Below are 72,089 nucleotides of genomic sequence, written 5' to 3'. Positions count from 1 at the left end.
TAAAAGAAGTGGTGACAGAGTGACTCGTGGTAATGTGTGAAATATTCCATAACTCTGTGGATTTCAGGAGTGTTCCAGCGAAACTGCCGAACCTCCAATGTGGCGCAAGCCTTCAAGAAAGGAGTGAGATAGAAAACAAGAACCATTTAGCCGAACCATTATTGCTCGGAATCTGCGAGAGTCTGTTATTAAGGAAGAAATTGCAGGGCTTTTAGAAAAGCTTCACGCAGTCAGCATGGTTTTGTGAAAGTGAAACTATATTTTGCCTTGTTAAATCATGTAAGGTTTTTTTTATCTGGATATCCCTGAGAATGTAGCAAGGGGATGTGATTAAAGGGAACTGGTAGAAACGTGGCTTTCCAGAGATTTTCCACAAGGTATCACAAAATCAAGGTTCTTATACAAGACAGCGGCTCAAAGTATGATGAAAATGTATTAGCATGGGATGGCGGTTGGTTAACACATAAAATCGGAGAATCAGGATTAATGGATGTTTATGACAAAACGTACTGGAGTAAAAATAACTGGAGTACACAAATATCAGTCCAATGGCCAGAGGTATTCACAATCTATACTGATAATCTGACCGGGGGAGCTGAGTGCAATATACATACGAGTTTGTGGATGACACTGAGAACCAAAAGGTTGTTATTTAATTAAGAGGACTCATAAAAAGAAGCAGTACAAAGGGATTGGAGTGTTTCCTGTGTATGAAACATAATGTCAGCATGCTGATGCAACAAGTAACTAGGTTGGTACATGAGGCGGCTTCCTGGGATGAAAGGGTTGAATTATTGAGTATATCTAAAATGGTGAGGCGATTATTCATTATGAATGAGGGTGATATTACTGAAATGTACAAGATACAGAGGGGGCTTGACAAGGTAGATGTGCTTCTACACCTGGGTAGAGTCTGGGATATAGATACAGAATAGCAGGTATTGATTTCATTCTGAGATGCAAAAGAAAGTCTTCTTTCAGAAAGTAGTCAATGTCTGGAATTCCCTAACCCAGGGAGTTGTGGGGGCTGGGTCACTGACTGTATTTACAGACGCGGCGGATTGTTTTCTGACATAACAGCAAGTTGAGGGATACAAGGTGTTAGCAGGAAAGTGGATGTGAGCCGTGGAATAGATCAGCCATGTAACTATTGAATGACAGTTCAGGCTTGCGAGGCCGAATAGCCTGCTCCTGTTCCTATTTCGTACGTTCTCATGTCTGCTTTTGGAAAGTCACTGGTTATTTTACTGGAAGATGTGTTGTACAATGTTGCATTCAGGGAAAGCAGAGGATTTCTTTGAGTTAACCCTGGGTGGGGTATGTGGGCTGTATTCACAGTGAATCTGGGTCGGTAACATGACCCACATCTCGAGCAGAAGTTACAGAGAAGGGAAGCCTGAATGGAAGAATTGGGGGTGGGGGTCAACTCCTGATTCAGCCTGGATTTTCCAAGTACATTTCCCAAACTACACCTAACCAGCAGAGTGGCCTCAATCTGCCCCTGTGCAGCGGATCTGAAGGGATGAATGGAACATAGAACATAGGGCAGAGGGACAAGAGAGTGCCATTCGGCCGTTTGACACTACTCCACCAGTAAATAAGTTCGTGGCTCATCACACTGTGGTCCCTGCTGCAATTTTCTCTCCATGCACCATTATCGCTGATTCACCTGTCAGTGGAAAATCAAACGAACCAGCCTTGATATAATATAAAGATTCAGCCTTTCCAAACTTCTGGGAAAGAGAATTCCCACATGAATGAAATCTCACATTGTGAATTTCTCTTCGTTCCTTTTCTAACTGAGATTGGAGGGTGTCACTATTTCCTTTCATCGTTCCACTCCTCCACTGGTCACAACAAATTTTAAATGTAACCAGATTGGTGATATGTCCACTGATAAAAGTCTCAGACTGGGTCAGGTTCAGTGATAGGAATCAGTCAGGGAGATTTCTTTAGTCAGACACAAGTAACTAATAGAGCTAACGAAAGAGGATGGTGGATCTGTGGTTCGCACTGCTGCTTCACATCACCAAGGAGCTGGGTACAATTCAAAGCTCGAGCGACCAGCTACATGTCTGTGGGGATTTCCTCCCATTGCTCCAGTTTCCTCCCACAGTGCAAAGATGTGTAGCTTAGAGTGGATTGGTCATGCTAAGTCCCCCACATTGCCCAGGGATGGGTAGGGTAGGTCGGTTAGTCATGGGATGTGCAGGATTACATGGATTGGGTAGGGGACAGGTCTAGTTGGGATGCTGTTCGGTGGGTCGGTGTGGACTCGATGGGCAGAATGTCCTGCTTCCACACTGTCGAGATTATCTGACAATGGCAATAAGATTGGACTATACAAACACTCAGTGGATATCGACCTGCTCCACTCTCCTCATAGTCTTGTATGTTTCAATAAGATCAACTCTCATTCCAAGAGTAACCTGTTAAAGCTTCCATAATATAACCCTTCATCCGTGGAATACGTGAAGTGAAACATCTCTGAATTGCTTCCAATGTAATTATATACTTTCTCCGGTCAGGCGACAAAAAAAAAAATCTTACACACAGATGAGGCTAATTTTTGTTTTCTCAGTGTTGGACGTCTTTGGATCTCACTTCCCCGCAGAGCATTGGAGTCAGATATATTGAATATTTTTGAGGCACTGACAGAAGGTTATAAATAACAACTGAGTGAAAGATTATCGGGGAATGTGCAGGAAAGTGCAATGTGGGGGAAATGCTGACAGTAGTACAAAATCACTGCTCCAGAACATCCAGGAAAAAAATGCAAATAGAAATGATAACATAGGCAAATTTTAAAATGATAACAGTGACAGATTGGAGTTCCAAAGGATCATGGGGCTGCTCTGTCATTAGAGACAGACCACTTGTAGTGGTTTAAACTGAGGATCTGCACACCCCAGCGACAGGTCTCCTTCATAGTGACCTCTGACAGTGTGGGGAATTGAACCTGCGCTGCTGGTCTCCCTCCGCATCACAAACCAGCCGTCTAGCCAACTGAGTGGGAGACAGTGTAACTGTTACAGACAGAAACAGTCACAAACAAAGGGCAAGAGAAACTTTCATATCAAGGTTAAAAGTGCAAATCAAATAATGGTCAAGATAACGGCTGAGGATAAAAAGGTTCTCTGCTCGAAATTGTAATTTAAAACGAAACAAGTGTTGAGAAATTGTCTTTGGCTGAATACAATTAGGTGAGACAAGTGAAATAACTAGAATTACTAAATGTGTTTGAATGTCGATAACCATGAAATAAGTGCATATATTGATTGGTCTGTGTAAAATGTGCTGATCATTACGTAGAAGTATAAAGCGGATGGAATATATTGGAAGGAGACTCCATTCCCATGGGAAATGCCCTGGAACAAACACATGAAGTAAACCGAGGTAAAAGTTCCTCATGAATCGTTTGCTCAGTGTCAGAAACCCTGGTGGTTGAATGACTGAATTTTCCTGTAACATGGAGCTGAGAAAGCCATCTGATCAGCCACGTTCTTTCGAAATGCTAAAGCAAGTTTGAAGGGACGAATGGCCTCATGATGGATTTTAACTGTATGTGATTCGAGAAGCGAGCATCTCTACTCCTTCCCCTTGTGCATTACCTACTGGGGCATTGACATTTTCCTGAAAATACGAATTATTTGGAACATTAACTGGAGTATTTCAGATTCGCCCCCCTGCAGAATATTGTATCACCATGTGGTAGTAGAGCAAAGGCGACAGAGAGAGAGAGAGAGAGAGAGAGAGAGGTGGAAATGTGTTGCATGCAGTAGTGACAGAGGTGGAGCATAAGCCCAGTTCGAGCAGTTCCATAAGTGTGAAGTTGGAGAGACAATATGGTGACCCTTATCCTGGCAGAGCGGGGAAGATTATTGATGCTTGCAGTGTATTATTGGACATTTCCTCAGACCACAGATACTGCATTGAGCTGGGTGGTGAGTTCAGACCATGCTCGGTGGGTCTGGTGGTGCAGCCTCCTATGGGAAGAGAATGGTCCCCATCTTTACTAGCCCATTCACCAATACCTCCATACACCTCTTGAAAAATTGTGGTGTAATTGCCCCTTTTCTGCCCTGCTCGGGGTAGACTGCACAGGGCAACTCCAAACTGAGAAAACTCAACTGTGTCTCCATTGGCCTTTTCACGATGACACCAGTACCAAGGATCACGAAATACCCAGGGGTATCCGGGCCTTGGTAAATACCTCTAGCCATGATGGGTGGGAAAATCCGGCTGGCATTGAATTAGAGGGATAACATGGAGTGGGGTGGGTCGTTAATGAAATGAGTTTGATAAGAGAGCACCAGGAAACTAGTTCGGCCTCGTGCAGACAATCCCTTTGTCACACTCAATGAAAATGGTACTGAGACAAATTATTGTTAGATTCAGCCCAGTGAGTCGAAGACTCTGCTGACCACACTCCCAGTTACAAAGCTGCAGAACAAACTCTCAGCCAATACTTTCCATCATTTGGAAATACACCAGCATCATGTTCATCCATTATTCCTGGGAATACTGGCTCATGTTGCAGGATGCTGTCGAAATATCTTCATTTCAGCATTCGGAAACCTGTGATCTTACGATTTTTTTCAATCAATCTCCTTTTCTCTTTTTCCCCCAAATCCTTTCGTTTTTTGGTACTTCAGCTGATTCGCCTGCCATCTCTCTCTGACAGGGACCAAGAAATAGGGAAGATGGACTATGGAATAAGGACTCTGTGCCAGAGTGATAATGCAACTGGACGGGTAATTCAGAGGTACAGGCTATGACTTGAAAGACAGTGTTTAAAATCCTACACAGCCGACAACAGAGCTTAAATTCGAATGACAAAAGTTGGAATGAAACCTATTTTCACTCATGGAAAACAGAAACCATCAGGATTTAATTTATTTTTCACTGAAAGCTTTTGGAAAACAAAATTAGCATTATTGCCCAATCTGGACTATGTGTGTCTTCAGACTCACAACAATGTGGTTGGCTCCATATTGTCTTGACAAATTACCTCACAGTCAAGGGCAATTAGTGATGGACAACAAATGCTGCCCTTGCCAGTGATGCTGACATCCCAGCATTAAGGTGAAACAAACCAAGGAATTGTGGATGCTGGAGATCTGAAATAAAATTCCCCAGCGTCTGAAAGTGTTGGAGAATCTCAACAGGTATGGCAGCCTCTGTGAGAAGAAACACAGAAAACGTTACGAGTCCAGTGAGCCTGCTTCACAACGGAAAGCAACTGGGAAAGAATATTATTTATCCTGGTATCAGGGATGGTTGAGTTGGAGGGACAGGTGGCGCAAGTTTTGAATTGAATGAATGAAGAAATGGACAGAAAGAGAGAGGAAAATGAAAAGCGAGCAAATGTATTGCTGATGATGAACTGAAAAGAAAATAGAATGTAAAGTTCTTCTAACGTTTCCTCTTTCCCGAAATTCCTGAGTGTCACGTCTACTGAGGATGTCTGTTTAAAGTGAGTTATGTTCCCAATGACTCTCTTCTCTGAGTGTGGTGACCTACTCCTTTGCCAATACTGGTGCTGCCTTTATAGTTGCTGAGATACAGAGAAACGCAAAGTTCCATTTTCAACTGCTTTAGACAGATGAACTGTTATGGTGGGACTGTGCAGAGATGTAACGTCTTTCTCAGCCAGGAAGAGAAACTGAGGAGATGGAGGCGTTTTCAACACTGAATGGGTTCACCATGTGTGTGGGGAATTGCCTTTCTCCTGTCCTTGGAAAGTCAGTGGAGGCTCTGTGGACGCTTTTCTCTGGTTTATGCTGTCAGCTGCTGGGGTCATTCAGGGAGACCCGACGGGTTGGTGATCCCACTCTGGACACTGCATTTACAGAGTGTCTGGGTCCACGTTAAACAAATGGAGCTGAGACTACACAGAAGGGAAGCTCTGTTAACAGGGAGGAGCAAGGCACTGCACTATACTCCCTGGAATTTCCAGGAACATTTGTCTAAGGTAGACTCATTCCAAGTGTAAAGTGTGAAACTAGCTTGTTTAAAATATGAAATAATCACTAAGTTGTGTCCCCTCCTTCAGTATAACCTATAGCCTCACACCAAGGACAGGATTGTACTGATACTCAGCATGAGGTGAACTGGATTGATTCTGGAACATTACAGGCAGCGGTGGGTGACATATCCACCATCTCCGGAATGCAGTCCTCCGATGTATTACTAGCTGACAGAAGCCATCTGGCTGCTGACAGGAATACAGTGGTTCTGTCTCCACAGAGAAAGGTAACGAAACAAACTAGGAAGCAAAGTGGTTGGTGTAAAAAAAAGGAACTGCAGGAAATTAGAATTAATAAAAAGTATGTCTTTGAATGTCTCATTGAACTGAGGTTTTGTAAGGTGATGGATCTGATGAGCTACTTCCAAGAGTATTGAGGAGGTAGCAACAGAGCAAGTAAAAGAATTATTGATTACTATTCAAAGCTGCTTGGATTCTGGAAAGGATCCTACAGACCGGAAAGCAGCTGTTGTGAAACTAACTATTTAAAAAGGATGGAGAGAGAAAGCAGAAAAGTATTTACTGGATTGCTTGAAGTCAGCTGTGCGAAAAAATATTGTAGCCTTTTAAAAGAATGTAACTACTTAACACTTGGAGATTAATGATATGACTTGGGAGAGTTTGTCTAGATTCAGGAAAGGGCAATGATCTTTGATAAACCTGCTGAGGTTTGCGGACATTGCCTGTTGTGACATCGACAATTGACAACCAGGGGGAATGGAGTATTTGAATTTTCAGCAGACGTTTGACATAGTTGAATACGGGTGAGTAGGCAATGTTAGTGTTCATGCGTAAATATGGGTGGAATGCACACCGCATGGATTAAAAATTGGGTAATGGACATACGAGAAGAGTAATGCTTTTCCCTGGACTGAAGGCTTGATGGGTGGCAGGAGGATCAGTGTTTGGGCAATAGGTACAAAAACGATTCAGATGTGAACAACAAATATCATCACGTACATTTATACTTATTAAATTGTGAGAGTTTGGGAAGGGTTGTTGTTGATAAGGACCAGGATGTCCTTGGTCATAATCACTAAAATTATTCTTACAGGGCAAGAAGTATGTGGCTCTTCATGCAAAATGATTGTAGTACCAGAGTTAGAATATCTTTCCCAAAGGTATTGTCTTTTTGAAAGAGTATTTGGTGCATTGTGTACAGATTTGCTCTGCTTTATAAATAATGATCTCTTTGTCAGCGAGACAGTGCAAAGGAGCTTTGAACAGACTAAACCCTGGCATGATGGTACCACCAGGAGAGAGTGCAGTAACTATGTGTTTAATCTGTAGCACTGAGAGAGAATAAGAAGTTAGAACCTAGAACAATGCAGCACAGAACAGGCCCTTCGGCCCACGATGTTGTGCCGAACATTTGTCCTAGCTTAAGCACCTATCCATGTACCTATCCAATTGCCACTTAAAGGTCACCAATGGTTCTGCCTCTGCCACTCCCACAGGCAGCGCATTCCATGCCCCACCACTCTCTGGGTAAAGAACCTACCACTGACATCCCCGCTATACCTTCCACCCTTCACCTTAAATTTATGTCCCCTTGTAACACTCTGCTGTACCCGGGGAAAAAGTCTCTGACTGTCTACTCTACCTATTCCCCTGATTATCTTATAAACCTCTATCTAGTCACACCCCATCCTTCGCCGTTCCAATGAGAAAAGGCCTATCACTCTCAACCTATCCTCGTATGACATATTCTCCATTCCAGGCAACATCCTGGTAAATCTCCTCTGCACCCTCTCCAAAGCTTCCACATCTTTCCTAAAATGAGGCGACCAGAACTGCACACAGTACTCCAAATGTGGCCTTACCAAGGTTCTTGACAGCTGCAACATCACCTCACGACTCTTGAATTCAATCCCTCTGCATCTGCAGAGCCCCCATGTCGATTGACAGAGAGGTACAGGCTCAGAATGAACTCTGAACACTTTAATGCACAGTTACTGAGTGACACTGCATTGAATGCCACTTTGTACACAATCCTGTCAGCACCCACAATACCTTCATTTTGAAACAGTTAGACATTCCACACAAGATTCCGACCTCCATGCAGACCAAGGGTATGCTTTCTGGGAGATGGAAGACAACTTGGAGAATGGCTAAAAAAAGTTGGCTTCATTCCGCCTGCCAGAAAACCATGTTAAAGTAACACGTATGTATGATGAGTAATTAAGCCAGATGGTTCACTTTGGAGCAGTCTCTCTGGTCAGTCCCTGCTTCATTTGTTTGTGATGTTGGAGCGTCTCCTTCCTGATGCTTCTGTTCCTGTGTTACAGGCAGGAGGGACTGAATGAGATAACGTACGTCCTGCCGGGTAGTTTTGATGGGCAGGAAGACAGCTCTATATTCCTGTGAACCTGGATTGAGGTGCTGAATGAGCTCCTCCTTTTACTGTGGAAATGTACAGTGCTACCATATGAACGCTACCCAGACTTTAACAGCACGATATTGAATGTTGTCCTGGTCGTGTTGCACATGAACACAGATTGCTTCTGGAGCTGAGGGGGGACAACTTGTTCTGAAAATTATGGAAACTTCAGCAATTATCCCCATTTCTGCTTAGTATGGACTCAATCGGCTGAATGGCCTCCTTCCACACTATATGGATTCTATGCTGATAAATTGGAGATGTCTGGACTGAGGGAGCTATCCTGAGGATCTCCTGCAGTGATGTCCCAAGGCTGATATGTTTGATGTCTCTGATAATAGACATCTTCCCTTGTGCTGTCAATGACTCCAAACACCGGAGAGATCACAATCGATTCTCATTAAGTGCGCTTTTGCTCAGGCTCCTTGATGTCTTCCTCCGTCTAGTACTGAATTTGTGCATCATGCATTATTGTTCACTTCCCGTCTATGGTGCTCCATGTTGGACAGGGAGTTTAAGCAGCTTTGACACACGTCTTTGAAACTTGTTCAAAAATAACACTTGCTGGAGAAAGTCAGCAGGTCTGGCTGCATCTGTGGAGACAGAGAAACAGAGATAATGTTTCAAGTCCAGCATGACTCCTGTTAAGAACTGAAAATGACTTCCGAATTCTTTGGCAAAAGTGGATGAGGGAAGATGGGAAACAGGGCATGTGGAGGTACAATGGCAGAGAGGATTGGACTTTTAATTGGGGTGATAGAGGGACCGATGTAAAATGGGTGTAAAGTAAATTGTGAATGGGAGAAACTGGTTGTCTCTATTCAGTGCAAGAGAAAGAAGACACAGAAAAAATCATAGGGAGACCACAAAGATAAGGAGACCAGGAAACGGACTGTATGAAGAATGGAGGACAGCCATAATGGGGTCAGGCTGTGAAGTTCTGAAATTGAAGAGTAATTCCTATAGGTGGAAACGTACCAAAGTGTAAAGAGAGGTATTGCTCGAGCTTGGATTGTGCTTCACTGGAAGACTGCAGCAGCCCAGGACCGAAATGTTAGTATGAGAGCAAGGTAGGGTTTTGAAATGGGAAGCAATGAGGAAGCCATGATTATTCCTACAGACAGAGTGGAAGTGTTCCTCAAAGCAGTCTCTGTTTGGTCTCCCCAATGTAAAGGACACTGCATTGTGAGCAGCAATGAGAGGAGACTGGATTGAAAGAGTACAAGTGAAATGTTGCTTCACCTGGGAGGTGTGATTGTGCCCTGGACTGTGAGGGAGGAAGAATTGAATGAGCAAGTGTTGCAGCTTCTGCAATTACATGAGAAGTTGCTGATGGGGGAGTGGAGAAGTGTTTGGGGAGATGGAGGGTGTCACAGAGGGAATGATCCCTGTGAAATGCTGACAGTGAACGGGAGAGAAACATGTGTTTGATGGTGCTGTCTTGCTGGAAATGTTGGAAGTGGCGAAGGACGATTCTGCGAATGTGGACTCTAGTGCAGTGAGAAGTGAGGGCAAGGGAGATCTATTGTTGCACTGGGAAAGAGGGGACGGAGTGAGTGCGATGCCACGGGAGATGGGACAGTGAGAGTTGAAGGTCCTATCCACATGAATTAGGGGATTTCTGGTTTGATTGAAAAGGAGGTCACGTCACTAGAATGTGGCATTATCAAACAGAAACAACAGAGATGGTGAAACTGGGAGAATGGAGTCAGCCTCCACTGATTATGTGTTTAGCCACATGCAGAAGTACCCCCTGAGTGATTTAAATGAACCAGACATCTAAATTGAGGATTTCTGCCTCCCATCTGGTGTGAAGCGGGATGTGGTACAGACCGATAGGAAGGTCAGCGTGTATGCATGGGCAGATATTCAAGCAGATATCCCATAATGCTCAGAACGTATTGATTCTGTTCAAAAAGAAGGATTCGATAAGGAGATGAATTACCCACAGTTGACAAAAGCTGTCAAGGAAATTATTCAATCACAATTCGATGAGTGTTAATGTAGGGCATGATTTAGGATATTTATGTTAGGTTCCAGAAGCAGATGCCAGGTATGGATTTGAGCTGTGCTACCTGAATTATCCCCAGAAACGCCTGTCATTGCTGTTCCATCCTCTTCCTTGCTCGTCTCCCCTTTGATCCAGTCTCCCTTCCCTGCATTAGCACCAAGCTGCATTTTGTGCTGTCACTTTGCCTCTGGTCTCAGTGTGGCTCGGCCTCACCATTCTTGCTGTTTAAAACCTCCCACTCACATCTCACTCCTGAAAGTTTCCTTCTTGGAGTAAATCTTACTGAGAACACCTCTCTCCCTTTGCCCTGAATTCACACTGTGATCCAAAATCCAAAAAGTACATTCAGCCTTCATCTCACTCTGAAAAAGGTAACTGCACGCCGACCGTGTGGTATAACAATTCCGTTTCTCACAAAGATTTGGCCAGAGATACGTTATCACTGTCGACATCATCACCCACTTTAGACAAAATAATTCAGGTGCTTGACTCCTTCTTGACACGAGTAAGAGTTTCCTGCTGCCTTAGTATTGTAACATGGAGAAAAACAAATCACAGTATGAAGTTTGTTTACCTGTCATTTTTTATATTATTTCAAATTTGCTGTGCTTATGTTGGTTCTTGAAGTTAGTATCAGATGGAGTGTAGGAGGTTGAGGAGTGACATTATAGAAGTTTATGAAATCATGAGTGGCATGAATTGGGTGAATAACCAAGGTCTTTTCCACAGGATAGTGAAGTTCAACATAGAGGACACAGGATTAAGGTGAAAGGGGGAAGATTTAAAATGACAATGGGGTAACGTTTTCACGCAGAGAATGGTGTGTGTCTGGAATGAGATGCCAGACGAAGTGTGGTAGATGCAAGTACACCTACAGCATTTCAAAGACATTTGGACAAGCATATGAAGAGGAAATGTTTAGAGGCATTTGGGAAACGTGCAAGCAGATTGGACAAGTTTGTATTGGAAATCCTGGCCAGCATGGACAAGTTAGAACAAAAAGTCTGTTTGTGAACGATGTGACTGATGAATCTAGAAAGCGAGAGATAAGGGTGCCACGGTGGCTCAGTGGTTAGCATTGCAGCCTCAGAGTACGAGAGTCCCAGGTTCGATCCCAGCCTCCGTGACTGTCTGTGTGGTGTTTGCACATTCTCCCCGTGTCTGCGTGGGCTTGCTCCGGATTCCTCCCAGCTACAAAGATGTGCAGGTCATGTGAGTTAGCCATGCTAAATTGTCCACAGTATTAGATCATTAGTCAAGGGGAAATGGATCTGGGTAAGTTACTCTTCGGAAGGTCGGTGTGGACTGGTTGGACTGAAGGGCCTGTTTCCACACTGTAGGGGATCTAATCAAAAGACGTGATATAAGTAAATTGGCAAGAAATATAAAAGCAAGCATTTAGAGCTTTTCCGTGTATATGAAAGCATATTCAAGGTGAGTGTGTGACCTTTAGATTAGATTAAATTACAGTGTGGAAACAGGTCCGTCGGCCCAACAAGTCCACACCGACCCGCCGAAGCGCAACCCACCCATACCCCGACATTTTCCCCTTACCTAACACTACGGTCAATTTAGCATGGCCAATTCACCTGCACATCTTTGGACGGTGGGAGGAAACCGGAGCACCCGGAGGAAACCCACGCAGACACGGCGAGAACGTGCAAACTCCATACAGTCAGTCGCCTGAGGCGGTAATTGAACCCGGGTCCCAGGCACTGCGAGGCAGCAGTACTAACCACTGTGCCACGGTGCCGCCCGTTTGGTAGAAATAAAGTCAGGAAAGTACATTGAGGACATTTGGAGGGGGCTACTGGGACCAGTCAGATAATTCACATCAGTATTTTACATTCATTCCTGACAGGGGAAGGTACAGTAAGCATTTCAATGATATAAACAAAATAGTAACAGGAGGGGAGTTCTTCAACTGTCTCTAACCAAAGGGAAAAAGGTTTTTTAACAAACAGATAAGACTAAAGGTAGACAGGTCAGCAGCAATTCACAGCTGGTTTTAATAGAAGTGTTTACAGAGTGACTGGTGGCACCGTGTGAAATATTCCATAACTCTCTAGATTACATAAGTGTTCCTGCGAAGGTGGAGACCGTCCAATGTAGCGCCTATCTTCAAGAAAGGAGCGAGACAGGAAGCAGGAACCATTTAGCCTCACCAATATTCCTGGGAATGTGAGAAAGCATGTTATTAAGGATGGAATTGCAGGGCATTTAGAAAAGCTTTACGCAGAGTCAGCATGGCTTTGTGAAAGGGGAACTATGTTTTGTCTGTAAAATCAAGCAAAGTTTTTCTGGCAGGACATCATGAAGGGGGACTGGTAGACATGAGTCTTTGCAGAGATTTTCCACAAGATGTCACAAAATTAAAGTTGTTATACAAGACAGAAGCTCATAGTACGACGGATAATGTATTAGTATGGGATGACGGTTGGTAAACACATCGAAATCGGAGAGTAAGGATTAATGAATCTTTCTGACAAAGGCGTATCTACTTGAGCACCACAAATAACAGTCCGATAGCTTCAGTTATTTACAATCTACACTGACAGCCTGATGGTGGGAGCTGAGTTCAAGACACATCTGAGTTTGGGTATGACACTGAGAAGCAAAATGCAAGTTTTTAGTAAATGAAGAGGACTCCCAAACTAAAGAGCCGTGCAAAGGGATTGGTTTGTTTCTGTGAAAGAACCATAACGTCAGCATGGTGACGCAGCAAGTAACTAGTTTAGTTCATTAGGCGGGTTCCTGGGAGGAAAGGGTTCACTTATTGAGTACATCTAAAATGGTGGGGCGATTATTCATGAAATGCATGAGGGTGATATTACTGAAACGTACAAGAAACTGAGGGGGCTTGACAAGGTAGATGTTGAAAATGTGGTTCCATTCTGGGCAGAGTCTCGAACTCGGGGACACAGATACAGAATTAGGGATATCGATTTCAACCTGAGGTGTAAAAAAGTCTCCTCTCAGAAGGTAGTGATTTTCTGGAATTCCCTAAGCCAGAGAGTTGTGGGAGCTGGGTCACTGAATGTATTTACAGATAGGATGGATTGATTTTTGACACATCAGCGAGTTGAGGGACACAAGGGGTGAGCAGCAAAGTTGGATTGAGCCCTGGAGTAGATTAGCCATGTTCTGATTGACTGAGAGTGTAGGCTTGAGGGGCCGAATGGCCTACTCCTGCTCCCATTTCTTACGTTCAAATGTTATGCTTTTGGAAAGGAACTGTTTATTTTCCCAGAAGTTTTATTGTTGAATGTTGCATTCAGGTAGATCAGAGGGCTTTTTCAGTTAATCCTGGGGGACGGGGGTGTATGGACGCTTTATTCCCACTGAATCTGGGTCTGTAACATGACCCACATCTCGAGCAGAAGTTATAGAGTGGGGAAGACTGGAAAGTGGAATGGGGGGCATGAGGGTCACTTCCTCACCTGGCCTGGATTTTCAAAGAACATTTCCGAAATTATACCTACCCATTGGAATGGCCTCGATCCGCCGTGCAGCAGGTACGAAGGGCTAAATAGAAGATCAGAACACAGGACTGAGGGAGACGAGGGGGGCATTCGGCCATTTAACGCTACCCTACAGTAAATAAAGTCGTGGCTCAACTCGTTGTAATCCCAGCTGCACTTTTCTTTTCATGCGCCATTATCTCTGATTCACCTATTTGTGGAAAATTAGACGAAGCCAGCCTCGATATAATATAAATGTTCAGCCATCACAAACTTCTGGGAAAGAGAATTACCACTTGAATGAATTCTCACTTGATGAATTTCATCACATTCCTGTTCTGACTGAGGATGGAGGGTGTCACTATTTCCTTTTCTAGTCCCACTCCTCCACTGCTCACAACAAATTTTAAATGTAACCGGTTGGTGAAATGGCTGATGATAAAGGGCTCAGACTGGGTCAGGTTCATTGATAGGAACAAGTCAGGCAGATGTCTTTAATCTGACAGAAGTAACGTATATATCTAACAGAGGAACATGGTGGATCTGTGGTTAGCTCAGCTGAGTTCAGTTCCAAAGTATAGATTAGAATGGTGCTGGAAAACTACAGTAGGTCAGGCAGCATCCGAGGTGCAGGAAAATCGTCATTTCGGGCAAAAGCCCTTCATCAGGAATGGAAGGGTTCAATTGCAACCTCGAGCGAACCTCTATGTGGAGTTTGAACATTCTCCACGTGCCTGTATGGGTTTCCTCCCAGTGCCCAAGATTCCTCCCACAGACCAAAGATATGCAGCTTAGAGGGGATTGGCCATGTTACATTGCACATAGTGCCCAGGGATGTGTAGGTTAGGTGTGTTAGTCATGAGAAATATAGGGTTACATGGGGGCAGGTATGTGTGCGATGCTGCTTGGTTAATTGATGTGAATTTGATGGGCTGTCCTGCTTCCACTCGGTAGAGATTCTATGACAATGACAACACGTTTGGACTATGCAAACACCCAGTAGGTATTTACCTGATCCACGCTCCCCAAGGTTTTGTATGTATCAATAAGATCAGCTTTCATTCCAACAGTAACCTGTTAAAGCCTTCATAGTACAAGCCCTTCATACCTGGAATATGTGAAGCGTAACATATCTGATCTGCTTCCAATGTCATTATATCGTTACTCAGGTAAGGATAGAGAAATTAATCTCAGAAGATTTTTATGTTTGTTTTCTCAGTCTATGAGTCTTTGTAACTCTCTTTCCCACAGAGAATTGGAGACAAAGACATTGATTTTTTTAGGCACAGATGGAAGGTTCATAAATAACAATGGAGTCGAGGATTATTAGGCAGGAATATGCAGTGTGGGGGAAATGCTGACATGGTACCAAATGACACAGATTCAAAACGTCCAGGAATATAACGCAAAACAAATGTACAACATAGATAAAAATTTAAAATGCAACAGCGATAAAATATAGTTCGAAAGGACCATGGGACTTCTCTGTCATTATAGACAGACCACTCGAAGTGTTTTAACCTGAGGGTCGCCAGACATCGGGTGATGGGCTGAGGTTGAGAGAGCGTCTTCTTCATGGTAACCTCTGACAGTGTGGGGAATTGAACCTGCGCTGTTGACCTAACTCTGCGTCACAAACCAGCCATCCAAATAACTGAGTGGGAGATTGTGTAACTGTAACATACAGAGACAGTCACAGACAAAGGGCAAGTGAAACTTTTATTAACCAGGAAAAAGGTATAATATAGATAACGGTCAAGGTAACAGCTGATGGTAAAATCGTTCTCTGCTATAAATAGTATTTTATAACGAGAAAATTGTTTAGAAGCTGTCTTAGGCTGAATATCATAAGGTGAGACAAGTGAAATAATCAGAATTATTAATTGAAATTTGATATTGATCTCCACAAATAAGTGTATATTTTTGATTGGTCTATGTAAAATGTGCTTACCATTACAAAATGTATAAAGCTGATGGAATATATTGTTTGGAGAGGCCATCTCCATGGGAAATGCCCTCGAACAGGCGCTTGAAGAAAACCAGGGTACAAGTGCCTGAGTGTCGTCCGGTCAGTGACATGAACCCAGGGGGTTGAAAAACTGAGAGTTCATGTAACATGGAACTGAGAAAAGCATCAGATCAGCCGTGATCTTATTAAATACTAGAGCAGATCTGATGGGCTGAATGGCCTTATGATGGATTTGAATTGTATGTGATTTTAAAAAGGTACATCTCTACTCCTTCCTCTTATGAGTTTCATACTGGTGCACTGACGTTTTCCTGAAAATTCGAAATATTTGGCACATTGTCTGGAACATTCCATAATCAGCATTCTCCAGAAAATTCTATCGCGTTGTTGTGGTATTGAAATGGCGATAGAGAAAGGGAGAGGGAGAGAGGGAAGTTGCTGCAATGCGGTAGTGAGCATAGTGGACCATAAGTCTTGTTCGGGGGTCGGTGCTGTAACAGACGTACAGTGAGTGTGAGGAAGCAGAGAGAATACGGTGACCCTTATCCTGACAGAGCGGGGAAGGTTATTGATGCTTGTCCTGTCTTGCTGGGCATTTCTTCAGACCGCAGAATTGAACTGGGTGATGAGCTCAGGCCATGCTCGGTGGGTCTGTTGGTGTGGGCCCCTCTGGGAAGAGAATGATCTCCCTGTGTACTAACCTATCCACCAGGACCTCTGTGCCCTTGTTGACAAACTGTGGTGTAATTGCCCCTTATCTACCATGCTTGTGCTAAACTGTGTAGGGCAGTTCCGAAGTGAGAAAGCTCAACCATGTGCCCATTAGCTTTTTAAAGATGGCATCAGTGTCAGGGATGACGGAATATGAAGGAGTATCCGGGCAATGGCGAGTACGTCCAGCCATAATGAGTTGAAGAATCGGACTTGAATGAGAGGGACACCATGGGGTGGGGTGGGTAGTTAATGAGGTGTGTTCGATACGATAGCACCACGAAACTAGCTCGGATTCGTGCAGATAATCCCTCTGTCACACTCAATGAAAATGGCACTGATACAAATTATTGTTAGAATCAGCCCAGTGAGTCGAAGACTCTTCTGACCCCACTCCCAGTTACAAAGCTGCAGAACATATCCTCATGCAAAACTGTCCGTCATCTGAACCCACACCGATATCCCGTTCACCTATCATTCCTACCAATACTGGCTCAAGTTGCAGGATGCTGTGAAATATCTTCACTTCAGCTTTCTGAAACCTGTGATTTTCCATGACATTTTCTCTCAATTTCCCTTTCTCATTTTCCCAAAATTCTTTTGAGTTTTAGTATTTAAACGGATTTCCCTACCATCTCTCTCTTGCAGCCATTTTCACATCCACATCACTGCTTTGTCAGGGCACAATGGAGATATGGAGCTGTAAATGGATGGGAGCTGCACATCCTGTCACTTCCAGCATGGGCTGCAATTTTCCCCACGTTGGGTAGGCATCTATCAGAGTGTTACTGAACAACGCACAGGGGTTGTATACACAGCTCTACATGCTGGAAGGGAACGGCTCCAGGTTTATAGATCATTTCACTGTTATTCATTGCACAGCTCCCCATACTGAACAGATAACTCGTCAACGTTTATAGAACAAGATACTGGTGCGGGCTGCATATCTCCGCATGCTGGACAGACCGTTTCGTCCACGTTTCTGACTCACTGCACCGGTATGGTCTGTACTGCTCATCATGCTGGACAGATAGTGGACTAGTGAGAGTTACACAGTATTCCATCCTGGACAGATTGATGAGTTGTACTGACCCTAGTCTGCACAGTGCTCCGTGCTGAACAGATATCTCATTTGGTCTTATACGTGCCTGGGCTAGCTCTACAAGGTGAATTGTGTATCCGATATAATTCCTGATAGAGCTATCACTCCTCCAGCTCCGCGCATTCAGCTGTCAAACCGCGTGTTTCTGCAACATATCGTCCATTTAGTAATTCGACAATTACAACATGAATATCTGTCCTTCTTGTTATGGACCCGAACAGACGCCTCTCACAATATATGAAGAAGGAGTCTCGACCGAACGTTTTCTTATATTAAATGCAATTGTCAGGTGCTGCGTTTCAGATGCAATTCGTTTGGTCAAAATATTCGACATGAAGCAAAACAATTTAATCAAACACTGTGTACAAAATACAATAAAAACAAGAGGAACTTGGAATTACTTAATTTATCGGAAAACTTAAGAGAATAATGGATTATTCAACTACTACACAGTAACTGCTTCACTATGGTAACATGCTTGAAACTCACACTTGCAACAAAACAAATTCAGGAAACAGATTGCCTGACATGCAGTTCTGCAATCCAAGAGGAATGAACATCAAAAACAGATTCTGAGAGAAATCTCAGAGAGAGAGTGCAGCAATCGGGATCCAATTCTTGTTCTGGGAGAGTTTGACCATCCCTACACAGAACCAGGTTGTGGCTGCAAGGACCACAAGGAATGGACTGTATCTACACCGTCTATGGCACTGTAGTAGTGTCTCAGAAATGCTAACACCACCGAAGCCGTGCAATGTTGGTAAGATAAATGTCAAAGTTAACCATAAATAAATAAAGCCAAAGGATGCAGCAAGCCTGGTGATCAGACACAGCGTCAGGAGCCCAGCAATTCCTACACTGTGAAAACACAGGAGAATCATCGAGCTTGTGAAGAGAAAGCATCATCTCTCTCCCTCACCTCTAACTTTACAAATGGAGATGTGTCATTAACCCAATAGTCAGCGATGTCAACATCTCACGAAGGCCAAGTATCATTGTCGTGTGTCAGGATTGTTGTGAAAGGGGTTTAACTGGAACTGTTTGTTCAGTGACTGCGATTGATGTCAGTCTCCATGGATCCTAACTGTGTCACTGGAGGGTGTCCTCTTCTTTTAATAAGGGTCTTTCTTCAAACTGTTATCTCATAGTATCAGCGGCAGCGTCATCCTCAAGTTGATTGGGATCAGCAGCTAGAGAGAGAGGAAGAGGAAGAGCATCTTAGAACGATACACTGGAATGTTCAAACAATTGATCAAAATCTGAGAACATTAGACTGGAATGTACCAACAATGGATCCGAATCTGAGAACATTAGACTGGAATGTACCAACAATCGATCAGAATCTGAGAATATTAGACTGGAATGCTCCAACAATTGATCAGAATCTGAATGCATTAGACTGGAATGCTACAACAAAGGACAGGAGTTTATCCCATGGTCTTTACTATCTTTCACGGGATTCGATATGGTTAGAGTTGCGGATAGAAGCCGTCCTGATGATTATTCAAGCTGGGTACTATCCCATTCTCGCTATTATTGGTGTTCCTGTTAAGCCTATCTCTGTCAATTCTATAAACGATGGTGAAGCTTATTGCTATTTCAGTTACTTATATTTAATAAATGCATAAACTGTTATCTTCAGTTTCAGTCACAAACTCCACTTCATTTCCATCAATCTCAGACTACTCACTCATCAACATCTAAGACGGAACAAGACTGTTCAGACCCGGAGTTTTATTTTTACTCTCAACTGATTCTTGAGATTGTCTCTGACATCAAACCTGCCTACACCCACCACCATAATATCCCCAGTCTCCACCTCTGCCTCATTGTTGTTGTTGAATTAGCAGTCATCTGCCCCTTTGTTAGCTTCAGATTTTACGTCTCCAGTTCTCTTCTGACCTCTCCTCCAGTAGCAAATATTTTGAACACATACTTGTTCTGCCTCTCCAGCTATTTCATAATGGGGACTCCATATCAAAGTAATAATGTCACTGGATGGGTAATTGAGAGGCACAGCTTATGACCTTATAGGCATTGTTTCAAATCCTAATACAGCCGATGACAGGACTTAATTTCGAATGACAACAATTGGAATAAAATCTCATTTTCCTAACGGCCACCACAAAATATCAGGATTTCTTTCATTATTTCACTTATTGCCTTTGGTAAAGAAACTAAGTGTGTCTTCAGACCCACGACCACACGGTGGCTCCATATTGTCTTGACAGACGACCTCACAGTCAAGGGAAATTAGTGATGAACAACAAATGCTGCCATTGCCGGTGATGCTGACATCCTGTGAAATAACAACATTAAAGGTGAAATAAACCAAGGAATTATGGTTGTGGAGATTTGAAATAAAATACACCAGCGTCTGGAAATATTGGAGACTCTCAGTAAGTATGGCAGCCACTGTCAGGAGAAAACCAGATAAAGTTGTAAGTTTTGTAACCCTCCATCAACACTGAAAGCAACCAAGAAATAATATTATTTCTATCAGGGATGGCTGGATGAGTGAAGGGGCGGTTAGTTGAATGGATGGAGAAATGTTCAGCAAGAGAGAGAAAGAGAGAGAGAGAGAGAGAGACAGGGAAAGAAATGAAAAGCAAACAAAGGGACAGCTGATGATGAAGTAGAAGGAAAATAAAAAGGGAGCTTCTTCTAACATCACCCCTTTTCCCCTTATTCCTGTATATCACGCCAATCTTCTTATACCCCTGTTTTAAAGTGAATTATATCCCTCTATCTTTCTTCTCTGAGTATGATGATCAACTCCATTGTCAATAGTGATGCTGTCCTTACAGTTGCTGAGATACAGAGAAACGTAATGTTTCGTTGTCAACTGCATCTGCAGAGGAAGGGACTGTTACTGTGAAACTGTGCAGAGATGTAACGGCTTTTTCAGCCAGGAAGAGAAACATTTTCAACACGGAATCGGTGCACTGTGTGTGAGAGAGGTTTTGACTTGCACCTGTCATGAGACAGTAAGGGGAGGTTCAGTGGATGCTTTCCTTGGGGTTGTGTATGATCAGCTTCTGCATCCATTCAGAGACCGGAGGGTCTGGTGACCCCACTCTGAACACTGCATTTATAGAGTGTTTGGGTCCATGGGAAACAAATGGACCTGAGACTATACAGAAGATAAGTTCCATACACGGGGAAGGGTTGGGCAGTGTACTATCCTGTCTGGGATTTCCAGCAATACTTTTCTAAGCTGAACCAATTCCAAACGTAAAATGTGAACCTTTCAAAAATGAGGTGGTCACTGAGTTGTGTCCCCTCCATCAGTATAATCTGTAGCCTAACACCAGGGACTTGACTTCTCTCTCAGCGATGGAAGATGCCTTTGAACCTGGTTAAAAATTGGCTTCATTCCTACTCCCAGGATACCATGTTAAAGTAAAACGTCTGTGATATGAGTAATGAAGCCACGAGGAACAAGGTGGAGCAGTTTATCTTTGCAGTCCCTGCATCATTTGTTTGTGGTGTTGGAGCATCTCTGACATCTTCCTGTGCCTGGTTAGTCACTTGAGAAGCAGAATGACCACTTCCTGTTCCTTTTTAATGACTCCAGGTGTGGAATGGACTCTTTCTGATCCTGCATAAATGACGTGTGTGAGTGAGCAGACTCCTTTTTCGTAATAGGTTGGAGGGACCGAATGGGTTATCCCTCTTTTTGCACAATAGGGTTGATGGGCTGAATGACTTTCCCAAATTCTTGTGAAGCCATATTGAGGTGCAGAATGAACTCCTTCGTTTACTGTCGAAACGTGCAGTGTCTGGCAGCGCTGTTCCTTGAATGTTGCCGACACGTAAACTTGAATGCTGTCCAGGTCTTGTTGCGCATGGACACAGATTACTTTAGGACCTGAGGGATGACGACATTTACTGAACATTGTGTAAACTAGAGTGAGTATCCCCACTTCTCTTCGGTGTGAACTCAATAGGCTTAATGGCCTGTTTCCACACTGCATGTATTTCCCGCTGACAAACTAGAGATGCCTGTGCTGAGGAAGCTACACTGAGTATCTCCGGCAGTGATGTCCCACGGCTTAGATGATTGATGCGCACTGATGGTAAACATCTTCCCTTGTGCTGTGAATGACTCCAAACACGGGAGAGTTTTCAATGGATTCTCATGATGTGCGATTTTACTCAGGCTCCTTGATGTCATCCTCAGTTAAATACTGCCTTGATATCAGGGCCAGTTGCTCTTAGCTAAGCCCTTGTATTGAACTCTATTGCTCATATCAATAGGTCATGGTGTAGGAGCAGACAATGGTATCTCAAACAGAGGGTAGTGAATGTCAGGAATTCTCTATTCCAGAGCGTCAGGGGAGCTAGATCACTGAAAGAACTCTAAATGGTCTTCCCTGTTTCTGTGCACCAGGTAATAGCAGTAAGTGGCCTCCAACTATTCCTGTCTAGCAGGTTGGATGGGCTGAATGGAACAACGGGACATCGCACTCAGGAGCAAGATTAGGTCGTTCGACACTGTGAAACATCTCCACCAGGCACTAAGTTTGTGGATAATCAGGTTGTTGTCTCAGCCCCACTTTCCTGTCTGTATCCTTTTATCCATGACTCAATCGCTGTCAAATATTTAATGATTCAGTTTGAATAAATGTGAACAAAGAGGGACCACATACCTCTGGGGAAAAGAATTCTCACTCAAATGGCCCTTTTCGAGTTACTCCTTATCTCTCTTACAGTGTCGTACAGCAGGGAAACCTGTCCATATAAACCAGACATTCCAATCTGATCTCAACTCATTCGCCAACATTAGGCAAATATCCTTCTAAATCCTTCCTATTAATATGCACATCCAGATACCTTTCAAATGTTGTGAATTTAACAGCTTGCATCACTTTCTCTGACAGCTCATTCCATACACACACCACAGTCTGCATGCAAACTTTGTCCCTTTAATATCTTTTCCCTCTCACATTAAGCCTATGTGCGTTAGTTTTGGACTCACTGAACCTGGGAAAAAGACCTTGGGTATTAGCTTATCCATGTTCCTCATGATTTTAAAATCCTCTATAAAGCTACACCTCAGCCTCCGATGCTCCAGAGTAAGCACTCCCCAGTCTGTCCAGCCTCTCCCTGTAGCTCAATTCCTCCATGCCCGGCAAGATCCTTGTAAATCTTTTCTGCACCCTCTCAAGTTTAACAACATCGATCCTATAGCAATAAGAACGAAATTAGACACAATATTCTAAATGTCACCTCACCAACATCCTACCCAGTTGCTATCTGATATCCCAACTTGCATGATCAACGTACTGACCAATAAAGGCAAGCATACCAAACCCTTTCTTCACCACCCTGTCTACCTGCGACTCCACTTTTAAAGAACAATGATCCTGCACACTTTTGATCAACAACACTCCCCAGTACCCTATCATTAATTGTATATGTCCTGCCGTATTTTACCTTTCCAAAATGCAACACTTCATCATTTATCTAAATTTAACTCCATCTTTCACTCCTTGGCCCATTGCCCCATCTGATCCAGGTCCCATTGTACTCCAAGGTAAATCTTGCTGGCTACTGCACCTCCAATTTTGATATAATTTGTAAACATAATAAATAAGCAAATATTCACATTCAAATCATTTATATAAATGACAAAAGCAGTGGACTCAGCACCATGTGTTACACCACTGGTCACAGGGATCCAATCTGAAAAGCAGTCTTCTACCACCCTCTGCCTGCTACAGTCACTCTAATTTTGCAGTGAATTGGCTAGTTGATCTTGGATCTATTTATGATCTAAACTTACGAACTTGTCTGTCATGCAGAATCATGTCGAATGCCTTGCTGAAGGCTGTATGGACAGCGTCTACCACATTGCCTTCATTAAACTTTTTTGTCACCTCTACAATAAACGCAATCAATTTTGTTAGAAATGATTTCCCATGTACAAAACCATGTTGACTATCCCTAATCAGTAGTTGCATCTGTAATTACATGTAAATCCTATCCCTCACAATCCTCTCCAACAACGTGCCCACTAATTACATCCGGCTCACCGGTCTATTCTTTAGATAACTATTCCCTTTCGTCGTCCCATGCCTCCGCTGCTCACTTCAAATGCTAATGTAACCGGGTTTGTGATTTGACCAACAATATAGGTCTTAGACTGGGTCAGGATCAGGAACAAGTTAGGTAGGATTCTTTAATCTGCTAAAATTAACAAAGTTATGACCCAAACAAAGTTATTCAAACTAGTTGGAATGATGAATGACAAACAGTCTGCATATTACAAATCTGAGCAGCAATGTTTCTCAGAAGTGCTGACACATGCAAACGTTTGATGACCAACAGAACAACAAAATCTCGGCAGAGCGTTAATTTGGAAGAACTTTGACCAAATATTCATTGAACTCATGACGAAAGGAAACATCAGTGATTGTTCCAAATATCATTCAACATATGGAGCTATTCTGCTCTTACAAGCTACTTCCTGTAATAGGTGGTATAGCTGAATTCCTTTTACTTCAAACAGTGGGGCGATTCCAGCGAATCCTCAACAGGAATCCTTCATGAATGGTAAATATGACTGAGGGGTTTTCAGCTCACACACATTGCTGGGAAGAGCAACAGAGAGAGAGGGAGCATGAGTCTGTTTCTTCTGAGGAAGAATAAATTTTCTCCCTCTCTGAGTTGAGTCACACAATAACCGTATCCAACGCCAAACGTGACCAAATGAGGTCTCTTTGGACCGTGTCTGAACTGTACGACTCCATTGCATTTCCTTCTCCATGTAGGTACATCATTGCTGTTGTCGTATGCAGAGCCAATACTTTCGTAACAAGTAGCCCCATTAGATTTGAAGATGTGTTCCGGTATACTTTTAAAATACACCTTCTAATATCTTCACAATATCTCTATTTAAATGAATATATCTTCGTCTTCAATTACTTCCCCAGTCTTATTCTGACATACAAGATGAAATATTCAACAGGTATTAACTAGCTCAAAATCTTATATGGTCAATAAGAACATTTCTCATTCTCAGTCCTGAACATCTAATCGCACATGACATAATGTCTTCATCCCAGAATGAGTAAAGAGAAACATCTTTGAAAAGTTTCAAAAGCAATTTGTTTTTAACTTCAGTGGACTTACACCCCACAAACAGTACGTCAGATATCGTCTCAGAAACGGCCTGTACAGATGCAGTAAAACATCCTTAAGATCAGACCCAATACTCTTTGCAAGAAAAAGTATCATTGCACTTATTTTCCAAATCACGTACTGAATCTACGGACTAACTTGATGTCATTTATGTCCCAGGACACACGAATCCCTTTGTACCACAGGTTTCTGCATTCTGCCTCCCGTTACCTAATTTACTGTTGTTTTATGCTTTGTCCAAAACACAAACTTCACATCACCGACATTGTGCTTTTTTATTTTTGCTGAGGTTTGCTCACGACCCTCCCCTGTCTGTATCCCATTGCAGACACCGTGTCTCCACTTGACATTTTATTGAATGACTATTCTGGTGTCTGAGCAAATTGAGCTCCAGTCCATTCAGCCCCTTCATCCAAATCAATAATCCAGATTGTAAACTGTTGATGACCGCACACTGATCCCTGCGTAATTCCACAACTGACAGCTTTCCAACCGGAAGCTTTCCAAACAGCTTCCCTGTTCCTGTGTACCTGCCCAGAAAGGTTGCATGGCCTCCTGCTATGCTGTGTAACTGATTATCGATTTGTTTCTGATCTCAGTGATCTTCCTTCCAGCCATTTGTTGTCAGATGATCAGGTGGAGTTTGTTCTGTCAATGATCCTGATCCCTGAGTGTTTAAAAGATGAACACAGAATATAGACTAAAAATTTCGGGGGATCGCTACTCGGTTAAAAAAAAAACATGCGTTCTTTCAGATGCGGCAATAGAAACATTCTGCAACATCAGTCATGTGCTCAATTTTCATCAGAGAGACACTGAGGAAGAGGGGAGATTTCCTATTAGCCTGATTAACATGTGTTCCCTTGACAACACAACCAATAATCTAAATCATTACTTCCATTGCTGTCTGTTGGTGCTGTGTTGGAAAATTGTCGCATTCACTACACATTAAAATAAACTATTGTCTTTGAGCGATGACCTTATCGATATTTATAAAATCACGAGGGGCATGGATAGGTTAAATAGGCAAGGTATGTTTCCTTGGGTAAGGGAGTCCAGAACTAGGGGGTATAGGTTTAAAGTGAGAGGGGAAAGATATCAAAGGAACCTAAGGGGCAACGTATGATGTGTGCATGGACTGAGCTGCCAGAGCAAGTGATGGAGGTTGGCGTGATTAGAATATTTAAAAGGCATCCAGATGTGTATATGGAAAGGAATGATTCAAAGAGATATGGGCGAAATGCTGGCAAATGAGACTAAATTACTGTAGGACATCTGGTTGGCACGGATGAGTTGGACCAAAGAATCTGTTTCCTGATGTATATCTCTATTACACTATGACTGAATCCTTCAATCTATTCATGTGTATCTCCTTAGAGGAGTATAATGGGCTCCTCCTGCCTCATTGCAGTGATTCTGACTGGCTGAATGGGGTCTTCCTCTCCCTCTGTAATAGCCTCAAGGGGTGCAGTGAGAGAAAACATATGAGATAGAAGCTCCAGCCGGCTGCTCAGTTTATAAAGATCATGGCTGGTCTGTCTGCGGCTGAAAACGCTTTTCCTGTCTATTCCCAATAAACACGGACTCTCCTGTCCAATAAAGGTCAGTCAATGTCAGCCTTGAATATCTTCAATGACCCAGTCTTCACTGTTACCTGGGGATGAGAATACCACAGACAGCACAACCCGAAGGAGATAAGAACATCCTTATCTTAATCTTCAATGGGGAACCTCTAAACATAAAAGTGTATGAACTTCACAGCAAGTCACGTTCTCTTTTTTAGGCATGAGGGCACAACGAATAGGAATGAAATGGGCAATTCAGCCCCATCAACCTATTCCACATTCCCTGTTCAAAAAAGTATTTATCAAACTCAGCCTCACTGCTCTATTGAGTAGACATTTCAGATAGCGTAAACCATCGAACGTTCAAAATTGATACAGAACTGGCGTGTTTGGTCCATTGAGTCTGATCAGCTGTTCGATCATGGCTGACGTGTTTCCCAACAAAATCCTCCCGCCTTCTCACTGTAATGCTTGATCCCCTTATCAATCAAAACAGAGTTTTGAGTACAGGAGTTGGGAGGTCATGTTGCGGCTGTACAGGACATTGGTTCGGCCACTGTTGGAATATTGCGTGAAATTCTGGTCTCCTTCCAATCGGAAAGATGTTGTGAAACTTGAAAGGGTTCAGAAAAGATACAAGGATTTTGGCTGGGTTGGAGGATCTGAGATATAGAGAGAGGCTGAACAGGTTGGGTCTGTTTTCCCTGGAGCGCCGGAGGCTGAGGGGTGACCTTATAGAGGTTTAAAAAATTATGAGGGGCATGGACAGGATAAATAGACAATGTCGTTTCCCTGGGGTATGGGAGTCCAGAACTAGAGGGCATAGTTTTACGGTGAGAGGGGAAAGATATAAAAGAGACCTAAGGGGCAACGTTTTCACGCAGAGGGTAGTACATGTATGGAATGAGCTGCCAGAGGATATGGTGGAGGCTGGTACTATTGCAACATTTAAGAGGCATTTGATGGGTATATGAATAGGAAGGGTTTGGAGGGATAAGAGTCGGGTGCTGGCAGGTGGGACTAGATTGGGTTGGGATATCTGGTCGGCATGGACGGGTTGGACCGAAGGGTCTGTTTCCATGCAGTACATCTCTCTGACTCTATGACTCTATCTCTGCCATAAAGACATAACTGCGTCTGTGTCTCTGTATGTCCGTATGTGTGTGAGTGTTTCTACCTATTGGCGCTATACAGAGGGTAGTGGAGGAGAGTTGTCTTTTGGACTGGAGGCTTGTGACCAGCGGCGCTCCACAAGGATTGGTGCTGGATCCACTTTTGGTTGCCATGTATATCAATAATTAAATGTAAATAATAAAAGGCATGGTGAGCACGATTATAGATGACACCAAGATTAGTTATATGTTGGTGAAGAAGGTCACATAAGATGATAAAGAGATCATAATTAATTGGATCAATGAATCATAAAGTTGTACAGCACACCCTTTGGTCCAACTCATTTGTGCCAACCAGATGTCGTAAATTAACTTTGCTTCAGTTTCCAGCATTCGTTCCATATCCCTGTAAACCCTTCTTATTCATGTCTCTTTCCAGATGCCTTTTAAAAGTTGTAATTGTACCAGCCTCCACCACTTCCTCTGGCAGCTCATTTAATACATGCTCCACCCTCTGTCCATCTCAACTTAAATCTATGTCCTTTAGTTTTGAACTTCGCTACCCTGGGATACAGACTCTGACTATTCACCCTATCCATGCACTTCATGATTTTATAAACCTCTAGAATGTTGAAATGTGACTCCACTCAACAAGAATGGCTGTGTTTTCAGTCATCCTGGGCCTAAATTTTGAAATTCAATACTGACACCTCTTCCTTCTCCATCCAGTCACAATTCTAAAACCATTTTAATCAACTTGTTCAGCCATATTATGAAACACCTCTGTGGGATTTGAATCTAGACTTTGGGGCTCAGAGGTAGGGACACAACAACCACTTGGCAACAATGCCTAAAGCTGCAACATTACTCTCCTATGTGTTTGTTCATCAGCCTGGTTTCAAATACTGTAACATACCTCTGTGAAAGGCAGGAATTCAACACAGACCTTCTAGTCCGGAGTGAGCGCCACTACCACGCAAGTTCGATTTTTGGAATCTGACACAGAGCTCTGGCTCAGAGGGATAGGCGTTACCCACTGCACAAGACTTAAACCATGCCCAGATTTTGGGTCACATTTTAAATGTCAGTTTTCAGCTCGGTGTGGATTCATTGAAATTTGGTTCACTTTTACTGAATTACACAGTTAAAAGAATTAATTGTTTAACAGATTAAAGGTATTCACCTCAAATATAGGATGTTGACTTTATGTGCTCTGCCTTCGTGATAAACTATGAAGATCTTTAATTGTTTGGCTACGATTTCCACCTTAAGTGGCTATTATCTGAAATCTCCAATATGAGGGAAAGACATCCCGCCGACACACTCTGCACTATAAAGGATCTGTAGTAGATACTTATCACTGAACACCAGAGATAAAGAAAGAGCATACTTTCTGGATCAAAAACACCAATCACTCTTTCCCGCCTGTAACGTGTGTCTGCCTTCTTTTTAAAACCACGAAATGATCCAGCCTTTCTTTTCCAGTACTATCACTCACTGGGCTGAAGACTGGCATATGGAGTTTAGTTTGGATAAACACAAGATATCAGAATTTGGTTAAATAAAGAACGAGAGAACATATACAATTCAATGTCAGGCCATTGGTAGTGTTATAGAACAGAGAGATCTAGGGGTTCTGGTATATTTCTTTGAAGTTTGCACCATGTGTAGGCAGGATTGTTATGAAGGTGTTTGACTTGCTGTCCTTCATTGCTCAGACCTTTGAGTACAGGAGGTGAGCATTATCTTCAGTTTGTGCTGGACACTCGTGAGGTCTCTCCTGAAGTATTGTGTGCAGTTCTGGTCACCCAGGCACATTGAGGATATTATTAAACTGAAGAGGCTTCAGAAAAGATTTACCATGCTATTGTTGGGAATGGACTGTTTAGGTTATAAGAGCCGACTCGATAGACTGGGGCCTTTTCCACTGCAGCGTAGAATGTTGAGACCTTATCAACCTTATGGAGATTTATAAAACAATGAGGGGTATCGATAGTGTTGAATGGCAGGTGTCCCTTCCTTAGGGTAGTGGATTTCAAGACTGGGGGTAATTTTAAGATGACAGGTGAAAATTTTACAGAAGACATAGTGTCATTGAGATGTCCAACATAGAAAGAGATCCTTCTTTCCGGCTCGTCCCTACTGAGCAGATGTCCTTAATTAATGTAGTTCCATTTGCTAGCATTCGGCCCATATCCGCTAAGCACTTCCTATTCATGTGTCCATGCAGATGCCTTTTAAATGTTGTAATTGTACCAGCCTCCACAACTTCCTCTGGCATGTCGTTACATACACAGCTCTCTCCATTTGAAACCGTTGACCCTTAGATCCGTTTTATGTCTTTTCCTCTCACCTTCAGCCTATTCCCTCTAGATTTGGAACGTGCTACCTTGGGGAAAAGACCTTGGCTATTCACGCTATCCATTCCACTTATGACCTTGGAACCTCTACGATCACCTCTCCACCGCTGGTGCTCCAGGGAAAATAACACCGGCCTACTCAGCCTCTCCATAAATCTCAGAACCTGCATCCCTGGCAGTATCTTTGTAAATCTTTTCCGAATACTTTCAGGTCTCACCCATCCTTCCTCGATGATCGAAAGGTAATTGCACGAAGTATTCAGAAGTGGCCTAACCAATGTTCTGTACGGCCGCAATATGACCTCCCAACTCTTACATTCAATGCACTGACCAACAGCGGCAAGCATATCAAACACCTTCTTCACTATCCTATTCCACTTCCAAAATATTATGAACCTGCACCCCAAGGTCTCTTTGTTGAGCAACACTCCCCAGGAACTTACCTTTAAATGTATAAGCCAAGCCTTGATATTCCTTTCCAAAATGCAGTACTTCACATTTATCTAAATTAAACTCGATCTCCCACTCCTCAGCTCATTAGTCCATCTGAGCAAGATCCCGTTATACTTTGAAGTAAGCTTTTTCTCTGTCCACTGCACCACCAACTTTGGTGTCATCTATAAACGTACTAATCATGCCTCCTATGTTCATATCCAAATCATTTATATAAATGACAAATAGCAGTGGACCCAGCACCGAACTTTGTGGCACTCCACTGGTCACAGGCCTCCAGTATGAAAAGCAACCCACCACCACCATTCTCTGTCTTCTAGCTTTGAGCCAGTTCTGTATCCAAATGGCTAGGTCTCCTTGTATTCCATGAGCTCTAACCTTGCTAACCAGTCTACCATGAGGAACTTTTGTCGAACGCCTTACTGAAGTCCATATAGATCACGTGCACTGCTCTGCCCTCATCAATCCTTTTCTTTACTTCGTCAAACAAAAATAATTATTTGTGAGACATGATTTCCCATGCACAAAGCCATGTTGACTATGCCGAATCGGTCCTTGCCTTTCCAAATACATGTATATCCTGTCCCTCAGCATTCTCTCCAATAACTTGCCCACCACCAATGTCAGGCTCACTGGTCTATAGTTCTCTGGCTTTTCCTTCCCGGTTTGTTCAATGATGGCACCACGTTAGTCAGCCTCATGTCTTCCAGCATCTCACCTTTGGCTATTGATGATAAGAACATGTCATTAAGATTCCCAGCAGCAGCCACAACCTATTCATTCAGACGCAGTCAGACCATTCCTTTATCATCGGTCTCCACATAGAAAGAAATTAATGTATCTTAAAAGCCGTCCCCTTGCTACACGTTTCAAAACATTGTCCCCACTGCCAACCAACAACGTCAAAACTCCGGTATGTACTGCGAGCAATTGGGCCACTGGGAATGTCACGGAGCAGATCACCAGAGAGACGGAGCAAAACCTCCCATGTATAAATGAGTCTGAGTGAACTCCCCAGTACACAGTATTGCTACGCCCTGTAATCTCTCTCCATTTCAGTAACATACCTCCTTACATCCTTCCTGTAAATGAAATGACAGGTTCTATCATGTTATATTCCACTGCCTCTCTTGATAATTTAATGTCTTGCTTATCACAGAGTCATCACCAAACGTAATTACAATACATCCGTTCCATATTCCTGATCATTGATATAGATTGCAAGTAGTTGAGGACCTAGCACTGGTCATTCAGTGACTCCACTGGTGACGTTCTGTCAAACTGATTTAGATTGATTTATCCAGAGAGCCTACTTCCTGTTGATAACCTGTCCTCCCCCATTCCTGTGTAACACATGCGAAGAGCTAAATACGAACAAGGAACGTCAGTCAGTAGTTCAGCCGCTCCAGGCTACTGCACCACTGAATACAATCATGGCTGATGTCATCGCGGCCTCTGTTCCACTTTCCTGCCATCTCTCCATCCTGAAACTCTGGTCTGTTTTTGTAGATTGCTGCACATGAAAAAAATATCCACTCCATATCTACACTGTCAAGTACTTTTAGCATTTTACAGACCTCAATGAGATCTCCATTCATTATTCTAAACTTGAGACGATAGACCTGAACTGCTCAATCTCTCTTCATAAGAAAAACCCCTCATCTCTGGGATCAATCTCATGAACCTCTTCTGAATTACCTCCAATGCAAATGCATCCTTCCGCAAGTCGAGGCATCCTCACTGTCCTCCAGTTGCAGCCTCACTAATGTCTTGCATAGCTACAGCAACACTCCCTACCTCTCTACTCTATCCTTTTGCAAATAAAAACTGAAACTACGCTTGCCTTTCCCATTAGTTGCTGTATCTGTATGCAGGTTTTCTATGAAATGCACGTGAACACATAGACCCTTCTGCATCTGAGCACTTTGCCGTTTCTCTCCATTTAGATATTAATTTGCCTTTCTATTTCGCTGGCCAAATTGTATAATCTCATACTTATCCACTTTAATTTTCATTGTCAAATGTTATCTTATTCGCCCAACCTATCCATATTCATTTTTAAACCTCTTACATCTTCATTCCGAAGTAATTTCCCACCGATGTTAGTGCCATCTGAAAAATTGCTTATAGTATTTTCTATCCTGTCAACCGAGTAATAATATTCATGAAAAATAGTTAAGGCATGAGTACTGAAATCTGTGGCACCCCACAAGGTACATTTGCCAGAAGAAAATGGCACATTTATTACATCTGACTGCATTTTGTTGGTTCACCAATCCTCCATCCAAGCTAATAAATTACTTCTAAACCCATGCTGTCTGATCTTAACACTTACTCTTTGGAGAAGCAACATATCCAATGCCTTCTGGAAGACCAGATATATTCCATCTCCTGGATTCCCACGATCCACCTTGTTTGTGACATCTTTAAATAACTCAAGCAAACAATTCAAACACGATTTAGCTTTCGTAAAACCATGTTGACGGTTTAACTTTGCAAATATCCTGAACAATGGATTCTAACAATTTTCCTTAAATTACAATAGTTTCGTGTTACACTTTACTCCCCAATGTATTCCATTAATATAAGTTCTTCCCTTTAGAAAACCTTTCCTTTTCTTTGAATTCCTGTTTTTTGGGCACACGTTTTTAAGAGATCTGCTCCAAATGTTGTGTAAGAGGCATGTGCGGCTGAACGGACTAATCATCCTGCTGGTGTACAAAATCGATGAGCTGACGTCTTTCTGGTGATCCGATGTTGTCGTCTCCAAGAATTGAATGACCTCCACCTGTTGATGTGTTAGAGGGTTGGGGATCATGGAAGCTTCATGTTGCTGTGTAACAGCTCGAGCGGCTGATGGGTCTTCGCATAATCCTCCATCAAACGCTGGAGATCATGAACGGTCTCCTCATGCATCCCTGAGATGGGAACAAGGGAATGATTGGTCTTCTTATGTTCCCTGTCTGAATTGTCTGAATTGCCTCCTCCTTTTCTCATGGAAAAAGGCTCAGATAGTTCATATCCTCATCCAATTCACTTTCAATAAGCTCAGTGGGACTTAATTGCCTCCAGCTGTCCCAGCATAACAATCTCCAGTCACTCTGTTGCCTCTTCCAGTTCCTGTGTAACAGACTTGACACGGCTGAATGAAGTGATCCTGTTGATGTATAGCAGGATACTGGTCCGTTATAGCCTACTGTGGCCTCAGGGTTATAGGCTCGAAGGGCTGATTGGCCTCCTCCTATAACTGTATATCAGGCCCCAAGGGCTGGACAGACTCGTCCTGTTCTGGTGTAACAGGGCTGAAGGCCTGAATATCATTCTGTTATTCCTGTGTAACAGGCTGGAGAATGGCATGGATTTCTCCATTACGTGTGGAATTGGCTTCTGTTGCTGACACCGTCTGGTCATCTATGTTGAAATAAGATCATGTTTCATTCTTGTAAAGTCCAATGTGTATTGGATCAACCTGACCATCCTTTCCTTGTAAGCTAACAGCTTCATTACACCAATCAGTTGAGGGAACCATCTCTGAGCTGCTTCCAGTGTAACAATATCCTTTCTTCAGTGAGGGGATTAAATCTGTAAACACTACTCCAGATGTGATCTCACTAAGATCCTGTACAGCAGCAGCAACGCTTTACCAGCCTGCTGTAAGGTTCCCACCCAGGTTACAGCAGGCTCAACTGTCGCAATGATACACAGGGCAAAAGTGAGGACTGCAGATGCTGGGAACCAGAGTTTAGATCAGAGTGGTGCTGGAAAAGCATAGCATGTCAGGCAGCATCAGAGGAGAAGAAAAATCGATGTTTTGGGCAAAAGCCTTTCATCAAGAATTGATGTTGAAGGTCTTTTGCCCGAAACGTCGATTTTTCTTCTCCTCTGATGCTGTCTAACATGCTATGCTTTTCCAGAACCACTCTGATCTAAAATCTGGTTCCCAGCATCTGCAGTCCTCACTTTTGCCTTGTGTATTCCTGCGACAGCTGAGCCTGCTGTAACCTGGGTGGGAACCTTACATCAGGCTTGTAAAGCGTTGCTGCTGCTATAGCTACTGTGCTTTTCCAGCACCACTTCGATCAAAACGCAGGGAATAGACAGCATTGTTGAAAGATCTTTGTCCTTCTCTACTCCATCAGCATAACGGGAGATCTGGAGAAAATCTCACAATAAAGCTTGAGAAGAGCATAATGATGTGGCGAGATGATCTCTACCATTAATCTCCCCAGGACCCACTTCACTGAGATTTCACTGAATCATATAAGGTGGAACTCAGAAACAGCAAGGAGGAGTAAGCATTGATGGGACTTATATACCAAAGTGAAAGCTGCAATACATCCGTTAGGCATGTTATAAAACAGGAAATGGGATATACACGTTTGTGTTTACTGCAGTAATAATGTACTGTTTAAATTATATCAAACTGTGTTCACCCAACTGAATGCTAATGCTGGGAAAATGGATTACATGAACGCGTGTGAGATGGTTTGTATTAACATTAGTTCGAGCACCGAGCTAGAGATCAGGTTATTTCGGAATTGGTGTTGGATGATCAGAAGAGCTAATTGAAAACTTTGCTGTAAAGCATCATTTGGGAACAGTGACCGTAACCTTTCATTTGAGATTCGATTCCCTACAGTATGGAAACAGGCCTTTCGGACCAAAAAGTCCACATCAGCCCTCCAGAAAGTAATCCATCCAGATCGGTTTCCCTCTGATTAATGCACCTACCGCTATGGGCAGTTTAATATGGCCAATTCACCTGACCTGCACACCTTTGGATTGTGGGAGGAAACTGGAGAACCCGGAGGAAACCCACAAAGCCACAGGGAGAATGTGCAGACTACACAGACAGTCACCCGAGACTGGAATCAAACGGTGCTGCCTCTGTTGGTTTTATTTTATGATGTTTGAGTACACGACAGTTTTTGTTTTATTTGAAGTAACGGTTATGAATCTGAGTCATGCAAGTCATGAAGATGTGACGAGAAAGTGGGGACTGCAGATTTTAGAGATAAGAGTCGAAGAATGTTTTGCTGGAAAAGCACAGCCGATCAGCCAGCATATTAGTAGCATGAGAATTGACGTTTCAGGCAGAAGCCCTACATCAGGTATGAAACTTGTGGGCCAACTGGGCTGAGAGATAAATGGGAGGGGGGTGTGGCGGGGGGAAATAGCCTGGAATGTGAGAGGTAGACGAAGGAGGGGTTAAAAGTGATAGGTAATGAAGGGAGACAGAACGCCTCATCTCCTGCATCCATTCAACCCGATGTGGTCTCCTCAACATCGGCGAGACAGGACAGCAACTTGTGGATCGTTGTAGAGACCATCTCTGATACAGACACACTGACCAACTTCACCACCTCGTGGCTGAATACTTTATCTCTCCCTCCCACTCCACCAAGGACATGCAGGTCCTGGGGCTACTCCATCGCCAAACCCTAACCACCTGATGCATGGAGGAAATATGCCCCATCGGCCGCCTGTGGGCCCTCCAACCACAGGGGATCACTGAGGATTTCACCAGTTTCCCCTTTCCCCTCCTCCCACCTTATCCCAGTCTAACCTTCCAACTGGGCACCGCCCTCTTAAATGTTCCTATGTGACCATCTTCCTTTCCAACTATCCACTCCGCCTTCCTCTCCGACCTATCACTAGCACAACGCCCATCTCCCCCCCCCCCCCCCCACCATCTACCTATTAGACCAAAGGAAGTAGCTTCAAAAAATGTCAAGTATTGTAGTAAGCCAGTGGATTCAGAGTAAAGTAGGGCCCAGCAAAGAAGGAGAAAGAAACTGAGAAAAAAAAAATCAGAAAGAGAAAAAAGCATGCGAACAAAAAAAAAACAACTTAAAAACTGCTAAAAATCTTTTATCAATGTATGAAACAAAAATAAAAACAAGGTCAAATGTGGAACAGTGAGTGTGCGGACAGTATAATTTATTGTAGAGAACAGAGACATTACAGGGAAAATAAAAAAAAAATTGTGTCTGTCTTTATAGAAGAATATCGATAAATTCTCCCAGAAATACCAAGTGACCATGGGATTGTGTAAGTAAAGTCTAAGATCATTCATATCAGTGATGAGGCAGTATTTTAAAGACAGCTGGATTGAATGTTGATAAATCTGACTGACCAGATTTACTTCATGAAAAAAAATTCAGTGGAAGCAGCAATAGTCATATTGATTGCATTTCAGATTTTCACATTATTTTCTGACACATTCCCGAAAGGCAGGTAGCCAATCGGGATAAGAGACGGTTATAAATATTACCCGCCAGTTTGAGAAAGGATGAAGATGGAGAGTGGGGAACTACGGACCAGTAACTTCTCATCCGCAGTAGAGTGTCTGTTGGACTCAATTATAAAGAACATTTTACGAGACATATATAAGGTAATGGCAAAACTGTGGAGTATGATAACGTATCGATGAAAGGAAAATAGAAGTAGCAAACATATTTTTGGAATGCATTGAAGATGATTCTTGTAGAAATCAGCAATGAAGAACCAACGGATAACGTAAAGTTTGATATTCAGGAGGATTATTTTAAGAACTCACACACTAATATCATTAGAAAAGTTAAAGCGAAAGGTAGTGGGAAGAACATACGCAAATGGGAAAATATAAAATAGGTTTAGATTCATATGAATGTAATTAGAATATAGAAGATGTCGTGCACCAGATGCATAGAGTGTAGATGGGACTAAAGTTGGAGTATTGTGTACTGTTTTGGTGTCCCCCTCTAAGAAAGAATATACTGAGTACAGAGTATAGAGGAACTGCAAAGGGCAATCTCCAGATTAATCCCTAAAATGGCATGATTGCCTGATAGGGAAACCCAGCCTGTGATCTCGAGATTCAAATAATGAGAGGTGATCGTAGTGAATCTTAGAAACTTAGAAACATAGAGGGGATTGAATAAGAGAGGGACATGGTGAAGTGCACGCAGGCGCGATTAGGGAGAATCCCGTGATATTCTACACGTACAAGTAGAACAGAATAACCAGCGAACAGTTAGTGTCCATTTGAATCCAAGGGAGCAATCTGTGTGTGAAGCTGGAGAACATTGAGAGATTGTGACTGAGAGCTTCACATCTGTTTTACTTGGGAGAAGGAGGAGGCAGGTACAGAATTCGAGAAGATGGACGGGGAAGCTCTTGAACAGATTGACATAAGATGCGAGCAGGTATTTGAGGCGTTGTCTGGTATAAAATTGGACTGATTGCCAGGTCTGGATGAGTTGTATCACAGGCTGTTGTTGGAGTCAAGGGAGGAAAGACCCTGACTGAAAAATATAATTACTATCTGACCATAGGGGAGGCGCCAGAGAACTGGAAAACAGCTAATGCGATTCCACTTCACAGTAAGGGTGGTAGAGATAGACCAGAGAACAATAAAGAAGCAAGCATTACATCCATGCTCGGGAAACTACGGGAGAAAATAGGGAAAGAGAAAATTGACTCCAATCAGAGTGGCAAGGTTTGATCAGGGATAATCATCATCACTTTATCAGAGGGACATCACAACTAACGAATTTGAATTAGTTTGAGGAGTTCGCTTATTTAGTTTTGCAGCAAGGCCTTTGACAAAGTCCCATAGTGAAGAATAAAGTAAAATCTCTTGGAATCAAGGATAACTTGACAAGTTACAACGAAAACTGTCTTAGTGGCAGAAGACAAAGGGTGGTGAGAGAAGACTGTTTGTGTGACTGGAGACCAGTGTTCCCTTGGGTACCACAGACATCAGTGCTGCGTCCCTTATTATTTGTGGTATTCATAAATGGTGCAGATGTGAATGGAGGTGGGTGGGTGGAGGGGGCGAGGGTTGTGATACGTAAGTTTGTGCTTTCCTGGTTGGTTGGCAGTGAGGAGGAAGGTCTTATGTTACAGGAAGGTACAGTTGGATTGGTCAGATGGGCAGATCAATGGCAGATGTAATGTAACCCTGATAAATATGAGGTGGTGCACTTTGGAAGTAGGAGCCAGACAGGGGAGGACTCAATGAATGGCAACACACTAGGAAGGTCAGAGGTTGCTTCTCCACACATCCCTGAATGTGACTGGACAGGCTCATAAGATAGTTTCGAAGTGAATTTTGGGTTAGCACTTATTAATCGGGGCGTAGATTATACGAGCTGTACAGGGCTTTGGTTAGGCCAAGATGGAGTACTGTGTGCAAATCTGGGAACCACATTACAGCAAAGACGTGATGATACTGGAGGGTGTGCAGAGTAGATTCACCGGGATGCTCCCTGGGATGGAGCATATCATCTGTGGAGAGGGGCTGGATAAGCTCGGGTTGTTTACATTGGAGCAGAGCAGGCTGAGTGGGATGTGATTCAGAAGGAAAAGATTACAAGGAGCATGGACAGGGTGGATAGACAGCAGCTGTTCCTTTTAGTCAGAGGGTCAAGAACAAGGGAGGACACTTTTAACGTGAAGGGTTTGAGATTTAGTGAGGGTTTAAATACTTTTTTTAACCCAGTGGAGTTGGGGTCTGGCATGTACTTCCCGAGAGGGGAATTATCACAGGTAACCTCACAACCGTTAAAACGTACTTGGATGAGCAATTGCAAGTGTCATAACATTGCAGGCTATGGGCCTGGTGTAGGAAAGTGGGACTAATATAGATCATGCTGTATTTCTGTCGGCACAGAGTCTATGCTCCTGTGAGTGTATGGTGTGGAATCATTGAGCAGCTTAAGACAGGGATTGATAGGTGTCTGAAGAGTATATTCACAAGGGTTATAAGAATGAACTGTAATAAATTGTCAACTTATGTCAATGTAAGAAATATGAGAAAACACGTGCAGCTTCCTTAGAGTTTGAGACCAGAGAATAGAGAATAGGGAACATGGAAATGGCAGAACTATGAAGTCACTACTTCAGTTCTGTCTTCACAGAACTTCCTAACAATACTAGGAAAATCAAGTCTGTTGTGGTAAAATGATATAATACATGGAACATAATACATAGTAAGTATATAGTAAGTAAGGCAGGCGGTACGGTAGCGCAGTGGTTGCCACTGCTGCATCACAGCGCCAGAGACCTGGGTTCAATTCCCATTTCGGGAAACAGTCTGTGTGGAGTTTGCACATTCTTCCCGTGTCTGCGTGGGTTCCCTCCGGGTGTCCGGTTTCCTCCCACAGTCCAAGGATATGCAGGTTAGGTGAATTGGCCACGCTTACTTGCCCAATGTGTTAGGTGTGGGGGAATGGGTCTGGGTCGATTGCTCTTTTGGGTGATACTATCACGGTGCTAAATAGGACAGACTTTGAACAGATCTAGCAGCTTAAGTCTGGGTGTCCATCAATGGCAGCAGAATTGTACTCCTGCACATCCTCATGGTCTGGCATATCCCCCTCGCAACAATTAACATCAAGCCAGAGGATCAACTTTGGTTCAATGGAGTGTGCAGGATGGCAAGAGCAGAACCATTCATAGCTGAAAATGAGATGTCAGCCTGGTGAAGCCACCAAACGGGACAACTTGGGCGATAAACAGCATAAGCAGTAAGTGATAGACAGAGCGAAGTGATCCAACAAACAACGCATCAGATCTAAGCTCTAGTCAAGAAACATTGGAGAAAGTTAAACAATTCACTGCAGGAAGAGTTTCCACAAATATCCCCCTCCTTAATGATGGACAAGCCCAGCACCTCAGTGTGTAAGATAAGGCTGATGCATTCGCAACAATCTTCAGTCAGAAATGCTGAGTGGATGATCCATCTCAGCCTCCTCCAGGGATCCTCAGCAATTCAGTTACCAGTCATCAACAAATTTGATTCAGTCCACGTGATATCCAGAAGCGGTTGGAGACACTGGATACTCCAAAGGGTACGCATGCCGAAAACATTCTGGCAACAGTACTGAAAACCTATGCTCCAGAACTTGTCACTGCCCGAGTCAAGCTATTCCAATACAGTTGCAACAACGATAATTCCCCGATCACATGGAAAATTACCCAAGTATCTCCTATACAGAAAAAGCAGAACACATGAATCCAGTCAATTCCCAACACACCAGTCTCCTCCCGATCATCCATAAAGTGATGGAAGGTGTCAGTGCTTTCAAGCTTCACTTGCTCAGCAACAACCTGCTCAGGGACGCTCAGGTTGGGCTCTCCCAGGGTCACTAAGCTTCTGATCTCATTACCTTGGTTCAAAAATGGACAAAAGTGCTGAATTCCAGAGGCGGGGAAAGAGTGACAGCCCTTTAAAACAAAGCTGCCTTAGACCAATTGTGGTATCAAGCGGTGTTAGCAAATCGGGAATCAATGTGTATCCGGGGCAAACTCCCCGCTGGTTAGAATCATACATGACACTGAGAAAGATGGTCATGGTTGAAGAAAGTCAGTCATCTCAGCTTCAGGACAAGTCTGCAGGTGTCCCTCGGGCTGTGGCCTAGGCCCAAACATCTTCAGGGCTGCTTCGTTAATTTCCTTCCCTCTATTAAAATGTCAGAAGTGGGAATGTTCGCCAATGATTGCACAATGTTCAGCAACATTTGTGACTCCTCAGATACTGAAGTATTCCAATTCCAAATGCGACAAGATCTGGACAGTATCCAGGCTGACAAGTGGCAAATAATATTCACGCAGCACAAATGCCAGACCTGGCCATCACCACTAAAATACAATCTAACCATTGCCGCTTAGCATTCAATAGTGGTGCCACCACTGAATCCCCCAGTATCAAAATCCTGGGGGGGTAATCATTGCTCAGAAACTCACTGGACTCGCCACGCAAACACGGTAACTACAAGACAAGGTCAGAAGCTAGGAATACTGCGGCGAGTAACTCACCTTCTGACTTCCAAATGTCTGTCTATTATCTACAAGGCATAAATCAGAAGTGTTATAGAATACAACCCAATTGGCGAGATGAGTGCAGCCCCAACAACACTCAAGAAGCTTGATACCATCAAGGACACAGCAGCCAGTTTGACTGTCATTTCATCCACAATGCTGCACAATCAACGCTCAGCAGCAGCAGTGTGCACTATCGACAAGCTACACTGAAAAGATACACCAAAGATTCTCAGACACCATCTTCCCAACTCACGACTGCAGCAGTTCAAGAAGGCAGCTCAGCACCACTCTCGCAAGGGCAACAAGGGGCAGGCAATATATGCTGGTGACACCCAGATCCATAAAATATATAAATTTAAAAAAAAACTTTTTTGTATCAGAGGAAGGTTGCTGAGGTATCGCAGGGAGCGGTGCTTGGGCCCCAGCTGTTCACAATACCAATTAAGCATTCGGTTGAAGGAATTACATCCAATATATTGACAGCGCTAAAGGATGTGTGATTGTAAATGGGTGAGGACGTTGTAAAAAGTCTCCAAGGTGACTGACACAAGTGGGGTGAATGGGCACATATGTGGCAGATGGAGAGCAGACTGAGTCGAGGTGAAGCTGTACCCTTTGGTGGGAACAACAGTTTGGCAACCTACCAATTGAAAAGGGATTAGTTGAAACATATTGATCTACAAAGGGAATTGTGCTTCCTTTTGTTGTTTCCTTCTGCGCAGCTCTCCGAGGCCCATGCAGGGCAGTGACTTCTGAATCCAGAAGTCAATACTGGTTATGGCATTGGCACGCTGACCAGTATACACAGACACACCACGTGGGTAGCTGTAACATTGAAAAGCATCTGGTCTCCCTGAAAGAATTATTGCAGGAAAATAAAGCAGGTAGGAAAATAAATGGTGTGATGACCTTCATTTCAAGGGGATTTGAGTCCAGGAGTAAGGGTGTCTTACTGCAGCTGTACAGGGCCTTGGTGAGACCACATCTCAAATATGGTGCAATATCGTGTGCAGTGTTGGATTCCTTACCTAATAAAGGACAAATCTGACAATGAGGGAGAGCAGCGAAGGATAATCAGACTGATCATTGGGATGACAGGCATGTTGGGTAGAACAGTTTGGGCGACTGGGCCTGTATTCCATCGGGTTTTGGAAAATATGTGGCAATCTCAGTGAAATATCTAAAACTCTGACAGGGTGAGACAGATTGGAAGCAGGGATGATAATTCGCCTGGCTCTGATGTGTAAAGCAAGGGGCCACAGTATTAGGTACAGGCAGGTCACACTGCATTGAGATGAGAATAAATATCTGCACTTAGAGGTTGGTGAACCTGGGGAATCCTTTCCCACATCAGGCTGTGGAAGCAAAGAAACTGAAAAATAAATCAGGATTTCTAGCTACTAAAAGAATGAAGAGGGTAGGAGTATGCTGTGGAGACACAGGATCAGCTATCATTCTAATGGATGGGTTAGAAAGCTCTATGGAGAGAAGAAACTACAGCAGTTCCTATTTTATATTTTCCAACAGTTCATCACATCAAGGGATGCCTACATTGTGTGGGATAAGTGCATTGAGGAGATTTTCTCCATGAATGAGAATGTGGAAGTGCTCAATGTGTTGTATGACATACTCCTTTCCCGATATTTCTGTTCAATCTGCAGGAAACCTCTGCAAATGTTGTCACAAGCTCTCAGATGTTAGGAAGGAAGTCACTGCAGTGTCAACTGAACTGTGTTTCCCGTTCCCTTTTCCGATACCCGAGGCAGGGACCTGGTGTTCTGACCGGGTTTATCCTTTAAGACCTCAGAGCAGTTTGATATAAGTGAGTGTCTTGATCGGCTGTGTCAGAGACCATTGAAGAGTTTGTCACATGTCTGTGGGCCTGGAGTCACTTTTAGGCCAGACCAGGAAAGTACGGGAGATTTACTTGCTGAAAGTACATTGAGGAAGGCGATAGATGTTTACAATCGACATTGGCTTCAAGGTCACTATTCCTGACACCAGATTTTAGATCTCGATATTTTATTAATTGTTTTTTACTTCCACCAGCTGCCAGAGCATTATCCTGGTCTGGATTAGTAATCCAGTGACATTTGCACAACAGCACCATTTCCACATGGAGATCTATCGGTAACCACACTGAGCAGGTTATTTCTTTGCTGCTTGACAGCTCTGTCAAAACGAACACCTACCAATTTGACTGTCGTGATGGGACTGAGGTGGTGGTAATTGGTCAGATTGTAATTATTCTCTTCTCAGTGGATGGAACATAGTTGAGTAATTGTCCACATCGCCAGGGTGATGTCAGATTTGGAACTGGAATGAAACTTCTTCTCCAGGGACACGGCTTGTTGTGCAGCACAAATTTTCAGTCCTATTGGAGGAATGGTGTCAGGGCCCATTGCCTTTGTCGTGTCTACTGTGTTCAGCTGTTTCTTCATGTCACGTGCAGCCAATCGATTTGGTTGAAGTCTGGCATCGGTGATACTCTCGGCATCACAAGAAGGGTGTGGTGGGTCATAGACTCAACGCTTCTGGTTGAGGATGGCGGAGATAGTCCAAATTTGTCTTTTACAATGATGTACAAGGCTATTCTGTTATTTAGGATGCAGATATTTTCGAACCCTTCTTCCAGTGAATTGCTTAATTATCCATCACTATTTATGACTGGATGTGGCAGGGCTGCAGAGCTTCGATGTGATCTATTGGTGTGAGGGTCATTTGGCCCTTTTGATCAGATGTTAGTTCTGCTCTTTACTATGTAACCAGTCAATTGTGGTTGTTTTAATGGGTTATCATCAGGTTCAGGTACACATGGTTCCGACTGTCATATTCACCCACACTGTCACTGAAACATAGATCGGCTTCATGGTAATGGCAATCTGAGGGATTATCTAGGGCATTAATTACAGATTGTGGTTGAATACAATTCAGCTTCTGCTGCTGCTCTGCACCACCACATGAATGTTCTGTTTTTAGCTTCAAAATCTGCAATGCGATTCTGTTGCCTGCTCTGAATTCACACTGAGACCCATTCACTCATCAGTCCTGTACTCAGTGACCTCCTCGGGTTTCTGATGAGGTAAAACTTCTATTTTAATGGGCTCATTCTGCTGTGGGTCTCTCCACGGTGTCACTGCTCTAAGTTGTTACATCCCTCAAAAGACCTTTGACCAATTCATCTGAATCCTTTCTCTTTCCAGTTGTGCCATCCACTGTGATTGAAGTGAATGTGTTTCCCTCTGTTTCTCTCCATTAACATGATTAAGAGCACTGTAATGTCAGTGATGCCAGCCTTATGTAGTTTCAGAGCCAATAAATTTGTGCAGCCTGCGTTATCATTAATTTCCTAGTTGTGTGGCGCTCCGTGTTGGACAGGGCGTTTGAGCAGCTTTGGTACACGTCTGTGGAACCTCTTTACAAACAGAAATTGCTGAAGAAACTGAGCAGGCCTGGCAGCATCTCAACGCAGAGTTATTTTTTTTTACGTTCAATGACCCTTCAAAGCTTCCAATTTCTTCACCAACATTTGTTTTTGTGTCAGATTTGCATTATCCGCAGTTCTTCTTTTATTGAAAATTTCAATTGACTATTCGTTTCTAGAGAAACTCAGCAGGTGTTACTCGAGCTTGGGTTGTGCTTCATTCGAACGAAAAGTTAACATGAGAGTAAGGTTGTTTTTTTTGGAATATGAAGCAATGAGAAGGTCAGGGTTATTCCGACAGACAGAGTGGGAGTGTTCCTCAATGCAGTCTCTGTTTGGTCTCCCCAATGTAAGGGAGACTGCTTTGTGAGCAGTAATGACAGGAGACTGGATTGAAAGAGTACAAGTGAAATGCTGCTTCATCTGGAAGGTGTATGTTGCATATCTAAGCAATGGGGAATGTGACAGGTATCTTTCCAAATATCTGGTGAAATAGACTACATCATTGGGACTTGCGCAGCAACAGCTTTAGTAGTGCTCTTTTGACAGATTATTTTCCGTCTGTTTAGTCACAAACCGCTCCCCACATCTTACCAACAGGTTCTAGATAACAGTCTGTTTGTCACATATGCTTCTGTCTGTTTCGAACTGATTTGCTTTGTTTCAAACGTACTTGCAAGTCTGCTCTTTGCAATAGCGTTTGTAAATTCCAAGCCTTGTCATGCTATAGATTAAACACAGAACTCTGTGACTTCCTTGTTTTTTATATACTCTATGCCACTATCCATAAACCCAAAGATCCACTAAGCCTTCTTACCAACAATTTCAACTTGGCTGGCCACCAGTAATTTCCTGTCTTCTGCATCCCTCTCTCTTTAAACAGTGATTATACTTGCCAGGCCTCAGGGACCCTACCTGACTCCAGTGATTCCTGAAAAATTCCTGAAATATCACCAACAGGACCTCTGCAACAACCTCAGCAATCTTCTTAGAAGAACGGGGTGCCGTCCATCTCGCCTGGGTGATTTATGCATCTTCAGACCTTTCAGCTTCCCCAGCAACTTCTCCTTAGTGGTGGTCACTATCATTACCTCTGCCCACTGACTCTCTTGAAGTTCTGGTAGGCTACTGGATGCTTCCATTTTGTGAACTGATGAAAAGTATCTATTCAACTCCTCTGTTATTTATTTCTTTCCCACAAACTATCACAGCCTAATTTTTAGCAGTCTAATGTTTACTCTTACCTCCCTCCCTTCCCTGTTGCATATCTTAAAGCCTCTTGCAATCTTCTGTTACATCATTTCCAAACTGACCATCCTATTTCTTCTTCGACTCCTTATTGCTTACATTAGTTATCCTCTGCTGGTAATTATAGGTCTCTCTATCCTTTGGATTCTCAATAATCTTCACCACATTGGATGCTTTCTCTTTTGGTTTGATGCTGTCTCTGACTTCTCCTATCACTCACGGCTGCCTTGTCCATTCCTGAGTACGTTTCTTCTTCTTTCGGATGATTTTCTGATGTGTCTCTGAATTATCCCGAGAAACTGTTGCCATTGATGCTCCATGGTCTTTTTTGCTCGGCTCCCGTTCCAATTAACTCTGGCCAGCTCCTCCCTCATGTCTTTGTAGTTACGTTACTCAATTATAATCACATCACAGCAAGAAAAGAGCAATAGATGTAAAGTAAACGAAAGATAATTGAGAGATGGGAAATGGAGAATAATTGGAGGATTTATTAATGGGGTACAAAGAGAGAAAGGAGGGAGAATATAGATGATGAGATGTAAAAATAGAGAAAACGACATTACCGATAGAAGTCGATGTCCTTCCCTATTTGTTTTGGTACCTCCTATGTGCTGTGGTCCTCTGTACTGTGTATGTGTAACAGAGTAATATGTTCAAATGCTGGGTCTGATTTGAGAGCATTTATGTCCAACAATATTAAAGATACCAGCTATTGACAGAACTCAGCAGGACCATATATTTATTTCCTGGTAGAAAATGGATTAACGGAAAGAAGTTGGCACATCAAAAGCAGGAATTTAGAACACACATCCTGTTAAGTTTGAGAGACTGGAGCAGGGAATCCCAGAAAGGGAGGGGACGTTGATAGAAGAGGAACATGGCATCTCAAAAGTGGATCAAATAATGTTTCAATGTTCTTTAAAATTTGGACATCATATGCATCATATTTTTTAACATTTTCTTTGTTTATGATTGTGAATGTGTTTTGTAAATATGAACAATCTTACCTGTCTGCACCCACACTGATTAAAGAGTGATTATAAAATAATTTTCCTCGATTTCAAATTATCCTGTTGTGTTCACACTGTATTATGTTTCTTTCTCTATGTTTTACTTTATTCCATCTGTCAAGAAGATATTGGTGACTTTGGAGGGATATCACTTTACTCCTCTCCAGGTTCAACAGTCACCGTCTCCTATTCCTTTCTGTTTCTTAACCAAGGACACATATAACTTGTCGCTGAAGCTTTAATCCCAATAAAAAGGTGATTGTAAACATAACATTTACTTGTGGACTAATGACAAAAATCTGAAAATGAAGAGGCGTATAAATTGTGCAATAAGATGTACGCACCTTTAGAAACATATTATTGAAGTGCATTGGTTAAAGATGAACTGTTACCTTACTACAAAAGTGAGAGGAAGGACCAGAGAAACCTATATTTCTTGTGTTCAGGGCAGTTGTCCCCAGAGGCAGTTTCCAGAATGATACTTGTTGAGGGGGAGGAGACTTCAGTGCAGTAACAACCACTCAATTGGCTCTTAGGAATATCATTTCATTGAGCATGACTTGTGATTTACACAGCAGAGTCATCAAAACAGTGAAGAGAAAGCAACATATTTCACCTTTACCTCGCACATTGTTGGAGTGATTGGCGATAGACAATAACACCAATAGCAGGCGATGTCAACATCCCATCCAGACGAGGTATTGTTGTTGCATTAATCGCTGTCAGTCTGCGAAATCCACTCTTTGAACTGGATGCAACGTGGTGAAATGTATGCACATCAAGTGGAGTGTGTGTGAGTGACAGGACTCACTGCAGTAACATCCAAAGCTGATTCAGACAGCACAGGCCTCCTGTGACTTCGACAAGGACACAGACACTATTCCCGATGACTGGGAGAGATTCTCTCTTTACCAGAAGTTCTTCATATTTCTATCTGTCTCAGATGGCGTTATTTGCACAAGATTCCCAAAAGAAGATGAGTTCCTGTGCATGCGCGATCTCCCTTTTCTGCACATTTCCAGAATTTCCATACCTCGCACTCCCATTAGCCCCCTCCCCCGCTCCACAACCCTCTGTTTAATAGGGAGGCGAAGAGCGCCTTCATGCTACTCTCCACCAGCACTGCCTGCCAATAGAAGATGAGTTTGTCCAGTCATCAACGGAGAACGCCCGGGGGAAGCAACTAGCGCAGCCTCCTGGGAGAAGCGCATCAGAATGGAAAGGGGCTGTTATTAAAACTCTGTGCTGCTTTCACTCCGAAACAGCAAAAATAACCTTAGCTTACAAGAAAAATCACCGGATTTATGATGACCATATCTGGCGCCGTTCTGGCTCGTTTGTCTCTAGTGTGTTACCGCCTCAGGCGGGTAACTTACAAGTGAGAGGACTTGGGATCACATCCCGGATGAGCACTGGAAATTTGCTCACTGCCTCATTTTTGACTGCGAAGATATGATTTTTATGAGATCAACGTCAGTTCAAGATTCAAAAGCTTTAAAACACGCACCAGCAAGTTCAAGACCACCTTCTTCTAGGTCATTACTGCTCTGAGAAATGGATTGTCTAACTGGAAATAATGCTGATCCTGCCAATGCAGATCTTGCTGAGTGCACGTCCTGTACGGATTAACCTGAATTTCTGAGTATATCCAAATTTTGCTTTACTCACACTGTGATCTGCATGTCCTTAATTCATATAATCTGCCTTTACCAATTGAGAACAAAGCTTTCCACTGTACTTGCATCCATGTGACAATCAATTAATCACAGTTATTTCGTCATTGTGTGGAGCCAGCACAGCGAAGGTGGGCTGCATGGCTTCAATCTGCAGTGTGGCATATTTTGTCATGCTGAATGAAACCGCAGTTAAATCAACAGAATTTGGGAAGTTCCAGAATGGTTATATTCACACAGCTGGGACACATTTGTGCCCCAGTGTATCACACAATAACACTGATGATCTTTTGACGTCATCCTCGAAGGTACATGCTACAAAAAGCTGAAGACTGCGGGAAACTGCTGTGGTCAGCGCTAACACAGCGGCCCAGCAGAAGCCTGGTAGGCCCTGAAACCAGAAATTAATGGATAAAACGCATCCTCTGCTGATTGACAATTCCAGCTTTCTGTGTGGTACTGCCCCTGCCAGTGTTCCTTTATAGCAGTGCTCCGTTCTTCACAAGACATATTGATGAGCCTTCTGCGTCCTGTCACTCAATGGTATCTGAAATAAATATCTCGTATTGATACACCCGCCAAATGTACACATTTGAGGAAACACACTTATGAAGGTATGGAAGCTATTTTCCTGTTCTCTGTCGGTCTGCTTTGATCTGATTCGCAAAGTCACTTGCCTGAGCTGGGAATACACTGGTGAAGGTGAGAGGTGTCGGTTGTGGTGTGTCCCATGCTCATGACGCCTTGCAGTTATTCCCCACACTGTGTCACACAGCAGGGTCCTCCGCTGAAATGAAAAGCCGTGAATGACATGTGGATGAACATATTGGAGACAGCATTTCGACACAGACACAGTTCCCCATTATTAGAACAAACACCACTGATGATGAATAACCTCAGAGAGAAGCAACCAATAGAGAGTTGCCTTGGACTCGATAGGCTGAACGGCTTCTATCGGCACATGACGGACGTCCCACGTCACTGCTATTCATCTCCATGTCTCTGGGGCATAGCAGCTGAAGGAGAAACAATGGCTCGTTTTTAACCCTCCCTTCCTCTTTGCACTGCATGCAACCCCGCAACTCAGGGCTGTGCGGATGGCTCTCATTGAATGAAAGTTTCACTCGGAGTCTCTTCATCTGGGACAGCTGGGGCTCAGATGTTAACTGCTGCCCGATTGTAGCAAAGAAGCCGACGCCTCTGACACAACAACCTTTCTGCAGGATTGCTCTGTGAAGATGGATTCTGAACACAAAACAGGCGATACATCAACGCATTATTTGAATTTTACTGAGGGAAGACAGTCCACAGCCCATATCTCCCTTTACCACCAGCTCAGCATCTTCCGCTCTGTCTCAAATAAATGATATTTGGAGGAGGTTCGGATTCAAAGTTGCTAAATTCCAGCGGATGATGCACTTGGCTGTGCCAGTGAGTGGAAGCTTCAGAGCGCATCCGTGCTTCCGTCCGCTGACACTGCCTGGAAGTGGAGGGATATGTCTGAATACTCTGCCAATGGAGACAGCTCAGTCCGCGGGAATGGGATAAACAACACCGTCCCGCTTGGAGAAATTCTGCAGTGTGTCCTGTGGATTAGACACAGTGCTCTTTATCATTCAGATCATACCAGAATGAGTGCGCTCGAGAAGGCCAATCGCTCAATCGTACCTGTGTCAGCTCAGGAGTTACAAAAGATGCGTGAAAGTGGAAACAATGCTGATTTGTTCAGCTTTCAAGTGTTTACGTGAAGCAGGAAGCAGAAGAAGATACACTGTGAAGCAATTGAGATGTGACTACAGAAGGAGCAAATAAGTTGTACAGCGCAGAGGAGAGTTTGAAGTATTGAATTCTGGTTTATGGGCCGATCATGCTTTCACTAGGCCACGCTGCTACAGAAGATTCTATGTCAGTGTCTCTCAGCACTGTGATGTCACAGGCAAATATCGCTGTTACACTGCAAGTAATTCCTTTTTCCAATGTGACGACAGTCTCTACGTAAAATATCTTAAATATTGAACACTTTCTCATAAATTATTCCACTCCATCTCAGTGTATCGTATTGTCTCCTTTCCACTTTACCTGGCATTCTGCCTGCATTCAAGGTGCTTTGTTCATTCTACATGTCTTTTACAGTTTGGGTGATATGACGCAGTTGCAATGATCCACCTTCTGACAGAAGTTTCCACTTCACTTCAGCCTGCCTTAACTTCGCGATCTGATACCATTCCCGTTGCTTAGGTGTTAAGCGCTCGTCTCAGATCCAGCCTGCCCTCACCAAAAATAAACGCAAAACTCAGTCACACTGTGATCATTGCAATCCAGGGGCATCTTCTGTCTGAGGTCATTGATTATTCCTAGGAGAAAGTCAGGACTGCCGATGCTGGTTAGCAGAGTCGGGAATGTGGTGTTCGAACTGCACAGCAGCTCAGTCAGCATCAGAGGAGCAGAAGAATTCACGTTTCTGGAATAGCCCTTCATCAGGAATAAGTCTTGTGAGTCGGGGCTAAAAGATAAGTGTTAGGCGTGTGGGGCTGTGGGAGGTTGCTGGGAAAGCGAGAGGTGGATGAAGGTGAGGGCGAAGATGATAGGTCAGAGGATGCAGTGATCAAATGGGTCCAGCGGATGGTGCCGATCTGAAGGTTTGGGCTTGTGGGGAAGAAAAATGAGGAAGTTGTTCAAATCCATAGTTGTCCCGTGTGGTGTTAGGTACACAAGTTGGAATATGTGGCGTTCCTCCTCCAGGCATTGAGTTGTAACGGTTTGGCGATGAAGAGGGACCATGACCTGTACATCTTTGATGGAGTGGGGAGGGGATTTGAAGTGTTCAATCATGGAGCGGTGGGGTTGATGGGTGCAGGTGTCCCAGAGATGTTCTCTGAAATGATCTGCAATAAGATGTCCTGTCTACCTGATGTAGAGGAGACCACACTGGGTGCAACGAATGCAGTAATTGACCTTGGTTGCAGTACATGTGAATTTCCAACGGACGAGGAAGGATCTCTTGGGCCCTTGGACGGAGATGAGCGGCATGGTGGCACAGCGGCACAGTGGTTAGCACTACTGCCTCACCGCACCAGAGACCCGGGTTCAATTCCCGACTGACTGTGAGAAGTTTGCACATTCTGCCCGTGTCTGCGTTGGTTTCTTCCGGGTGCTCCGGTTTCCTCCCACAGTCCAAAGATATACAGGTCAGGTGAATTGGCCATGTTAACATTCCCGTAGTGTTAGTGGCAGGGGTAAATGTAGGGGAATGGGTCTGGGTGGTTGCGCTTCGGCTGGTCAGTGTGGACTTGTTGGGCCGAAGGGCCTGTTTCCATACTGTAAAGAATCTAATCTAAAATCATGAGGGGAGTGCTGTGGGCGCTGGTTTTACCCTTACTGCGGTGGCAGGGAATGGTGCCAGGAGTAGGATGTGGGCTGGTGGGGCTGTATGGACCTGAAAAGGTCGTCCTGACGGGAATGGTCTTTTCGCAATGCTGATTGTGGCGGGGAGGGAAATATATCATTGGTGGTGAGATCTGTTTTGAGGTGGCAGAAGTGGCGGGATATGATGCATTTTATGCAGAGGTTGGTGGGGTGGAAGGTTAGCACCAGGGGGTTCTGTGCTTGTTGCATTGGGAAGGATGGAGTTCAAGGCTGGTGGTGGTGAAGTGGAGAACATGCATTGGAAGGTATCGTCAGCCACGTGGGAAGGGAATTCGTGAAAGAAGGAGACCAACCGGGACTTTCTGAGGTGGAATTGGTCATCATGGGAACAGATGTGCTGGAGGAGGAGGAATTGGGAATAAGAAATGGCGTTTTTTTACATGAGGTAGGATGGGAGGAGATGCAGTCTAGCTTGCTGTGGGAGTCGGTGGGCTTGCAGTATATGTCTGTGATTATTCAGTCGCCAGAGACCGTAATGGAGAGGTCCAGGAAGGGGAGGGAAGTTGCCAAGATGATCCAGGTGAATTTGAGGTCTGGGTGGAAGGTGTTGGTCAAGTGGATGAACTGTTCATCCTCCTCTTGGGAACACAAGGTGGCGCCAAAAGTTTCATCAATGTAGTGGAAGAACAGATGGAGTATGGTGCCTGTGTAACAGCGAAAGATGGACTGTTGCACATATCTGACAAACAGGCAGGCATAGCTGGATCCCGTGCGGGTGCCTTTGGTTTGAAGGAAGTGGGAGGATTGGAAGGTAAAGTTGATGAGGGTGAACAGCAGTTCAGCCATGTGAATGAGGGTGTCAATGGAAGGGTAACTGATTGAAATGGCTTATGATGAAGAAATGGACGGCTTGGATACCTTCGTCTTGGCAGATGGATTTTTATAGGGACTGAATGTCCATGGTGAATATAACACGTTGGCGTTCAGGGAAACGAAAATCTTGGAGGAGGTGAAGTGCATAGAGGGTGTCACGAACGAAGACAGGGATTTCCTGGACCGGGGAGACAAGATGGTGCCGAGATAGGAAGATATGAGACCAGTGTAACATGCGCAGGCTGAGAAAATTGGTCGACTGGGACAGTCAGTTTTGTGAATCTTAGGAAGGAGGTAGAATCGGTCAGCGTGGGGTTCACGGACAATGAGGTTGGAGGCTGTGGATGGGAGATCCCCAGGGGTGCTGAGCTTGTGGATGGTCTGGGAGATGATGGTTTGGTGATGGGGGGTGAAGTTGTGATTGGAGGCAGTAAGAGTGGGCATCTGCGAGTTGACACCTGGCTTCAGCAGTGCCCCTCAGGCCGACTCACAAACCTCATTCTTGATGAAGGGCTTATGCCTGAAACGTCGATTCCCCTGCTCCTCGGATGCTGCCTGACCCCCTGTGCATTTCCAACATCATACTCGTGACTCATTAATTATTCCTGCCTCATTTCACACTACCAGGTCCGTGCTGTCTGTTTGCTTCTGGAAAGCACAGTTCTCATAAACTGCCAAAAAATCTGCCGATCTGAAGCAAAAAAAGAAATTGCTGTAAAATCTCAGCAGAGCTGGCAGCATCTGTGCAGATGAATCACAGTTAACGATTCAGATCCACTGGGTCCGTCCATCCACAGATGGTGCCAAACTTTCTGAACCTTTCCAGCAACCTCTGTTTTTGTTTGGTTTTCAACATCAACAGTTCTTTCGGGTTTTTTTTCTTCTTATTTTCTGCCAATATGATTTGGCTAAAGATTACCTTAAATGTTTTAAATGTGACTGCGATAGAATTGCCAGGTGGCACCAGCCCGCTACTGCTACTTGATTCACATGAGCAATGCCTTTCCACTTGGTCACCGCGCCCGACAGCTGCACTGCAAATAAATGATAAAATTATGGCATTCTCTCGGATTGGTAATCAGGAGCGAGACTGATTGAAGTAGATGGAAAAGTAAAATAAGCTGCGAAAATTAGGGATATTAAACGGGGAACCATAAGGGAAAGAAAGAACACCGAATGATAGTGTTCTGACAAAATTATAGTGTCATTGCTTAATATTGAGAAAATGCTATCATCCACAAACATACCACGATGAGGAAAGTAACTTTTGGGACATCCAATGCAAGCAGATTGCAAAATTTTAAACTGAAAATCTTGCTGCAACTGTTTTTGGTTTTAATGAACACACGCATGGGGCTCGGTGCTGTAATGATCCCCTAAACTGGAGAAGGAAATCCTTGCCTTCGAGGATACGTGGGGAATGTTCACTGATTCATCCAAGCAATGGCAGGACTGTCCTCTGGAAGCATATGAGTACAATTATTCAATGCTACATGGAGTTTCTAATGAGAGGTGAATGGGGTGTCTCTATTCAGAAATTAATCATGCTGGAGAACTCAATACATGAACAAAGTGGACAAGAACACGGAAATACGATACACAATAGCTTTGACAATTACTATGTGTAAAGTATTGATTTCAGATCCATGGTGGCCTTTGGTGATGGTATTTACTGTCCAGAACCAGTCTGCACTGGAATGACTGTAGATCCACTGGGAGGTATTTGAATTTCAGCTACCTTTAGAAATAACTGAGACTCACTCAGGGCACGGGGAGTTAGAGATGTTGGCCTTTCCATGAAAGACGAAAGGAATTGATAGATAATTTTCATCTCCATGGATATGATGTTCATGAACTAGATAGATAATGCTTTACCTAATTAGAGTTTATAAATAGAGAACTCGAAGGGAACACATGCTGCTTCCTGGATAGCAAGATGTTAGAAAGCCCAGGGACGTGGTTTACTGAGACATAAACACGGCAGAAAGGATGCAAACGGTTTCATTGGGATGATAGAGAGAATTCATGAGTTTATTCACGAGATCAAAGTTTGTGAGAAGATTTGTAGCTCGGGTGCTCGTTGTTGTGGTTCTGTTCGCCCAGTTGGAATTTGCGTTGCAGACGTTTCGTCCCCTGTCTAGGTGATATCCTCAGTGCTTGGGAACCTCTTGTGAAGCGCTTCTGTGATGTTTCCTCCGACATTTATAGTGGTTTGCCTCTGCCGCTTCCGGTTGTCAGTTCCAGCTGTCCGCTGCAGTGGCCGGTATATTGGGTCCAGGTCGATGTGTTTGTTGACAAATATCAACAAACACATCAACCTGGACCCAATATACCGACCACTGCAACGGACAGCTGCAACTGACAACCCGTGGCGGGAGAGACAAACCACTATAAATGCCGGAGGAAACATCGCAGAAGCGCATCGCAGGAGGCTCCCAAGCACTGAGGATATCACCTAGACAGGGGACGAAACGTCTGCAACACAAATTTATTTACGAGATTTGGAAATGCTGGAACAGAAGCACGCAAGTTTAAAAGTGAACAAAAGCGATTTTCATGTAACGTGAGCTTTGAAGTGACTAAATCAGGGAAATCCCTCTTTCGAGTGAATCAATATTATTAGTTCGAGCTTCAAAACCATGAGTGAATGATTAAGAAAAGGTTGGTCGATAATTTCTTCCACTGAATAGATTTATTGAAATCCTGAACGACTTTCCAGAAATAAAACGTAGAAGTTGATTTCAGAGTGAGATGGAGAGCCCTTCAGAAGAAAGTCAGTTGCCTTTGAGATATGAAATCTTCTTGTTTGCCATGTGTTTGACAGAAACCTGATCAATATTATTTTTGTCTCCAAAAGATAACCAGACTGACGGTGTTTCCAAACATCATCAGAAACAAACGCCAGAATGCATAGTTTGGAATGGATGTCAATGAGTTCAAAATCCACCTCCTGTCATCACTCCATGACCTTCTGGGTGTTTAAACAGTCCAAATGAACCAGACAATCCCTGTTCACACACTGTGCAGATTGGTTGCCTTCACATAATAAGAATGCATCTGTACACAGCACAATGTTGATTATTTCTAAAACCAGGTGTTCTAGATACACAATTGTTTTAACATTTTAACTGCCAAAGACCATTTTCAATTACTCCGTGAAAATAAAAGAAAACAAAACCCTATACTATGCACACTTATGAATTCGCTGGCATCTCAGCAGTTTGGGTGACAAAGTGCATGCTTTCCTCCAATCACAGCCAGTAAATGGTCTCTCTCCAGTGTGAACTCGCTGGTGTGATAGTAAGTTGAATACCTGACTGAATCACTTTCTACACACAGAGCAGGTGTGTCCCCAGTGTGAGCTCACCGTTGTATTCACAGGTTGGTTTTCTGAGTGAATCCTCTCCCACACATGCAGCAAGTGAATGGTTTATCTTCAGTGTGAATTCATTGGTGTATCCTCAGGTTGGATCCCTAACGGAAGTCGTTTCAACACATAGAGCAGATGTCTTGTTTTCTCCGCAGTGTGAAATCAATAGTGGTCTCAGGAGGCTGGGTGACTGGATGTATCCCAGGAGGTAGATGAACAATATTCCGCCCCCCACCCCAGTGTGAATTTCTGGTGTCTCAGTCTGGAGGATGACTGACTGAATCCCTTTCTACACATTGATCAAGGAAATGTTTTTTCTCCAGTGTGAACACGTTGCTGTGTCAGCCGATTGGATGAACGAGTTAATTCTATCAAACGTGGGAGCAGTTGAAAAGTTTCTCTCCAGTGTGAACTTGCTGGTGTCTCTGGAGCTGGGGACAATAAGGCAAATATTTGGAGACAGTGAGGTCTGCAGATGTTGGAGATCAGCGTTGAGGTTGTGTTGCTGGGAAAGTACAGCAGGTAAGACAACATCAGAGGAGCAGACAAATTGACGTTTCTGGCCGGATCCCTTCTTCAAGAATGAGGCTTGAAGCCTCGGGGTGGACAGATACAAGGGAGGGCGTGGGGTGGGGTTGGGGAGAAGGTAGCTGAGAGTGCAATGGGTGGACGGAGGTGGGGTAAAGCTGATAGGTCAGAGAGGAGGGTGGAGTGGATAGATGGGAATGATGATTGGCAGGGAGGACAGGTTATGAGGATGGTGCTGAGCTGGCAGGTTGGAACTGGGGTAAGGTAGAGGAAGGGGAAGTGAGGAAAGTGGCGACGTCCACATTGATGTCCTGGGGTTGAAGTGTTCCAAGGCGGAAGATGAGGCGTTCTTCCTCCGGGCATAGGGTGGTGGGCGAATGGTGATTGAGGAGGCGCAGGACCTGCATGTCCTCGGTAGAGTAAGAGGGGGAGTTGAAATGTTCAGCCACAGGACAGTGGGATTGATTAGTGTGGATGTCCCAGAGATGTTCCCTGAAGCACGCTGCGTGATGGCGTCCAGTTTCCCAAATGGAGAGGAGACCGTATCGAGACAACAGCTACAATAAATGACGTGTGAAAGTGCAGTTGAAACTTTAATGTATTTGGTGCCTTCTACGGGGGTGAGGGGGGAGGTGTGCCCGCAGGTTTTGCATTTGCTGCAGTGTCAGGAGAAGGTGCCACGAGGGGTGGCTATGTTGGTAGGGACATGCACCTGACCAGCTGGACGCGGAGGGAAGGTCTTTGCGGAAAGCGGATGGGGTGGAAAGGTGGTGGGGTCCATTTGTAGGTGGCAGAAATATCGGCAGGTGATGCAATTTCTGTGGAGGTTGGTGGGGAGGAAGGTGAAGACTGGGGGTTCTGCCCTTGTTACGGTTGGAGGGGTGGGTTTCAAAGGCAAAGATGCGTGACCTGGATGAGATGCATCGTCAACCATGTGACAGGGCAAATTTCAGTCTTAAAAGAAAGAGGCCATCTGGTGTGATATGTGAAGGAAGTGGGAGCAGATGCGGCAAAGACGGAGGAATTGGGAATATGAAGTAGGGTGGGAGAAGGTGTAATCCAAGTAGCTGTGGGAGTCAGTGGGTTTTTAAAAAATGTCAGTGTTGATTTGGTCCTCGTGGATGGAGATGGAGAGGTCTAGGAAGGGGGAGAAAGTGTCCGATATGGTCCAGGTGAATTTTAGGTGGAGGTGCAATGTGTTGGTGAAGTTAATGAACTGCTCAACCTCCTCGCATGATTACTGGGTAGCGCTGATGTAGTCATCAATGTAGTGGAGGAAGAGGTGGGGACTGGTACCAGTGTGGCACCGAAAGATGGACTGTTCTATGTAGCCAACAAAGAGACAGGCATAGCTGGGGCCAGTATCAGTTCAGCCTACCGAAATAGAAGTCAGTGGAAGAGTACTGGTGGGGACATTGGGAGATGAAGAAACGGAGGAGTTGGAGACCCTGGCCATGGCAGGTGGAGCTGTAGAGGGAAGGGATGTGCACTATGAAGATGAGGCATTGGGGACCAGGGAAACGGAAGATTTGGAGGAGGTGGAGGGCGTGGGTGGTGTCCCAAATGTATGTGGGGAGTTGCTGGACCGGGGGATAGGACATTATCGAGGTAGGTGCAGGTGAATTATATGGTATGGAGCAGGCTTAGATGATAGGCGGCTGGGGGTAGTTAGGTTTGTGGATCTTGGGGAAGAGGTAGAAGCGGGTGAGGTCATGGTCGAGGGGGCGGTAAAAGGAGGTGTCTTCGAGTTGGTGCCTGGCTTCAGTGGTGTAGAGATCAGTACACCAAACTACCACAGCACCCTCTTTCTCCGCTGTTTTGATGGTGACAAGTATAATCTCCACTTAACTGTAAATATCTGTTAGAGTTTATGTTGTGGTTTGTAGTTATTGACAGGAGCAGCATAACTAGCACTGGACTGGAAAAAACTGTCTGAGATTACCCTGAAGTTTGTACTTATTGACATGAGCAATGTACCATCCACTGACCTGTAAACAGCTCACTGAGGTTACCCTCTAATTTATAGTTATTGATATGACCAGTTTACCCTGCACTGAACTGTAATAATTGTAGAATAAACGGAGTCATTTATTTACATTTCAGTGTGGGTTAAACTGATCATAGCAATAACTGCAAACTGCAGGGTAACCTCAGCGAGCTATTTACAGATCAGTGGAGGGTACATTGCCCATGTCAATAACTACAAACTACAGGGTAACCTCAGACAGTAATTTAAAGCTCCGTGCAGAGTGTGCTACTCATGTCAATAATTAATAATTGCAGGGTAAACTAAGACATTTATTTAGTTATTGGCATGTGTCGCACACCCTGCACTGAGCTGTAAATTTCTGTCTGAGTTTAGCTTGCAGTTTGCAGTTATTGAAATGAGCAGTATACACTGCACTGGACTGCAACTAGCTCTCTGAGTTTTCCATGTAGTTTGTAGTTAAAAACATAAGCACGGAACTATAAATACCTGTCTGAGTTTACCCTGTTGTTTGTAGTTATTGACAGGAGCTGTATAACCTGGACTGTAACTGGATCTCTGATTTTGCCCTGTGTTTTGTTTTTATTGACATGAGCAGTGTAATCTGCGCTGAACTGTGAATATCTGTCTGAGGTTACCCTGTAGCATGTAGTTATTGACATGAGCAGTATACCCTGCACTGAACTGCAAATATCTGTCTGAGTTTACCCTGTAGTTTGTAGTTATTGATATGAGCAGTGTAAACTGCGCTGAACTGTAAATAACTGTCTGAGTATGTACTGTACTTTTTAGTGATTAACATGAGTAGTATACCCTGCACTGAACTGTATATAGTTCACTGAAGTTACTCTGTAAATATTTAATTATTGACATGAGCAATATAACCTGCAGTGAACAGTAAATAGCTCTCTGAGTTTACACTGTAGTTCATAGTTATTGACATGAGCAGATAACCCTGCACTGTAGTGTAAATAGATGTCTGATTTTACACTGTAGTTATTAGTTATTGAAATGAGTAGTATAACCTGCACTGAACTGTAAATAGCTTTCTGAATTTACCCTGTAGTTTGTATTTTCTGACATGCTCAGTATAACCTGCATAGAATTTTAAATATCTGTCACGTTGGTCCTGTAATTTGAAGTTCTTGACATGAGCAGTATACTCTCCACTGAACGGAAAATAGCTGTCTGAGTTTACCTTATACTTTGTAGGTATTGACATGATCAGTATAGCCTGTTCTGAGTTGAAAATAGCTTTCTGACTTTACCATGTAGTTTGAAGTTATTGACATGGGTGGCGTACCCTGCACTGAAGTGTAAATAGATGCCTGATTTTACACTGTCCTTATTAGTTATAGAAATGAATAGGACATTCTGCATTGAACTGTAAATAGCTGTCTGAGGTTACCTTGTATTTTGAAGTTCTTGACATAAGCAGTATATCTGTGCTGAACTGTACATATCTCTCTGAGTTACCCTGTAAATTTTTAGTCATTGACATGAGCAGTACACCTTGCTGTAGTGTAAATAGCTATCTGAGTGTACCTGGTAATGTTTTAGTTATTAACATGGGCAGTAAACCTTGTAATTACATGTAAATATTTGCTTTAGTTTACCCTGACGTTTATTGTTATTGACATCAGCAGTATATCCTACACTGAATTCTCAGTGTCCTAAACTGTCTCAGTTTACCCTGTAGTTTTTGGTTATTAACATGAGCAGTATAACCTGCACTGAACTGTAAATTGCTCTCTGAGTTTACCTTGTAGTTTGAAGTTATTCACATGAGCAATGCATCCTGCATTGAACTGTAAGTAGCTGCCTGAGTTTACCATGTAGCTGGTAGTTATTGACATGAGCAGTGTAAGCTGCACTGAACAGTGAACAGCTGTCTGAGTTTACACTGTATTTTCCAGTTATTAACATGGACAGTATATCCTACACTGAATTGTGAGGATCTGTCTAGTTTACCCTGAAGTTTGTCGTTATTGACATGAGCAATATACCCTATTCTGAAGTGTAATAGAAGCCTGATTTTGCACTGTAGTTCTTAGTTATTGAAATGAGTAGTGCACCCTGCACTGAAATGTAAATAGTTGCCTGAGTTTATCCAGAAATTTGGAGTTATTGACATGAGCAGTATAAGCCGGACTGAACTGTAAATAGCTGTCTGAGTCATAGAGTCAGAGAGATGTGCAGCATGGAATGAGACCCTACGTCCATGCTACCAGATATCCCAATCCAATCTAGTCCCACCTGCCAACACCTGGCCTATATCCCACCAAATCCTTCCTATTCATATACGCATACCTTTTTAAATGCTGCAATTGTACCAGCCTCCACCACTTCCTCTGGCAGTTCATTCCAAACACGCACACACCACACTCTGCATGGAAACGTTTACCCTGAGGTCTCCTTTGTATCTTTCTCCACTCACCCTAAACATTTGCTCTCTAGTTGTGGACTACCCCACTCCAGGGAAATTACCTTGTCTATGTACCCAATCCATGCTCCTCATGAATTTATAAACTTCTATGATTGTCACACCTCAGCCTGTGGCGCTTCAAGGAAAACAGCCCTAGAGTATTCAACCTCTCCCTATAGCTCAAGTCCTTCATCTCAGGCAACATCCTTGTAAATTTTTTTCTGAATCCTTTCAAGTTTCACAAAATCCTTCCAATAGGAAAGAGACCAGAATTACACGCAATATTCCAAAAGTGGCCTAAACAATGTTCTGGACAGCCGCAAAATGACCTCCCAACTCCTGTACTCAATGCTCTGACCAATAAAGAAAAGCATACCAAACACCTTCTTCTCTATCCTATCTACCTCCGACTCCACGTTCACGGAGCTATGAACCTGACCTCCAAGGACCTTTGGTTCAGCACCATTCCCCAGGACCTTACCATTAAGTGTATAAGTCTTGCAAAGGCTTGCGTTCCCCAAATGCAGCACATCGTATTTATCTAAATTAAACTCCGCCTGCCACTTCTCAGCCCATTTGATCAACATCCCGATGTAATCGGAGGTAACTTTCTTCGCTGTCCACTGCATCTCCAATTTTGTTGTCATCTGCAATTACCTAACTGTACCTCTTAAGCTCACATCCAAATCATTTATACAAATGATGAGAAGTAGTGGACCCGGCACCAATCCTTGTGGCACTCCACTGGTCACTGGCCTCTAATCTGAGAAACAACCATCCACCACCACCCTCTGCCTTCTACCCTTAACCCAGGTCTGTGTCCGAATGGCTAGTTCTCCCTGTATTCCATGAGATCTAATCTTGCTAATCAATCTCCCATGCAGACCCTTGTCCAACGCCTTCCTGAAGTCCATAAAGATCACGTCTCCTGCTCTGCCCTCATCAATCATCTTTGTTTCTTCTTCAAAATACTCAATCAAGTTTGAGAGATATACTTTCCCTCGCACAAAGCCATGTTGACCATCCCGAATAGTCCTTGCCTTTCCAAATACATTTACATCTTGTCCCTCAGGGTTCCCTCCAACAACTTGCACACCACCGACGTCAGGCCCACCGGTCTATCGTCCCCTATTTTGTCCTTACCACTTTTCTTAAACATTAGAAACATGTAAGCTAACCTCCAGTCTTCTGGCACCTTACCTGTGACTATCGATGATATAAATACCTCAGCAAGAGGCCCAGAAATCACTTCGCTAACTTCCTACAGAGGTTTCGGGTACACCTGATCAGGTCCTGAAGATCTATACAGTTTTATGCGTTTCAAGACATCCAACACTTCCTTCTCTGTATTATGGACATTTTTAATGATGTCACCATCTGCATCCCTGCAGTCCATATCTTCCACGTCCTTATCCACAATAAATACTGATGCAAAATACTCGTTTAGTATATCCCCATTTCCTTTGGTTCCACAAAAAGGCTGCCTTGCTGATCTTTGAGGGGCCCTATTCTCTCCCTCGTTTCCCTTTTCTCCTTAATGTATTTGTAAAAACCCTTTGGATTCTCCTTAACTCTATTTGCCGAATCCATCTTGTGTCCCCTTCATGTCTTCCTGATTTCCCTCTTCAGTATACTCCTACTGTCTTCATATTTTTATGAGGATTCACTCGATCTAACCTTTAGACACCTGACATATGCTTCTTTCTTTTTCTTAACCAAACCCTCAATTCCTTTGATCATCCAGCATTCCCCATACCTACCACCCTTTCCTATCACCTAACAGGAGTATAATTTCTCTGGACTCTCGTTATCTCATTCCTGGAGGCTTCCCATTTTCCACCCGTCCCTTTACCTCGAACATGTGCCCCCAATCAGCTTTTAAATATTGTTGTCTAAATCCATTGAAATTGGCCGTTCTCCAATTTAAAATTTCATGTTTGGATCTGGCCTATCCTTTTTCCATCACTATTTTAAAACTAATAGAATTATGGTCTCTGTCCCCAAAATGCTCCCCCACTGACACCTCAGACACTTGCCCTGTCTTATTTCCTAAGAGTAGGTCAGGTTTTGCACTTTCTCTTGTAGGTACATGCACACACTAAATTAGAAAATGTTCCAGTACACAAATAACAAATTCCTCTCCATCTAAATCGTTAACACTATGGCAATCCCAGTTTATGTCTGTAAATTTAAAACCCCTGCCATAACCATACTTTTATTCTTACAGTAACTGAGATCTCCTTACAATTTTTTTTCAATTTCCCTCTGACTATTAGGGGTCCATAATACAATCCCAATAAGGTTACCATCCATTTCTCATTTCCCAGTTCCACCCAAATAACATTCCTGGATGTATATCCGGGACTATCCTTCCTCAGTACAGCTGTAATGCTATTCCTTATCAAAAAAAAGACACAACCACTCCTCTCTTGCCTCCATTTCTGTCCTTCCTTTTGCATTTGTAACCTGGAACATTAAGATGCCAGTCCTGTCCATTCCCGAGCCATGTTTCTGTCATATTTATGTTATCCCAGTTCTATGTTCCTAACGATGGCCTGAGTTAACCTACCTTCCCTGTTAGGCCTCTTGCATTGAAATGCAATTTAATTTATCAGTCCTACCTTGTTGTCTGCCTTGTCCCTGCCTGCCCTGACTGTTTGACTCGCTTCTTTACTCAACTGTACCGTCTCAGATCTTTGCACACTATCTCCCTGGGTCCCATCGACCCATCTTACTAAATTAAATCCTCCGGAGCAGCTCTAGCAAATTTCCCTGCCAGTATATTAGTCCCCTTTCAGTTTAGGTGCAATCCGTTCTTCTTGTTCAGTTCAATTCTACCACAAAAGAGATTCCAATGATCCAAAAATATGAAACCTTCTCCCACAAACCAGTTCATCAGCCATGCATTCATATGCTCTATCCTCCTATTCCTGCCCTCACTAGCTTGTCGCACCTGGAGTAATCCAGATATTACTGCTCTATCGAACCTACTTTTTAAATTCCTGCCTAACTTTGTAATCTCCCTTCAGAATCTCAACATTTTCCCTGCTTTGCTGTTGGTTCCAATGTGGACAATGACTTCTTGCTGGCCCCTCTCCCCCGTGAGAACATTCTGCACCCTCTCTGAGACATGATTGATCCTGGCATCAGGGATGCAACACACCATTCTGATTTTTCGCTTCTGGCTACAGAAACCTCTGTCTGCACTTCGGACTAGACAGTCCCCTAAAACAATCGATCCCTTGCAACCCGACGTACCATCATTGCATTAGAGCCAGACTCAATACCAGAAACTTGACTGTTTGTGCCACGTTCCCCTGCGAATCCATCACTCCCTACATTTTCCAAAACAGCATACCTGTATGAAATGGGGATAGCCACAGAAGACTCTGGCACTACTTGCTACCTCTCTTTCTTTTCCTAGAATTAACCCATTTATGTGACTTTATCTATGACTTTTCTCCCTTACTTTCACTTCCCTCCATCACATCCCTTTGCTTTTGTAAATTTCGCATTGCCTCTAGCCGTCGTTCCAACCATTCAATTTGATCTGATAGGATTCACAACCAAAAGCATTTATTGCAGATATAACCCTCAGTAACATGTAAACTCTTTCTTCACAACCGACAGGAATAGCAGGTCATTCTACTGGGGGTCATTTTTGCTTCTTCCAATCTGAAGTCTTATTCCTCGACAAAACACTGCTCCAGGCTATCTTGATACTTATAGCTTATATCTTTAAAGTTTAATCAGGAGACATAGCCAAAAAAAATCAAGAAAGAATCATTGTTGCAAACTTACAGTAAGGCCCTGAGGCCACACTTTAATGTATTCGCTTTTCTGTGACCTCTCCCAAATCGGTTCCTCCAAGATCAATTGTGAATTTCACTGTTTGTTAATTTTCCCAGATGCACTCCTATGTCCAGTGATACATGAATTCAAACAGCAAAGGCAGTAACTGCGCAGATACACTGCTGTGTCAGTTAGCTGTGTGGATTTCTTTCTCTCTCTCTCCAGCACTGACCTCGCCATGTGTTGCCTTTGTCTGTTCCTCTCCCTTTTTAAAATGCTGTTGTTTGACGTATTTTTTCCCCAAGTTCCAAAATAATGCAACAGCATAAAAAACAGTCATTGCTGCTCCTAGAATTGGAGGACATCACGCCCAACACCTCAAATACTTCAAAAAAGGAGCAGCCTGTTACAGCCAATTTTTTCACATCCTCCACCTTTGATTACCCAGAATCCTTCGCGGTTTACTTTGTAATTTGTAGTTATTAACAATGAGCAGTATAAACTTCACTGAATTGTAAATAGCTCTCTATGGTTTCCGTGTAGTGTGTTTCATTACCGATAAACTTCTCCCATTTGTTTCAATACATATTAGATTTGGTTCACACTCCATTCTGCTGCCAAGTTTGCTGTAGCCTGCAAAGGGGTGTCTTCAATTAAAATTTAATTAGACAATGTTCAATGTCAATCCAGGATGGGTGCGAAACTACATTCTCTCACCTCTGACTCCAACCTTCTACTTAAACTAATTCAGCAGGTGGGTTGGAACCCAAATTGTAGTTCGAGTATAGATGACTTTAAGAGTAGGGAGGTCTGAAATGAGGTTTCTGCGTCACAAGAAGGCACCAACAAGCAAAAGTTTGTTTTTGAAGTGTGTCTATTTCAGCATCCAGAATAAGGTGTGTGAACTTGCAGCATGGGTCGGTACCTGGGATATAGATTCTGTGGCCATTTCGGAGACAGGGGTAGAGCAGAGACATGAATATATGTTGCAGGTTTCAGGATGTAGATGGTTCAGTTAAAACAGAGAAGATAGTAAAAGATGCGGGTGGTGTGGCACTGTTATTCATGAATAGTATTAGGGCTGCACAAAAGACAGGACTCGTCAGTCAAGTTAATATGGGATGAAGAAAGAAGCAGGAAGGGAGAGGTCACCCTGTTGGGAGTTTTCGATCGGCCTCCAAATAGTTGCAGAGATTTAGAGGAAAGGATAACAAATATAATTCTCGATGAGAATTACAGTGTAGCTGTTGTGGGGGACTTCAACTTCCCGAATATTGACTGGATAGACTATAGTTCAAGTACTTTAGATGGATCATTTTTTGTCCATTGTGTGCGAAGGGTTTTCTAATGCAGTACGTAGACAGCTGAACAAGAGGCGAGGTTACATTAGATTTGGTACTAGGTCATGAATCCAACCAAGTGTTAGATTTGGAAATAGGTGAGCACGTGACCACAATTGAGTTATTTTTAATTTAGCGATGGAAAGGGCTTGATATACACCGGAGGGCAAGAGCTACAGCGAGGGGGAAAGCAATTACTGTGATTAGACAAGTTTAAGATTCACAGGATGGGGAAGCAAAGTGCAGGAGATGGGCACAATTCAAATATGGAGCTTCAAAGAACAAGTAATGTATGCACTTGGTACGTACGCCCTTGCCAGACGGGGAGGAAGTTGACGAGCACAGGAGCCATTGTTTACAATGGAAGTTTAAACACATGACAAGGGGAAGAAGAAGGCTTACCTTAGGATGAGATGTGAAGGCTTTGTTACGGTGAGTGAGAGTTAAAAGATGGACAGGAATGACCTAAAGAGGGAGCTAAGAGGAGCGAGGAGGGGATATGAGAAGTTGTTGGTGGATAGGTTCAGATAAAAGTCTAAAGCTTTCTATAGGTATATAAGGGAAAAAAGAATGACTAGAGTGAGATTAGGGTTAATCAACGATAGTAGTGGAAGTTGTGCGTGGAGTTACAGCAGATAAAGGGAAGCGTGAAATGAACATTTTTCGTCAGTGTTCACTTTGGAAAAAGACCACGTTATCGAGGAGAACACTGAGAAACAGGCCATTAGACTGGATGGGATTGAGCTTCAAAAGGAAGAGGTGTTAGAAATTCTTAAAAGTGTGGGGTGGATTCATCCGAAGATTCTCTAGGAAGCCGGGGAGGAGATAGCTAAGCCTTTGGTTTTCGTCTTCATAACGTCATTGTCTACAGGAGTAGTACCTGAAGACTAGAGGATAGCAAATGTTATTTCCTTGATCAAGAAGAGGAGTTGGGACAATCCTGGTAATTAACCACGACCGAAGTAGGGCTCACTGATCTACAAAATGTTGGAAAAGTAACAACAAATTGGATTTATGATCATCTAGAAATGAATAAGTTGATTAGGGATAGTCAACACAGGTTTGTGAAAGGGTAGGTTGTTCCTCACAAGCCTTATTAAGTTCTTTGCGAATGTGACCAAACAGGTGGATGAGGGGAAAGCCATTGATGTGGTATATATAGATTTCATGAGGCATTTGATAAGTTTCCACATGGTTGGCTACTGCACAAAATATGGATGCGTGGGATTAAGGACGATTTAAGGTTTGATTTGGAGATGCCGGTGTTGTACTGGGTGTACAAAGTTAAAAATCACACAACACCAGGCTATAGTCCAACAGGTTTAATTGGAAGCTAGCAAAGCTAGTGTGCTTCCAATTAAACCTGTTGTGGTTCTGTTCGCCGAGCTGGAAGTTTTTGTTGCAAACGTTTCGTCCCCTGGCTAGGCGACATCATCAGTGCTTGGGAGCCTCCTGCGAAGCTCTTCTTTGATGTTTCCTCCGGTGTTTATAGTGGTCTGCCCCTGCCGCTTCCGGTTGTCAGTTTCAGCTGTCCGCTGTAGTGGTTGGTATATTGGGTCCAGGTGTTTGTTGATGGAGTTTGTGGATGAATGCCATGCCTCTAGGAATTCCCTGGCTGTTCTCTGTCTGGCTTGCCCTATGATAGTAGTGTTGTCCCAGTCGGATTCATGTTGCTTGTTGTCTGCGTATGTGGCTACTAAGGATAGCTGGTCGTGTCGTTTCGTGGCTAATTGATGTTCATGTACGCGGATTGTTAGCAGTCTTCCTGTTTGTCCTATATAGTGTTTAGTGCAGTCCTTGCATGGTATTTTGTACACTACATTCGTCTTGCTCATGTTGGGTATCGGGTCCTTCGTTCTGGTGAGTTGTTGTCTGAGCGTGGCTGTTGGTTTGTGTGCCGTTCTGAGTCCTAGGGGTCGCAGTAGTCTGGCAGTCAGTTCCGAGATGCTCCTGATGTATGGTAGTGTGGCTAGTCCTTTTGGTTGTGGTAGTCCAATTAAACCTGTTGGATTATAACCTGGTGTTGTGTGATTTTTCGATTTCAGGTTTGGTTTAGAATTTGACGAGCTGAAAGAAGACCCAGCGTGGTGGTTGATGGACAATGTTATTCCTGGAGCTCAGTTACTTGTGGTGTGCAGCAAAGATCTAGGTCCACTGCTGTTTGTCATTTTTATAAATGACCTGGATGAGGGCGTAGAGGGATGGGTTAGTAAATGTTCGGATGTCACTAAAGGCAGTACAGTTGTGGGTAGTGTCGAAGGCTGTTGTAGGTTGCAAAGGGACAGAGATAATCTGTAGAGCTGGACAGAGATAAGGGAAACGGAGTTCAATGAGGAAAAGTGTGACGTGATGCACTTTGGAACCACGAAACAGAATAAAGTGTATTTGGCCAATGGTAAGATTCTTGGTAGTGTAGATGAGCAGAGAGATCTCGATGTCCACGTGCACAGATTCCGCAAAGTTGTCACCCAAGTTGATAGGGCTTTCAAGAAGGCATATGATATCTTAGCTTTTATTAGTGGAGGGATCGAGTTTCGGAACCATGAGATCATGCTGCAGCTGGATAGAACTCTGATGCGGCCACGCTTGGGGTATTGCATGCAGTTCTGGTTTCCACATTCTCTAAAGGATGTTGAAGCTTTGGAAAGGGGTCAGAGGAGATTTACTAGGATTTTGTCTGGTATGGAGGGAAAGTCTTACAGAAACGGTTGAGGGACATGAGGCTGATGTCGTTAGAGAGAAGGTTGAGAGGTGACTTAATTGAGACATATAAGCATATCAGAGGTTTAGATCAGTTGGACAGTGATAGCCTTTTTCCTCAGATGGTGATGGCTTGCATGAGGGGACATAGCTTTAAATTTTGGAGTAATAGATCTGGGACAGTTATCAGCTATAGTTTCTTTACTCAGAAAGTAGTAGGGACCTGAACGCACTGCCTGCAATAGTAGTAGACTCGCCAGCTTTATGAGTTTAAATGGTCATTGTATAAACATAAAAGCGAGAATGGAATGTTGTGAAACCAATCTGAAGCCTATCTAACCTACAAGTCGGCAGAACATCGGGGGTCTAACGGCCAGTATTGTGCTGTGATGTTTTGTACTTTCTGTTCTATGTTTCTGGTGGAGGCTGAATCAGACTGTTCACAACCGTGGAGGAATATTTCAACCCACGATGAGATTCTAACCACACACCCACCATCACCACAACGATCACATACATTTGAATATCAGTAACATCTCAGTTCATCTGCTGCTGAAACTCCCATTCAGTCTTTTGTTCCCTCTCGAATTAACTCCACAAGCACCCTCCCAGCTTTCCTCCCACCTCCCTGTAATCATGAGATCACCCAAAAGTCTGCTGCGTGTGTGTGCTGTTCACCCTGTGCTCATTAATGCACACATTTCTGGGTGACACAGAACCAACACACTAACACTCCTTTAATTTGAAATTTTGACAGCACACCTCACTCTCTTGATATTTCCCTCCCTCTGGGGAGCAGTCTCCCAACCCTCGGAGATACATCTGAAGAAGGGTCACTGGACTTGAACCGATAATTCTGCTTTCTCTCCACTGATGCTGACAAACCTGCAGAGTCTCTCCAGCAAATCCTGTTTGTGTTTCTGATTTCCAGCATCCACAGTTCTTTTGTTTTTTTACCTCCAAAATATTTGCTGACCCCTGAATTGCAACCTCCCGTAGTTTCCAATTTTAACTCTCCCATCTTTTGCACCTTTTGCATGCTTTCAGTTTCCATAGCAATAAGCTCTTGAATTTACTCCCTAGTTTTTTAACATCTTTTTGTTTGTTCAGGATACTCCTTAAAAAGTCAACCTGTTTGACACAGTTTCTGGTCACTTGCCCTAATATGACATATGTGCCTGGTGTCAAATATTGTTATCATACAAGGTCGTCAGATATTTTTGTATTGCATCAAATATATGAAAAATATAAATTGTTGTTTATTTGGACAAGAATCAGTAGACCTTCATGATATTTTATTAACTCTTTGCCTAACAGCATTGCAGTTGCACTTTCACCACGCAGACTGCAATAGATCAGGAAGATCAGTCATCAATTTCTTCAGAACTAAGTGAGGATTGACAATATTTACTGAGCTCTATGGAGAGTAATCCAAAGGTAATGTTTTCGGATATGCTGAATTAATGAGAAAGAGTAAACATGGTGCTGAGCCTTTTGGTTAGTACAAGCATAAAGCAAAACAGTAAAAGACTGTAGTACAAACAATTCCTGACCGTGAAACATTATGTAGGAAATTAAAGCTTCTAAATCTATTGTGTATGGTCAAAGGAATGCAGTAGAAACATCATCCAAACACGATTTGATAAAGGGACGAGAAGGATTAAACAGACAAGTAGTCACAATATTAGAGATGTAGGGAAGGCATAAATGAAACAGAGCTACATATTGAAATGGATTCAGATCCACATTAAAGGAGATACACCAGCTTTACAGCAGCGGAACCTCTCACAGGTAACAGGCACAGCACTAAAAACTCCAAATTACTGAATAATGTCACAAATGCTCAACAACGTCACTGCTGTCAACTTTAAATTCACTGCGGAGCCTGCAGCTGGATAGATATCAGAGGTACTGGACTTAGAGAAAAACCTCACAGTTGCGGAAATCTCCAGCGAGCGGATGATGTCACTGTGCTATGGTCACTGCATAATGCCATGGAGTCAAAGAGATGAATAGCATGGAAACAGACCCTTCGGTACACGTTGTCCATGCCGACCAGATATCCAAACCCAACCTACTCCTTCCTAATCATATACCCATCGAGATGCCTTTTAAAGGTTGCAACATTCTAACGTCCACCCCTTCATCTGGCAGCTCATTCCATACAAGTATCACCCTCTGTGAGAATACGTTGCCCCTCAGGTCTCGTTTATATTTTTCCCCTCTCACCCTAAACCTATGCCCTCTAGTTCTGGACTCCCCCACCCAGGGAAGAGACTTTGCCTATATATCTTATCCATGCCCCTTCTGATTTTGTAAACCTAAATAAGGTCACCCCTCAGCCTCCGAAACTCCAGGGAAAACAGCCCCAGCCGATTCAGCCTCTCCCTGTAGCTCAAATCGTCCAACCCTGGCAGCATCCTTGTAAATCTTTTCTGAACACTTTCAGATTTCGCAGCATCCTACCAATAGGAAGGAGATCAGATTTGCACGCAATATTGCAAAACTGGCCAAACCAATGTCCTGTACAGCCACAACATGACCACCTAACCCCTGTACTCAATACTCTGAACAATAAAGGAAAGCATACCAAACGCCTTCTTCACTGTCCTATCTCCATGTGACTCCACTTTCAAGGAGCAATGATACAAAGGCTCTTTGTTCAGCAACACTCCCCAGGACCTTATCAGTAAGTGTATAAGTCCTGCTAAGATTTGCTTTCCCAAAATGCACCACCTCACATTCACCTAAATTAAACTCCATCTGCCACTCCATGGTCAAAATCACGTTATACTCTGAGGTCCCCTTCTTCACTCTTTACTACGCCTCCAACATATGACCCTCAGGAACACTGAGCAGCTGGGTCTGTGCAAACCAGAGACCACCCACACATTGGGAAGGAAAACAGGGTCCCTGCGAGAGGGATAGATCACTCACACATTGGGAAGCATGGCAGGGTCCCTGAGAGGAGGCAGATCACCCACACATTGGAAAGAATGGCAGTGTCTCTAAGAGGGGGACAGATAATCCACACATTGGGTAGGATAGCAGTGTCCGTGAGAGGGACAGATCACCCACACATTGGGAAGGATGGCAGTGTCCCTGAGAGGAGCAGATCACCCACACATTGGGAAAGATGGCAGGGACCCTGAGAGGGGGCAGAGCACCCACACATTGGGAAGGACGCCAGGCTGACTGAGAGGGGGTAGATTACCCACACATTGGGAAGGATGGCAGAGTCCCTGA

Source organism: Chiloscyllium plagiosum, unplaced genomic scaffold (assembly GCF_037043375.1).
Source record: "Chiloscyllium plagiosum isolate Xiang-an unplaced genomic scaffold, Cpla_swu_hap1 HiC_scaffold_50, whole genome shotgun sequence".
In the NCBI taxonomy this organism is placed as follows: domain Eukaryota; kingdom Metazoa; phylum Chordata; class Chondrichthyes; order Orectolobiformes; family Hemiscylliidae; genus Chiloscyllium; species Chiloscyllium plagiosum.
This window is presented reverse-complemented; position numbering follows the sequence as displayed.